The sequence below is a fragment of the Salmo trutta genome, chromosome 2, assembly GCF_901001165.1.
Source record: "Salmo trutta chromosome 2, fSalTru1.1, whole genome shotgun sequence".
Taxonomy (NCBI): Eukaryota; Metazoa; Chordata; class Actinopteri; order Salmoniformes; family Salmonidae; genus Salmo; species Salmo trutta.
Window position 1 is genome coordinate 29,514,710 of NC_042958.1, and position 72,089 is coordinate 29,586,798.

At 42.5% G+C, this 72,089-nt stretch overlaps 1 long non-coding RNA gene across 1 annotated transcript; it reads right to left on the minus strand.

Moving 5' to 3' along the window:
* Positions 1 to 9,497: 9,497 nt before the first annotated feature.
* Positions 9,498 to 10,091, minus strand: LOC115148297 (uncharacterized). The gene is made up of 2 exons (XR_003866629.1): positions 9,670 to 10,091; positions 9,498 to 9,541 (listed from the first exon to the last, which is right to left on the minus strand). It is a non-coding gene; the product is annotated as an uncharacterized LOC115148297 (long non-coding RNA).
* Between the last annotated feature and the right edge of the window lie 61,998 nt (positions 10,092 to 72,089).

Below are 72,089 nucleotides of genomic sequence, written 5' to 3' on the forward strand. Positions count from 1 at the left end.
CCTAGAGCTATTGTCATATTACGTGCGCATAGTGAAAATCACGCAACTCAACCATCTATCATTCAGTCAATTCTTAAGGTAGAGACTTCATATTCAGGATTCTGTTTATGTCTACCCCAAAGACAACGTGTGTGAATCAAGAGCTTCCTGTGACAAACGGAAGTGGTTAAAAACAGCCAAGAGCTATTGTCATATGGCCACCTGCAGATAGTGAAAATCACGCAACTCAACCATCTGTCATTCAGTCAATTCTTAAGGTAGAGACTTCATATTCAGGATTCTGTTTATGTCTACCCCAAAGACAACGTGTGTGAATCAAGAGCTTCCTGTGACAAACGGAAGTGGTTAAAAACAGCCAAGAGCTATTGTCATATGGCCACCTGCAGATAGTGAAAATCACGCAACTCAACCATCTGTCATTCAGTCAATTCTTAAGGTAGAGACTTCATATTCAGGATTCTGTTTATGTCTACCCCAAAGACAACGTGTGTGAAGCAAGAGCTTCCTGTGCCAAACGGAAGTGGTTAAAACACCCAAGACCTATTGTCATATGGCCACCTGCAGATAGTGAAAATCACGCAACTCAACCATCTGTCATTCAGTCAATTCTTAAGGTAGAGACTTCATATTCAGGATTATGTTTATGTCTACCCCAAAGACAACGTGTGTTGAGTAAGAGCTTCCTGTGACAACCGGAAATTGTTAAAAACACCCTAGAGCTATTGTCATATAACCTGCACATAGTGAAAATACGCAACTCAACCCTGTGTCATTCAGTCAATTCTTAAGGTAGAGACTTCATATTCAGGATTCTGTATATGCCTACTCCAAAGACAACGTGTGTCTATTCTTTTTGCAAAAAAAACAAAAACACACACACACAATTTGGCCATAGGGACATAGTGTGTAGCTTAGGGGCTTATACCGCCTTCAATAGTTACTTTCGTTCAAACGATTCAAGAACCGTCAGACTTAGAGCTCCGAAATTTTAGAAACCTGTTCTAGAGCTCAAGTCGATAGTGCACGGTGATTTATGTGGCTCTAGAAGGTTCTCAGACCGATAAACCGCCTCGTGCATTTGCAATATGTTCAATTCATTTTGAATATCACGGACATGGCGACATGTAGAAATGTCCCAGAGTCACAAGACTAGGTGCATTGAAACCGCCTCCGCCCATAGAGACGGACCCCAATGTCTCTGTCCGATAGCTCATTCAGGGACCCCGTAGTAATGCCCTGAAAAAGTAGATTTTCAGCACCAATTAAGGCCATTGCTCGGGCACCGAATGACCTATCGAGCCGAAACTTGGGATTCGGGGTCACCTCACATAGGCCTACACATAATGTCAGAGCTGGACCCGCAGCTATAATGTAACTATGTGTTTTATGTTTTTTTTATGGTTAAAAATGAAAGCACTGTGAATTATGGGCCTTCTCTGACATATGTGATAGTTGGCTTCTATACGAGTTGGAAAAAGTGGATTTTGTGTCAGATGGTATCAGTTTGGTGTCAGAATGACATCTAATTGACTGATGGACGCTGACTGCTGGGTGACGAGCAATGGAGAGGAACCACAGTCACTGCCCGGCCATCCCGAGTTCATCGAGCCAGTCAATTATGCATTTCTGCAGTATTTTTGAGCATGCCTAAATTCGTGATGCTAAATGCCCATTGAATCATATTGCAAACGTAACGCGCTATATTGCAAATGTAACGCGCATTTGCAATATGATTCAACAGCAAAAAATATCACCAAAGTTGACATGATGAAATCAACACAACGAGCGATGGAGAGGAACCACAGTCACTGCACGGCCATCCCGAGATCATCGGGCCAGTCAATTATGCATTCTGAGCATGTCAAATTCTTAAAAATGTTAAAAGCAACAGAGTCCCACTTCTCCCTCATCATACATGACAAGTAGACCATCTGCGTTGATTCATGGCTTAACATAGGGCTATATATCATTTGGGCAGTATAAATGCCATTTGGACCATGGTTCACTGACTTTTGGGTTTGGAAACCGACTTCCTATGATCGTACATGGCAAACGGACAAACATCCTGATTTGGCACATTCAATACTTTCATACATGTATAATTGACAAAAAAAGAATTGGACATTTCATTTGCACATTTCTAATGGCATTTGGCAAAAAAAGAAAAAAATATGTCACTTTTGACTTCCTATGAAATCATATTCCAAATGCACAAAACATATGCCTTATGCACAAGCAAAAACAACACAAAAAATGATGTCAATAAAATATGTCAAAAGTATGTCCATACAGCTCTTATACATGTGTAATTGACATAAAAATCGAAAAAAATTCAAAAAACGGTCCAAAAAACACTTTTTAAGGGGTTGAAATGTTTTCAAAAAATGTCATTTTTTCAAAATTTGACTCTTGGGACTTGAATTGTGTTACATTTGCAATATGAAAATTCACAGCGGAGAGCTCTAGCTATCTATTGGATATTTGCTGTGATTTGGCACATGCAATACTTTCACAATTGACCAAAAAAAGCATTGGACATGTCATTTTGCAAAAAGAATGAAAAAGAAATGTCACTTTTTTCCTATGAAATCATATTCAAAATGCACAAAACATATGCCTTGTGCACAAGCAAAAGCAACCCAAAAAACGACGTCAATAAAAAACATAAGCATGTTCATACAGCTCTTATACATGTGTAATTGACATAACAATCAAAAAAAAATTGAAAAACGGTCCAGAAACCACTTTTTAAAGGGTTGAAAAGTTTTCAAAAAATATGTCATTTTTTCTAAATTTGACTCTTGGGACTTGAATTGTGTTACATTTGCAATATGAAAATTCACTGCGGAGAGCTCTAGCTATCTATTGGATATTTGCTGTGATTTGGCACATGCAATACTTTCACAATTGACAAAAAAAAGCATTGGACATATCATTTTGCAAAAAAAATGAAAAAAAAAATGTCACTTTTTTCCTATGAAATCATATTCAAAATGCACAAAACATATGCCTTGTGCACAAGCAAAAGCAACCCAAAAAACAACGTCAATAAAAAACGTCATAAGCATGTTCATACAGCTCTTATACATGTGTAATTGACATAACAATCGAAAAAAATTCGAAAAACGGTCCAGAAACCACTTTTTTAAGAGGTGATAAGTTTTCAAAAAAAAATTCATTTTATCAAAATCTGACCCTTGGGTGTAGACTTGGGTAAGACTTGGGTATCATTTGCTGTATGAAAATCCACGGTGTAGCGCACTCGCCATCTAAAGGAAATTTGGGGTGTTACAATTGGCAATTGCCATCGGAAAATTGCCATATGATTGGCCCAGAGATGGGCCACTTTCGGTGGTATTTACAATCGTGTGTATGATTCGTGCTGTGCCAATATGTTCCCATGTTATTTTGTCCAAATCAGGGGGGTATTCCCTTACATGAATAACACCACACAATATTGTCAGGCTTCTGAGATAACACATGTTTAGAATTCTCTAAAATACTTTTTACAAAACAAGTTTTACCACTGTGGGAGGGGACTGCGATTAAGGCCGAAAATGGTAGTTGCAACCGGGGGTCAAAACCTTCTACAGCAGCCATTATATCTTAAGCTTTAAGACACACTGGGGCTTGTAGCATAAGTCAGTAGCCAAAGGGCAGTGTGGTCCCGTTAGGTAAAAGCATTCTCTTGTCATAGACTACCCTGAATCTTTTAGTAAGTGGGGCATTCCTGAGATGGAAGCCCTTTTTATCCCTAACCATTTTTTTGTAGGAGCTCAAAATCTCCAAGTCACTATTCCGATCGTTTATGAACCCCTCGACCAAGTGTGTGATTGATTCGAAGTTTACACGCGGGGCATTTTCGTAGTTTTGAGTCACGCCTTTGGCTTTCAACACCACGTGATTGTCTTTAGTCCTAAAAGCATAGCTTTTGGGCCCACAGGAGGACCATTCTGTGATATGGTCGCCATCTTTGAGTTCACTCGTTAAACCACCCAGATAGTTGCTAAGCGGGGGCTCCAGTCAACCTGTTTGCTTACATAGACCACAGAGTCTGTGTCGTGGTAAAGAACCCTCCTCTGAAGCTGCTCCATGAGGGCATACAATTCAAGTCGGCCATAGGCCGTGGTAAATGCTGCAAGAAACACATTTACATTATCTGGGGGTAGAACCCACTTCGTGTTACGTCTCCATTGCACCAGGGCAATGTCTTGACTCAAGAATGAAAAATGTGAAATGTCGTATTGGTCCGAAAAAACAACTTCCAAAAATTCTTCGGGGTCTTTAATGATCGACGTTGTTAGCATATTGCATCTCTGCGAAAGCTTCCCCCAAAGCGAGTTTAAGTACAATTTCGACACATTTCGTTTGGTCTTGTTGACCTCTATTCTGTCAGGGTCAAGAAGAATGCCTTCTCTGTCGTGATAGTCTCAAATGTACTTGTCTTTGCTCTCTTGATCTGTGACCGATGAAGGATAGCCTGAAGCCATCTGCTTGCATCTCAAGAAGGTCTTGATGTACTCTTTAAAAAGAGTGTCTGATTTCCTGGAAAAGTTCCACACTTCAAAGATTTTGGCCACACGATACCCCTTCCCTAGAGCCTTTGTGAATTCAGGTGTAACCCAGACAGCTGTAAGGGCTCTTTCCTGATCTGAGTGATCACAAGGCTTTTCCTGGTGGTTGTTTTCACTGCAGGTGCGACATAGGGGAAAGAAAAGTTTTCCTTGAGGTCCCTTGTAAGGCAACACTGGTATAAACAAACCCCTAGGTGGGTAGACCGTTGCTTTGATCAGACCAAAATAATTTTGGGGTAAGTCAAAGTCGCGGTGAATAATTTCAGGATGCCCCATAGGATAGCATGAGGAACTCATTACATGAGGATAAAGAGATGTAAAATCTACATAACCTATTGTCTCGTCTGGTTGCGCTACATACCGCAAGGTCAAAGCATTGGTACAGCCTCCATACAGGGCCTGTTGTGGCTCCAAGGGTTCTGGTGGGTCAAAGCTGGAAAGGAAAGCTCGAACATGAGGATCAGACTTTTTGAGTGCGTTCCACTCATGCTCCCACATAACATTCACTTTCAAACCATAAGTAGCCTGTAAAGATTCACATTAGTCTTGAAACTCTAGGTACATTTCACCAAAAGTCTTTTGGGTTAGGACACACATGGCCTGTGGCTCAAAGCAAGATTTACAACCGTGGAAGAAACAACCGTTGTACTCAAACACGGTCTCAACACCGTCAATCTGTGTGTATCCATCTACATGATAAGGCCCAAACGCCTTCTCACCCCTATTCAAAGCATGTTGAATAAAAATGTCTTTATCCTGGGCCAAGTACTCCAACCACTGAATGGAGCCACTAGAGTATGACTTAAATTGGCGTCGGTAGTTGTCAGGCAAGGGGATAGCTATAGATGCTAATGGTAGAAAGTTTGTACGATAGGTTTTCATGCATGCCGATGCAATAGTTGTACAACTCCAGGGGTCAATGCCTGCATCTTTGATGACCTCTGCTCTGAATCTGAGGCACCCCTCGCGAAGGATAACCACGTCGTTGTCACAGTATGACTCCATCTCTTTGTGGAAATCAAAAGTGCTGTGACATACTGTCTCGTACCATGTCATGAATCTCTCTCGCTCTTTGGGAGACATTTGATCACAACCGTACATTTCAGGTCTCGGATAAGATCCTATATAGTGTAAATTCTCCTCAGATGTAAAAAAATGGGGAAACCAACCTTTCACAGAGTTCTCAAAACCCAAGGCCTCAGGCATTTGAGACAATCTCATGGGTAAGAAGCTTAAACTGTCAATGTATCTCTGGTTGAAAGCGGGGTCTACAAAACACAAGATTTTACTACCTTGAGCTATGACACTGGGTGCAACGCCTTGCTGTATCAGGGGGTTCAAAAGAAGGTACGAATCATATGCTCTAGAATTGTGCGCTATAAACGTAAAGTTTCTGTACTGGTGTTTTAGAAAGAGGAGTGCACAATTGGGTCCCTCTGCTGACCACTTATCCCCCTTGAAAGTCATGGTAGATACAAAAATAGGCAAATGAACCCCTGATTGTTGATTAGTCTCAAAATCATAAAAAACGTGTTTCTCTGAATGTTCATCTTCAGCCAAGGGTTGAATATAAAACTCGTGGGGCACTTCTTGAACCACTTCAGAGTCTCTGCTTTTCAAAGGCCCTTTACAGATTGGGCAATGAATGATTCCACACACATGAGGTTTAGGGCTGTCTATTTTAAGGTTGTAATTGCATTGGCATTTTGGACATTTCCTGTTAATATCACAACTGCTTACAGATTTACAGGCCTTGGGTTGCCATGTTTCAATTTTGTGTTTTTCGTAACAGTAGGCCGAACGGCATGTCTTGTGACAATCGGCACAGGGTGTCAGGTTTAAGGGCTGCATCGGACATTTTTCATCCAGACATACGGAACAGTTATAACGGCACGAGTGGCCACCCTTTCGGGTGTAGCCGGTATGACAGGCTGGCCATACATATGGTGCGCCTAAAAACACTCCGATGTTGGTAACTGCATAGTAATGGTCGTTTTGCACATAAATGTACAGGATCTGAGGATGAGGTTGGGGGTTGTTTTGGAATTTCAAGAGAGAAGCATTAGCTCTACTGTGGTACAAAACCACAATCTTGACGTTCAGAAAGTTTTCAAATTTGACTATGTCAAAGAATGCCACTGCATCCTGCATGCCCAGACCAACAGCATTTTGAAGATCTCTAGCCATTTGCAACGCCTCTAGATCTGAACATCCAGGGTTTAGTAAATGTGCTAGGCCTATTGCAAAGCATAGCTTATTACCGTGATTGTGAACGTTTATGAGGCATGCCCTTTTATTGTTTATGATTTCTGATTGCATTAGGCTATCTACCTTCCTTCTCTGCCCCCCACCACCCAGGGGTTGCCGTATTATTTGCACAACAAGCTCCAGCGACCTATCGGCTATGACGGATAAATTTGATTGAACAAGTCGTTCCAGCAGGGCTATAAATTGTTCAAGATCTGCTTCACCATTGGGTAAAATAAGAGATACAGTGTTTTGCATGCTATCTCCACAAATTTCCAACTGTAAGACATCACGAGGTTCGCCATAATCTCTTGCCCTCTCTAACAGTTCGTTCAGAGTATCCAAAATCATCACGTAAAAAACAGCATAATCGAGATTTTGATTCACCCATGTGAAATTGAAAAACTGTCTAATCTCTGTATTGCTGAATTTATTTCTGTACACAACCCTGACACTTCTATCAAGACCATCTCCCTCCTGATTTATTAGACAATTTTCCAATTCCTCAAAAACATAATTCCGTTACAGACTCTTCTGAAAGGGGCATTAATAGCGGGCTGCTTGGGGGCTCAGGTGTAGAAGATCTCAGGCTCTCGTTCATCTGGTTTATTAAAAAAACTAGGGCGGGCGGGATTTGAGATAATTGGTTTTCATCTGTTGTTCCTGACTCGTTTATATGTTTAATTATTTCAATGAGGTCGGCGGGAATTTGGGAAAATAGATTTTCGTCTATCGGAATTATGTCTGATACCCCACCCTCGTTCATCCGTTCAATTAAAGCTTGTAGATTGGGTGGTATTTTCGCCAAAAGGCTTTCAACTGTCTCAATTATAGGCACGTCCATTTCGGTAACTGGTTTTAGCGCCGGTATTTGCGTTTTTAAACGGTTTTAACAACCGGGGCATTGTTCTATGCCAGAAGGATAGATCCTGACTATATTGCCGCTCGAGTAAATCAACCATTCGTTGGTGTAGCAAGACATTTCTGGATTTTAGAGCCTTTGAAAAGGCCTTGATAAACCCCGCTTGGTCTATTTCAGGTTTGGGTGTTTCTACATAAGAATTGGAGGAATCAAGAAGATTGGCTGCGTTACAGAATAGCCAGTCGTCTACCTGTGAAATGTCATTTAAAACGTTGAAATCATCCGGTTTCATTGTTTTATTGTGAATGTCAGGCGCTCCGAAATCCTCCGCAGGTTCTCGGTGTGTATAGTCTTCTGTGCCGTTATACGCCGGGGAGGATTCTGAAAAAACATTATTTGTCATTGTTTTAGCATTTTCAATCATAAAAATGTATACATTATAATAAACTCTGTATTACTAATAACATATATAAGGGCTTCATACCATGTCCGTGTAGGGCCGTTTCTTGAAGAAGTAACTTTTTGGGCCGGGGGGATTCTGCGCAATGCACTTGCGCCGATGTTGTGCCCTGTTTGCGGCGGAAATATGTCGCTTGGTTCCTGGGTGGAGTTAGGGTAAACCGTTCGAACAGAAAGGCAGAATAGCATCGATGTTCTCGTTCAGAGTACATGAAGCACCCGTGATCCTTCTTTTGGGTCTGTCCACTGTAAACACAAAAAATAGCTTTTAATATAGGGTTCACACTTTTTGTTTTTAATGTATACATTTTCTTAGAGATTTTTTATTATTGAACTTACATTTACAATAGTGTGATGGAGACTTGCTGCTTTCGGCGCTGCACGCAGTTTGATTCTGAGAATCCCTCTCTGACAAATTCGATTCCAAATCATCTAGCCCACGGAGCATCTGCGTAAAGGATTGCGAGCCTACAGACGTTAGATAATATTAACATATATTTATACGAAATATACACATTTTTAAAATATGAGAATACGGGCATTTGACATATTACCTTAAAATCATTGTCCATCAGTTTTAGAATAGTGATATCACATTTTTAATATCCATACAAATCCCTTAAAAATAAATTTCCAAATCTAATATATTATTTTCACTAACTCACCTTCAGAAAGCTCCATTAGGACCGATTCCGAGATTATCTGTTGGCCTGATAACTCTTCTGTCTGTTGGCCGGGAGTCTTTTGAGTTGCGCTATAGGATGTCTTACCGTCTGGATAGTTTCACTATTCTGCAATGAGTTTACAGAGCGGGGTACAGTTTTTTCGGGCGTCATCCTGTATGCAAAAAAGGGTCATATAAAGTATTGGAATGTCTGGAGACCCAAAACCACAGGCGGGTGTCTCGACATATTCGATCTGCCGATATTTCACTTATGCTTCATAGCACAGCGTTGGGGTGTCCATTGTAAATTTATATCCCGGGGTGGGGGACCGTTAGTATATACGCTGATTATAAAATAACATATGTTTTAAACCGGAGGAGTTCGTCTAGACCTGATCTCTTATGCCTGGGCTTTTTCACTTTTTTAGCCCCCACATGTTTGAAGGTGAGATAAATACGTATTTGAAAGGGCTTGGGGGGGTAATAAAATGGAAAGTGCCCCCCCCATGCAGAGACACACCCCCCTTTTTTGTTTTGAAACACACACACACACACACACATACACAATTACCCTTCCTCACACGCACACACCCCCTGCGCACGCACACGTCTTTCCGGAATAATTTTTTCTCAAGCCCTGCCTTGGGGATGGCTCGAAAAATGCATAGCCCGTACGTTAAAGGTGAGATACAGCTTTAAAACCATTTTATTTAATTCATAATATTTAGTACAGACCTTTTTAAAAACAGCTTGTGCAATATTGTAACACGCATTAATGTTTTTTATGTATAAACAACGTTTGAAGAAATTACAGATTCCCGTTCGTTAAGGGGTAGCTTAAAAACCATTTATTTAGTACAGACCTTTGAATAATTAATACAATACATTTTTACTGTTCCTTTCTTACGGATAACGGGCCCGGCTATAGGGTTGTCACTGAACCCCAACCGCTGTCTGTGTCCAACTCCCCAGCGTCAAGACTCGGTAAGTTTTCACCCCAGGGATAGATCCTACGTCTGGCCTGTAGACTCTCGCCCGTGTGTCTTAAGGATAGAAGCGGCCATCGACGTAATTGTTCACGATTTTTGAAAATATTGTCCAGCTTATTCATATAGGGTTATGAATATAGGGTAATCCCTCCATTTAAAGCTAAACACAGGCATAAAAAAATTCACATCCTTGCAGGCTTTCGATAATACATATGAATTTACAGGCTTAGTCGCATTTGTACTATCAAATTGTTCACATGCTAAAATTGTCACTTTGGAGTCGGGGCTATAAGCCATTGAAGAGATTCTGATGGCTTGTAAATCATGGCGACCCTCCACCCTCTCTTCCATAGCATAGCCTGGTACGGCTGTACCACTCAGGGCATGTTCAATTTGACAGAGAGCTAGCCGTATCTTAAGCCATTCTCTCATATGCAGTGCAGGAGAAAAACTCCCGAGTTTTGCATGATAAAGGGGTCTGGGCCCGCTGTCTGTGAAAATCTTCACCGTTGAATCCTCAGGTTTGAACATATAAGTCATATGGCCATCACTAGTATCCAAAAACGCTTTAAAACATTCTGGGGCCTCACCCCAAAGATCCTCGATGCTTTTATCATTGGGTTCGCGACAAGAGACGCATAGTACCCCGAGAATTGGCCTAGGAGTCATAATTTTCTGTTTAATGTTCAGGGTTTTATTTTTTTAAATCTTGTTTAGTGTTCTGGGGCCGCATGTGTGTCTGGGGCGTATTTATAAGACGTCTGCCTCCAACACATAACCCCCCGGACATTCCTAATTCATAGACAACAACCCTAAGAGCAATAAAATAGGGGGGTGTGGGGTCATCCTCTTTGAAATGTTCAAACACAACCCCCCAGTTCAATGAGGGCCCTACACATCAATCATCATGACAACTTCAAAGAGATGCAATATAGATATAACACACACTCTAACACGTGACAGAACAGGATAAAACTATATGACCCTAACCACGTAACACCTTCCCGCCAGGATGTCCAGACCGGATGCCCTTATTTGGGCATGTACAACCCAGCCGGACATAGGGTCATAAATCACGATTTTGACCGATGCCGTCTACTTTATTCTCTCTAGCATGCCACCCAAAAAAAGCTGGCGGACCGACAGGTCATTGTTAGCTGGGTATACTTATATACATTTATCAACCACTTTCTATCAACAAAATTGGGGGAAAAAATTTGGAATAAGCAAAAGCTTTCATTTCTGGTCACACAGATAGAAAAGGGGTCTTAGAAAACATGTATCCGGAAAAGTCTTAAAGGTATTAGAGTTACATCAAAACAAAATAATGTTAAAGAACCCCATGCTGGCTAAGTGTGCCTTGAATTCTAAATAATGACAGACAGTGTCACCAGCAAAGCACCCCCACACCATACACCTCCTCATCCAAGGTTTACAGTGGGAAATACACATGCAGAGATCATCCGTTCACCCACAGCGCATTTCACAGACATAGCGGATGGAACCAAAAATCTCAAATTTGAACTCCAGACCAAAGGACAAATTTCAGCAATTCAACCATGAAGGCCTGTTTTACACAGTCTCCTCTGAACAGTTGATGTTGAAATGTATGTGTTACTTGAACTCTGTGAAGCATTTATTTGGGCTGCAATTTCTGAGGCTGGTAACTCTAATGAACTCTTCCTTTCCTGTGGCAGTTTCATCATAGCGCTTGATGGTTTTTGCGACTGCACTTGAAGAAACTTTCAAAGTTCTTGAAATGTTCCTTATTGACTGACCTTCATGTCTTAACTTCAGGATCAGTGGATCCCCCACAGGACGTTAAGCTAACGTAGGCTAATGCGATTAGCATGAGGTTGTAAGTAACAAGAACATTTCCCAGGACATAGACATATCTGATATTGGCAGAAAGCTTTTTTTTTAAAATCTAACTGTACTGTCCAATTTACAGTAGCTATTACATTGAAATAATACTATGATATTGTTTGAGGAAAGTGCACAGTTATTAAATCGTACTGTTAGCTATCTAACATTAGCTGGCTTGCTAGCTAATGTTACGTGTATGATCTGTGTAGTAATAGTATTTGTGTCTCAGAAATCCATTTGCATTGCTAAGTTATAGCCTCGTGTTAGCTAGCTAGTTAACATTGAACCCAACATTAGTTGGTTAGATTTAGCTACCTGCAGATTCATGCATGGTGCATTGTAGTATGGGTTAGGATTATGGGTCATTGTTTAGCTGGCTAGCTACATGTCTAAACAAAATGCTCTATTGTGCAAGTAACCATTTTACTGTACGATTTACACATTCTGTATCCTGTGCATGTGACAAATAAACTTAGATTTTATCTGATATAGTGTGTTTACCAAAGACAGTAATGTGAAGAACAACGTGACCTGCACTAAAGTCAGATTAGGATAAAGCCTTAGGTCTAGATAAAGGGTATTTTTACTACTACTTTTTGCTACTTTATTCACCACTTTTAGTCTTGAAATCTTTGGTTGTTTACTACACTACCATATTCACGATGTTTAGTGCATGGCCTCACGTGAATCCTTAAAGATATGGGTGGGGTTAAGGTTTAAGAGGGTGTGAACGATGCTGAATGTGTGTAGACAAAGAAGAGCTCTCCAGTAGGTGAACAAACCATTCACGGGCCATTTTCTCAAGTGGGTTTACAAGGTTAGCAACTTTCAAAGCAGAATTACTTTCCCATTGTTCCTCAACTGCTGTGTATGATAAAGCATTTTCTAGCTCTGAGTGTATCCAATGTAAAAAACAAAAATTCACATTTTGCTACAAAGGACCGAATCCAGGTGGTGGGTCACATATCTTCCTACTACCAGTCCTTTTTTTAAAGCATAAACCCACTTTAACCACTCCAGTACCACTGCACATTGAATGAGGTACTGGCAATGACCTGTATATACTTGCATTCCCGTGTTTCTTTAACTCTCATCATAGTTCTTGTGTGTATTTTATTCTGTTTTCTATTACTATCTATATTATTAGTAGTATTATCACTATATTGTTGGAAAGAGCTCTCAAGGTAAGAATTTCACTGTACTGATTCACACCTGTTTTATCCAGTGCACGTGCCGTATGAACATTGACACTTGAAACATCATACCTGATTAATGTTACAACCCCTTCTCGCAAGTTTAATGGATTCATTGCTTTGACTTAGATTGAGTTGAATATTCAAATATGTAATTACCCTTAACACATTTACATATGATACAATTTAAAGATTGGAAGGCAATATGTTGGTGCACAAAGTTAATGCTACTGAATTGGACTAAATTTATGTCCAAAAGTGCTGCCAAAAGATGCTCACAATTTAATTGGTTAGACTGTTAATCACACAAAACGGCAGCACTGTAACTGTTCCAACAGAAAGATTCCATGCCTTGCCTCTATTCTGTCTCACTGGCTTGTTTAGTTAGTGTCATACGCTGGATGTATTGCCAAAATTGGCTTTCAACAAAATGTAACATGTACATGCAGCATGGATGTCCTCCAAAATATATTTAAGTCTCAATTCCACGTCTTTGCCCATTAATAGAGAAGCACTAAATAGAGAAGCACGAAAAGCCTCACTTTAATTATTAATATTTGACAATGGACATATAATGAGAAGCAATGCCTCTAAGGGTATTTTTGCTGAAGCTCATTTTTTATCTCTAAAGCACAGGAGGTTGGTGGCACCTTAATTTGGGGGGACTGGCTCATGGTAATGGCTGAAGAGGAATAGTGGAATGGTATCAAACACATGGTTTGATTTCCATGTATTTGATGCCATTACATTTTCTCTGTTCCGGCCATTATTATGAGCCGTCCTCCCCTCAGCTGCCTCCACTGCTCTAAAGAGTCAATGACAATTTATTTCTGTCTCCGTACAATGCATTAAACCACTCAGCTGTCTAGTTATGGTAAGAAGCACATCACGCTGCACAAAACAAGTCAACAAGGCTTTGTTATCTCCAGTCACTCAAGTTAGAGTGTTGGCCAGTTACCGAAAGGTATCGGGTTCAAATAGTAATTTTCTCCAGGGGTGCCATACCACTATTGCTGACCCTGTAAAACAGCACATTTCACTGCACCTATCAGGGGTGAAAATAAAACATCTTATTTTTTTGTTGATTCCCTTCATTTTCAACTGAAGCTCAGGCTCTCTAAATGTACTGTGCTCAATACAGACAGGCACTCAAGGTTGGAAACAAAGTTTGCAAGACATGCTTTTTTACAACAAAAGTGGTGCTCTGATGTTTCAAATAGATTTTGCCTGCATGGGTTTTTGTACAGTACCAGTGAAAAGTTTGGACACACCTACTCATTCAAGGGTTTTTCTTTATTTTTTATATTTTCTACATTGTAGAATAATAGTGAAGATATAACTATGAAAAACACACATGGAATCATGTAGTAACCAATCTAAATATATTTTAGATTTTAGATTCTTCAAAGTAGCCACCCTTTGCCTTGATGACAGCTTTGCACACCCTTGGCATTCTCTCAACCAGCTTCACCTGGATTGCATTTCCAGCAGTCTTGAAGGAGTTCCCACATATGCTGAGCACTTGTTGACCACTTTTCCTTCACTCTGTGGTCCAACTCATCCCAAAACATCTCAATTGGGTTGAGATCGGGTGATTGTGCAGGTCAGGTCATCTGATGCAGCACTCCGTCACTCTCCTTATTTGTCAAATAGCCCTTACACAGCCTGAAGGTGTGTTGGGTCATTGTGCTGTTGAAAAACAATTGATAGTCCCACTAAGCGAAAACCAGATGGCATGGCATATCTCTGCAGATTTCTGTGGTAAACATGCTCATTAAGTCTGCCTTGAATTCTAAATAAATCACCAACACTGTCACCAGCAAAGCATCCCCACACATCACACCTCCTCCTCCATGCTTCACGGTGGGAACCACACATGCGGAGATCAACCGTTCACCTTCTCTGTGTCTCACAAAGACACTGCAGTTAGAACCAAAATCGCAAATTTGGACTACAGACCAAAGGACATATTTCCACCAGTCTACTGTCCATTGCTTGTGTTTTCTGGCCTAAGTAAGTCTCTTCTTCTTACTGGTGTCCTTTAGTAGTGGTTTCTTTCCAGAATTTGACCATGAAGGCCTGATTCACACAGTCTCCTCTGAACAGTTGATGTTGAGATGTGTCTGTTACTTGAACTCTGTTAATCATTTTTTTTAAAGGTAATTTTGTTGTTTGCTTAGGCAATTGGAGATTGGAGGGAGTTCCATGCAATCACGCTCTGTATAATACTGTGTGTTACTGTGAATTTGTTTTGGACTTGGGGACTGTAAAGAGACCCATGCTAGCATATATTGGGGAATATGCATGGGTGTCTGAGCCAAATGTTATTTGATGCAGACAGTCTGGAATTTTCATTACTGTAATATTTGTCAAAAAAACTAGAAGTGAAGCAGTTAATCTCTTGTCAACCCTCAACCAGAAAAGACTGGCATGCATGTTGTTGATGTTAGTTATGTATGTGCAGTTAAGGGCAAGGCGTGCTACTCTGTTTTGAGCCGTGGACAGCTTTGCTAGATCTTTCTTTGCTACACTTGACCATATTGCCGGCCAGTAATCAAGAAGAGCAGAGCCTGAACAACTAGTGCAGTTGATTTTTTAAGCATAATATACACTGCTCAAAAAAATAAAGGGAACACTTAAACAACACAATGTAACTCCAAGTCAATCACACTTCTGTGAAATCCAACTGTCCACTTAGGAAGCAACACTGATTGACAATAAATTTCACATGCTGTTGTGCAAATGGAAAAGACAAAAGGTGGAAATTATAGGCAATAAGCAAGACACCCCCAATAAAGGAGTGGTTCTGCAGGTGGGGACCACAGACCACTTCTCAGTTCCTATGCTTCCTGGCTGATGTTTTGGTCACTTTTGAATGCTGGCGGTGCTTTCACTCTAGTGGTAGCATGAGATGGAGTCTACAACCCACACAAGTGGCTCAGGTAGTGCAGCTCATCCAGGATGGCACATCAATGCGAGCTATGGCAAGAAGGTTTGCTGTGTCTGTCAGCGTAGTGTCCAGAGCATGGAGGCGCTACCAGGAGACAGGCCAGTACATCAGGAGACGTGGAGGAGGCCGTAGGAGGGCAAAAACCCAGCAGCAGGACCACTACCTCCGCCTTTGTGCAAGGAGGAGCAGGAGAAGCACTGCCAGAGCCCTGCAAAATGACCTCCAGCAGGCCACAAATGTGCATGTGTCTGCTCAAACGGTCAGAAACAGACTCCATGAGGGTGGTATGAGGGCCCGCCGTCCACAGGTGGGGGTTGGGCTTACAGCCCAACACCGTGCAGGACGTTTGGCATTTGCCAGAGAACACCAAGATTGGCAAATTCGCCACTGGTGCCCTGTGCTCTTCACAGATGAAAGCAGGTTCACACTGAGCACGTGACTGTCACGTCCTGGCCAGTATATAAGGTTAATTGTTTTGTAGTTTGGTCAGGGCGTGGCAGGGGGTATTTGTTTTATGTGGTTCAGGGTGGTGTGTTTGGTTAAAGGGTGTTTGATTTAGTATTTCCGGGGTTTTGGTTTATAGTCTATGTTTATGTATTTCTATGTCTAGTCTGGTGAGTGTGTTTCTATGTCGTGTTGATTGGGGTTGGGACTCTCAGTTGAAGGCAGGTGTTGTCTATCTGCCTTTGATTGAGAGTCCCATATATTAGGGTGTGTTTGTGGTTGTTATTTGTGGGTGATTGTTCTGTGTTGAGCTTAGGCTTTGCCAGACTGTTTGTTGTCGTTCGTTCGTTTCTCGTGTTTGTTATTTTTGTATTCATTTTTTGAAGTTAATAAATCATCAAAATGAGCATACACGTACCTGCTGCGTTTTGGTCCTCCTTCACCGACGACAACCGTGACAGTGACAGACGTGACATAGTCTGGAGACGCCGTGGAGAACATTCTGCTACCTGCAACATCCTCCAGCATGACCGGTTTGGCGGTGGGTCAGTCATGGTGTGGGGTGGCATTTCTTTGGGGGGCCGCACAGCCCTCCATGTGCTCGCCAGAGGTAGCCTGACTGCCATTAGGTACCGAGATGAGATCCTCAGACCCCTTGTGAGACCATATGCTGGTGCGGTTGGCCCTGGGTTTCTCCTAATGCAAGACAATGCTAGACCTCATGTGGCTGGAGTGTGTCAGCAGTTCCTGTAAGAGGAAGGCATTGATGCTATGGACTGGCCCGCCTTTTCCCCAGACCTGAATCCAATTGAGCACATCTGGGACATCATGTCTCGCTCCATCCACCAACGCCACGTTGCACCACAGACTGTCCAGGAGTTGGCGGATGCTTTAGTCCAGGTCTGGGAGGAGATCCCTCAGGAGACCATCCGCCACCTCATCAGGAGCATGCCCAGGCGTTGTAGGGAGGTCATACAGGCACGTGGAGGCCACACACACTACTGAGCCTCATTTTGACTTGTTTTAAGGACATTACATCAAAGTTGGATCAGCCTGTAGTGTGGTTTTCCAGTTTAATTTTGAGTGTGACTCCAAATCCAGACCTCCATGGGTTGATAAATTGGATTTCCATTGATTATTTTTGTGTGATTTTGTTGTCAGCACATTCAACTATGTAAAGAAAAACGTTTTTAATAAGATTATTTCTTTCATTCAGATCTAGGATGTGTTGTTTAAGTGTTCCCTTTAGTTTTTTGAGCAGTATATTTTTATAACAGACATTCTCCTCCCCATCTTCATAACAACTTTGTCAATAAGCCTAAATAAGTTCAGGTGTAAAAATGTGGTCAACAAATCACATAATAAGTTGCATACACTCTGTATGCAATAATAGTGTTTAACATGATTATTTAATGACTACCTCATCTCTGTACCCCACACATATAATTATCTGTAAGGTCCCCCAGTCAAGCAGTGAATTTCAAACACAGATCCAACCACACTGACAAGGGAGGTTTTTCAATGCTTCGCAAAGAAGGGTACCTATTTGTAGATGGGTAAAAAAAGCAGACATTGAATATCCCTTTGAGCATGGTGAAGTTATTAATTGCACTTTGGATGGTGTATCAATACACCCAGTCACTACAATGATACAGGAGTCCTTCCTAACTCAGCTGCATGGAGAGGAAGGAAACTGCTCAGGGATTTCATCATGAGGCCAATGACAACTTTAAAACAGTTACAGAGTTTAATGGCTGTGATATGAGAAAACTGAGGATGGATCAACAACATTGTAGTTACTCTCCAAATCAAGCCTAATTGACAGAGTGAAAAGAAAACCTGTACAGAATACAAATATTCCAAAACATGCATCATGTTTGCAACAAGGCACTAATGAAATATTGCATAAAATGTGGCAAAGCAATTCACTTTTTGTCCTGAATATAAATTGTTATGTATGGGCCAAATCCAATCCAATACATTACTGAGCACTACTCTCCATATTTCCAAGCATTGTGGTGGCTGCATTATGTTATGGGTAGGCTTGTAATCGCTAAGGACTGGGGAGTTATTCAAGATAAAAAATAAATGGAGTTGAGCTAAGCACAAAATCCTAAAGGAAAACCTGGTTCAGTCTGCTTTTCACCAGATACTGAGAGATTTATTCCCCTTTCAGCAGGACAATAACCTAACACACAAGGCCAAATCTACAGTGGAGTTTCTTACCAAGAAGACAATGAATGTTCCTGGATGGTGGAGTTACAGTTTTGACTTAAATCTAATTAAAAATCTATGGCAAAACCTGGAAATGGTCGTCCAGCAATGATCAACAACCAATTTGACAGAGCTTTAAGAATTTTGAAAATAATAATGGGGACATTTTGCACAATCCTGGTGTAGAAAGCTCTTAGAGACTTACCCAGAAAGACTCATAGATGTAGTCGCTGCCAATGGTGCATCTACAAAGCATTGACTCAGGGATGTGAATACTTACATTAATTAGATATTGCTGTGTTTTATTTTGAATAAATTGGCAAACATTTCTAAAAACATGTTTTCACTTTGTCATTATGGGGTATTGTGTGTAAATGGGTGAGGAACAAAAATCCCCAAAAAATGTAATGGCTGTAACACAACAAAATGTGGAATAAGTCAAGCGGTATGAATACTTTCTGAAGGTACTGTGTGTGTATCTGTGTCTGTATGTGTGTGTTGTTGGGCTGATGCTACTGAACCTGAAGCTTTGCACCATCACTCCTCCTAGGCTTTGAAAGGGAAGGTGGACAATGAGCTTCTAGTAGCTTTCATAACTGGGATAAGTTCTTTCTGCCTCTGGCACACAGCTTCAGAGAAGTCCTCATTGAGGAAAATGTTGATGTCTTTCAAGTTCATCTCCAGAACCTGTCCCTGAATCTTAGGAACTTGACCACAATCGGGCCTGGGTCTGTCCCTTCGGCTAATTACAGGTTTTCCAGACCTGTGGGCATGCTCCACCTCAATCTTCCTTTGATCCTACGGTCCGGTAAGTACAAAGCAAATTTGTGGGTTTTAAAATCTTGGTGGTGAGGTAAAATGTGTTGTGAGTGTTATATCAGAGTGTTGATTATAGTGGGGCAAACACCAGTACGATTAAAATTGACACCATCTCTGGTGAATAAATTAAGTGTTAATTGAATCACAGTGGAATCAACACCACATGGTGTTGTTGTTACTTGACTGTGTTGAGTTAGGGTCGGAAGGGTCGTTCAAAATGCTGATGCAGTTGTCATGTCAACATATCCATCAATGCTGTAGTGAACCGCATCACAAGAGACATACCAAATGGGAAATGTATAAACATAATCACATCATTGATGCAATTTCATGAAATAAAATAGCTAAATTTACCCATAAAATAGCTCAATTTACAGTAAGCATGATGATGACCTGGGTAGTGTTTGTATGGGTTTGTGATTGTGTTATGGGGTTACAAGTGGTTAGATGTACTTACAGGTAGCGTGAGGACCACAGTGTACCTTTCAGACCATGTAATCAATTTAGTCTACCCCTTTTCTCTTTGTAGAAGAAGGACTACAGGTTATCGTCCTTCCACATGCCCTTCTGAAAAATACCCCAAAGTGGCGTCATTTTGGGTACATGAGCATGAGGGAGGGGACAAACCTTGCTATTATGGAGCACAACAAGATATTGGGATTAAAACCAGCAAGGGACACTGAAAGGTATAAAATGAAGACAGCAACAGTAATGACACAACCACCTAATTATTCTCTCTGCAGATTCTGAAAACACAATACAAAGACACATCTACAACAATCCCCTGCCACTATTGACAAGAATGATCTGTCAAATCAATGGGCTGGGGGAGGTTTACAGATAGGTCTTTGAGATGAGAAAGGGTGGTAGAGACAGTACATTTATTCTGGTGTTCGTATACACCACAATACATACAGGAAAAGGCGGGCCGAACAGGCTCCTATTAACCTCTCTAGGGGGTGTGGGACGCTACCGTCCCACCTGGCCAACATCCGGTGAAATTGCAGAGTGCCAAATTCAAAAAAGAAATACTCATAATAAAAATGCATAAAACATACAAGTGTTATACATCGGCTTAAAGATTAACTTCTTGTTAATCTAACCGTTGTGTCAGATTTCAAAAAGGCTTTACGGCAAAGCATACCATGTGATTATCTGAGGACAGCGCCCAGTACACAAAACATTACATACAGTTACCAGCCAAGTAGATTAGTCACAAAAGTCAGAAATAGCAATACAATTAATCACTTGCCTTTGATGATCTTCATATGGTTGCACTTACAAGACTCCAGTTACACAATAAATGTTTGTTTTGTTTGATAAAGTCCCGCTTTACATCCAAAAACCTCCGTTTTGTTGGCACGTTTTGTTCAGTAATCCAATGGCTCAAAGGCAGTCACAACAGGTAGACGGAAAATCCAAATATTATCAGTGAAGTTCGTAGAAACATGTCAAACGATGTTTTAATCAATCCTCAGGTTGTTTTTAGTCATAATAATCCATCATATTTCAACCGGACAATAGCTTCGTCAAAATAAAATAAAAACAAGGAAGGTGCACTCTCGGTCGTGCGCAGAAACCGCTCTAGGGATTTCCCACTATCCACTGACTCAGAGTGGTCTTACTCCCTCATTTTTCAGAATACAAGCCTGAAGACATCTAGTGGAAGCCATAGGAACTGCAATCTAGGTCATAACCATTGACATAGTGTATAGGCAGGCAAGAGAAAAGCACCTACATCAAAAATATTACACTTCCTGGATGAATTTTACTCAGGTTTTCGCCTGCCCTATCAGTTTTGTTATACTCACAGACATTATTTTAACAGTTTTGGAAACTATAGAGTGTTTTCTATCCACATTTTCCAATTATATGCATATCCTAGCTTCTGGGCCGGAGTAACAGGCAGTTTACTTTGGGCATGCTTTTCATCCGGAGGTGAAAATAGTCCCCCCTACCCTAGTGAGGTCATCGACGGGGCTGTAGTGGAGTGGGTTGAGAGTTTCAAGTTCCTTTGTGTCCTCATCACCAACGAACTATCATGGTCAAAACATACCAAGACAGTCGTGAAGAGGGCACGACTGTCTCCCCCTCAGGAGACTGAAAAGATTTGGCATGAGTCCCCAGATCCTCAAAAGGTTCTACAGCTGCACCATCGACAGCATCCTGACCGGTTGCATCACCACCTGGTATGGCAACTGCGCAGCATCTGACCGTAAGGCGCTACATGGGGGTAGTGCAAACGGCCCAGTACATCACTGGGCCAGCTTCCTGCCATCCAGGACCTATTCAATAGTCAGAAGAAAGGCCATAAAATGATCAGAGACTCCAGTCACCCAAGTTTTAGACTGTTTTCTCTGCTACCGCATGGCAAGCGGTACCGGAGCACCAAGTTTAGGACCAAAAGGCTCCTCAACAGCTTCTACCCCCAAGCCATAAGACTGCTGAACAATTAATAAAATCACCACCGGACAATTGACATTGACATCCCAAACAGTTGGTGGTTAAAATCTACGAGCCCTACACCACTTCCGGCAGTCTTATCCAGCAGACGGGTCAAGACCATTCGCCACAAGCACTCTGCTTCCACAGACCACCATGCCAAACACCATTGCCAGTGTACAGAAGCTGGATAAAGGACCATAAAATAAATATGGAACTTTTCGATCAATTCTAAAAATATGTCTGCCTTTATGGATTCACATAATATATTTATATAAGCTGTAAAGGGCTTTGTAACATCAAGCAGATGTTAGACATTCAGATATCCAAAGAATATGTATTTGTCAAAATCAAAAATACAGGGGAGTGTACAATATTTTATGCTAACTCAAAAAAGACCTGGGTATTCAACAAGAATGTTATATGTTTTAGTCAACCAAAAGTCTATTTTACATAGGAATCAGAATGACTGTTTGGGACTTTTAAGTACTATTGTAAGGCCATATACACGTAATATGTAGCTTGCTGATAAACCACCCTTGTCATTTGATATTAAATAATGGAACTACCTATAACACAAATAAGATACATTGTCATTGGTCCCCAATAATGATTTATCTATTCACATTAATGATAGTGACTGACTTTAGCTATGAGTAGACTAACCTTTGTCTGTAGAAACAACAATACTGGAGGTGGTGACACAAAAAGTTCCCTCCTACTGCTAGGGTGTTGCTGTTGGTTGGACCTTTTGGGGCTATTACGATGCACCATGACAGCTGGCACTGGCTAACATTAGCACAAAGATTAGCTACAGCATCAGTAAAAAGTATTTTTACTATTTTCTACATTGTAGAATTATAGTGCAGACATCACAGGAAAAGAAGACCCAGAGTTGCCTCTGCTGCAGAGGATAAATTCATTGGAGTTAACTGCACCTCAGATTGCAGCCCAAATAAATGCTTCACAGAGTTCAAGTAACAGACACATCTCAACATCAACTGTTCAGATGAGACTGCGTGAATCAGGCCTTCATGGTCAAATTGCAGCAAAGAAACCACTACTAAAGGACCCCAATAAGAAGAAGAGACTTGCTTGGGCCAAGAAACACAAGCTTTGTGGAAATCTGAAATCTGATAGACCGGTGGGAATCTGTCCTTTGGTCTGATGAGTCCAAATTTGAGATTTTTGGTTCCAACCACCGTGTGTTTGTGAGACGCAGAGTAAGTGAACGGATCTTCGCATGTGTGGTTCCCATTGTGAAGCATGGAGGAGGAGGTGTGATGGTGTGGTGGTGCTTTGCTCTTGATACTGTCAGTGATTTATTTAGAATTCAAGGCACATTTAACCAGCATGGCTACCACAACATTCTGCAGAGATACGCCATCCCATCTGGGTTGTGCTTAGTGGGACTATCATTTGTTTTTCAACAGAACAATGACCCAACACACCTCCAGGCTATGTAAGGGCTATTTGACAAAGAAGCAGAGTGACGGAGCACTGCATCAGATAACCTGGCCTCCACAATCACCCGATCTCAACCTAATTGAGATGGTTTGGGATGAGTTGGATGGCAGAGTGAAAGAAAAGCAGCCAACAACTGCTCAACAGATGTGGGTGGTTTGAAGGTCCAGTATTTGGCACAGCTTTAGGAGGAGTCGGATGCAAGGTGACGACTTCTTACCTCTGCTGGGTTGGAGGTGAGTGGCTTTGGGCTAGGAATCATGGTGGTCGGTGCAGAGTTCATGGGGACGATGGTAGACGGGGCGATGGTGATTTCTTTCTGTACAGTGATATTTCAGTGGCTGTTGGTGGTGTCTTGTCCCAGGGTGAGTATCCAGTGTGATGTCGTAGTGGATGGCCTTTTGTATGATGCGCTCGCTGACGATGGGGAGTGTGTGTCCTGTTAATGGAAGAGTTTGGTGTTTCTGGTGTCCAATATGACCTCTCTTGGGGTGTCCAAGGTCCCTCAGGTGATCAGAAGAGAATGCCCTGGAGCAGTGTTTCCCAACCCTGGTCCTTGAGTACCCCCAACAGTACACATTTTTTATGTAACCCTGAATAAGCACACCTGATTCAATTTGTCTACTAATCATCAAGTCCTCAATGAGTTGAATGAGGTGTGTTTGTACAGGGCTGCAACTGAAATGTGTACTGTTGTGGGAACTGGAGTACCAGGGTTGGGAAACACTTCCGGGGAGCGTCACTGCAGCCGTCCCGGAGAGTTTGGTGAGGAAAGCAGAGGTCATTAGCCAGATGGTTTGCTTAGCCAAAGGATGTGCTCTTCTGTTTATTTCTCACTACATCCGTGCGGGCATGAGTCTTCCCTGGCTATACCCCTGCTGAACATGATATCCCTAGTGGGGATAGTGTATGGCAGCCATCCTCACTATGTTGTTCCATACTGTTGTGCTTTGGTCAGTCGTCAGTGAGGGAATGATGGTGACTGTCTATGTCTGTGATGTGCTTTCTGAGGGCTTTGAAGGACCAGTTCTGGCTTGTTTGTGTCTGGAGCTGTAGAGACATGATTACCTTTTTAAGGTCTTTGTAGTATTTCAGGGGTCCTATGGTCAAGGGTACAGAGCCCTATTGGTCTCATCATGGCGGAGAAGTAGAAAATATTAAAGAGGCTGGCCTTATTGTGTTTTTTTCTGTATGTTGGAGATGGTGTAGCTAAAGCTCTGCACTGCTACAATGAGTGGGATGTTAGGCATTCACTTGCCCCCCTTGTCGATTGTCTTCCACATAGTCCGTTTTTTACCCGTTCCTGGCCGCTGCCCCAGAGGAAGATGACCTAGTTGGTATGTCTAGCTGTATGAGTGGATGGCGGAAAAACCTTACCTATGTAGGTCAGGATCGGGTAAATGATGGCTTTGATCACCAATCCCTTCCCAGTCATCAACAGGGATCGCCCTTGACAGCTAGAGATGTATTTTTCACCTTGGCAAGGGTGTCTTTCCAGCTTTGGTCTCCCATTGTGGAATCGCCCATTGTGACACCGAAATGAAGCGCCCCAAACTCTTGGCCTCGCACGCTAGCAGTAAACATTTTGCAGAAACATAGCGATCTGCTGCTGCTTTCTTCCATGCCCTGTGCTCTGCTGACGCCAAATAATTAACACTATTTAATATTAATTCAATGGATTGTGTTCAGTAAATCCATGGAATATGGTCTCAATAATACATTTTTAAAATCTATTAGCAAGTACAAATTACAAATGCATAAATAAACTCAGCAAAAAAAAGAAATGTCTCTTTTTCAGGACCTGTGTCACGCCCTAGCCTTAGAGCCTTTTTTATTCTCTATTTTGTTACATCAGGGTGTGACTTGGGTGGGCATATCTATGTTTCTATTTCTTTGTTGGCCTAGTATGGTTCCCAATCAGAGGCAGCTGTTCTCTCTGATTGGGGATCATACTTAGGCAACCCTTTTTTCCCACCTGTGATTGTGGGATCTTGTTTGTGTGTAGTTGCTTTCTGCACTGCATATAGCTTTACGTTCGTTTTTGTATTTTGTTGTTTTTTCCGGTGTCATTTTTATTATAAGTAAAATGTACGCCTACCACGCTGCACCTTGGTCCAGTTCTTCAGACGATCGTAACAGAAGATCCCAACACCAAAGGATCAAGCAGCGTGCCCAGGAGGAGCAGGGATCCTGGGCCCGGGAGAAAAGGGAGTGGAGGACATCCTGGACCTGGTAGGAGGTAATGGCAGGGGACAAGACCCTGCCATGGAAGCAGGCGGAGGCAGCGAGAGAGGAACGGCGACGAGACCAGGAATCAAGGAGACGATGGAAACCCGAGAGGCAGCCTCAAAAAAATGTTGGGGGGGGCACACGGGGTGGCGAGCGGAGCAAAGGTGGGAACAAGACCCAACTCCCTGTAATTACGATGAGGAGTTGGTCACGGTTCAGATACCATGCTTTGCGGAGATACGCAATGCATCTCCAGTGCGCATCCACAGCCCGGTGCGTTCTGTGACAGCTCCTTGCACTTGCCGTGCAAAAATGAGCATCAAGCCAGGACGGATTTGGCCGGGTCAGTTTTCCTGGTCTCCGGTGCGTCTCTTCGGCCAAGGATATTCTGCGCCGGCTCTGCGCACTGTCTCCGGTGCACCTTCACAGCCCAGTGCGTCCTGTGCCAGCGCCTCACAGTTGCCGGGCTAGGGTGAGCATCCAGCCAGGACGCGTTGTGCCAGCTCTATGCTCCAGACCTCCAGTGCGCCTCCTTGGTCCAGGATATCCTGTGCCGGCTCTGTGCACTGTGTCTCCGGTGCGCCTTCACAGCCCAGTGCGTCCTGTGCCAGCTCCCCGCAGTTGCCAGGCTAGGGTTAGAATCCAGCCAGGACGGGGTTGTGCCAGCTCTATGCTCCAGACCTCCAGTGCGCCTACACGGCCCAGTGTATCCTGTGCCAGCTCCGCGCATCTGGTCTCCAGTGCGTCTCCCACGGACCACATTGTCAAAAGTAGAAAAATTGTTTAGTTCTCCCATTTTGGGGATTAGGAGTTTTGAACAAAAAAAGTATTTGTTCTCTTACACTGTCTCAGTACTGCATGGCAGTTTCTACCAGGTATTTATGACCTGTTGTAAAGTCACAAAACTGTGGAGAGAGAGAGAGAGAGCTATAGTCCTTCCCCCTGGGCACGTCATGACACGTTAGCTTTAAGTTAGCTATCTTTATAAGTAATTTTTAGCATATTTGGACAGTACTTGAAAGACAGCAATTGGTTAGTTAGTGATACTTTGTTGGGTGGGGAATAGAGCTCCAGCAGTCGGATTCAGCGTCCAGATAGCTAGTTAACCTCTCTAGGGTAGGTGGGACGAATTTGTTCGGTGGGAATGCTAGTCACATGCTAGTCACATGCTAATGTAAAAAGCTGGTTTTTGATATAAATATGAACTTGATTGAACAAAACATGCATGTATTGTATAACATAATGTCCTAGGATTGTCATCTGATGAAGATCATCAAAGGTTAGTGCTGCATTTAGCTGTGGTTTGGGTTTATGTGACATTATATGCTAGCTTGAAAAATGGGTGTCTGATTATTTCTGGCTGGGTACTCTGCTGACATGATCAAATGTTTTGCTTTCGTTGTAAAGCCTTTTTGAAATCGGACAGTGTGGTTAGATAAAGGAGAGTCTTGTCTTTAAAATGGTGTAAAATAGTCATATGTTTGAGATAATATTCCGATCGGGAGTCGTTGTTTTCGTTCAAAGACTGAAAATAAAAACATGGAGTCTCCTCGTGCACGCTCCCCCAGTCTCATTGTTCTCAGATCGACCACTATCCAAATGCGCTACTGTTTTTCAGCCATGGCCTGCAAAGGCATCATTCAACGTTTTGCCGCCTTCTGAGAACCTATGGGAGCCGTAGGAAGTGTCACGTTACAGCAGAGATCCTCAGTTTTCAATAAAGAGAGTGTAGAAGGCCAAGGAATGGTCAGATAGGGCACTTCCTGTAAGGAATCTTCTCAGGTTTTGGCCTGCCAAATGAGTTCTGTTATACTCACAGACACCATTCAAATAGTTTTAGAAACTTTGGAGTGTTTTCTATCCAAAGCTAATAAATGCATATTCTAGTTTCTGGGCAGGAGTAATAATCAGATTCAATCGGGTACGTTTTTTATCCGGCCGTGAAAATACTGCCCCCTATCCATAACAGGTTAACTTGAAAAGTTATTAATAAACCAAATTAGGCATATTTGGGCAGTCTTGATACAACATTTGAACAGAAATGCAATGGTCAATTGAATCAGTCTCAAACTTTGCACATACACTGCTGCCATCTAGTGGCCAAAATCTAAACTGCGCCTGGGTTGGAATAATACATTATGGCTTATCTCTTGAATTTCAAAGATGATGGTACAAAAAATACAAAAAAACAGTTTGTTTTCTCTTTATATTATCCTACATTAATTTCACATTTCCACAATATTCAAAGTGTTTCCTTTCAAATGGTATCAAGAATATGCATATCCTTGCTTCAATGCCTGAGCTCCAGGCAAGTAAATGACATGCGAAAATTTAAAAAAAGGTGTCCGATCCCTAAGAGGTAAAGAAATGATAGACTGTCGTTTCTCTTTGCTTATTTGAGCTGTTATCTTCTGTTTACCACCCCTACATTGTCACAACATAACTGATGCATTAAGAAGTAAAGAAATTCCACAAATTAACTTTTAACAAGGCACAATTGTTAATAGAAATGCATTCCAGGGGACTACCTCATGAAGCTGATTGAGAGAACGCCAATATATTGCAAAGCTGTCATTAAGGCAAAGGGTGGCTACTTTGAAGAGTATAAAATATAAATATATTTTGATTTGTTTAAAATGTATTGGTTACTACATGATATGTGTTATTTCATAGTTTTGATGTCTTCACTATTAATAGTAAAAAAAAAAGAAAAACACTTGAATGAGTATGTGTGTCCAATATTTTGACTGGTACTGTACATTTACAGAATGTTCAGATAGAATTGTATTGTGGAGATAAAATATGACTCACATAGATTGGAATTGTGTAGGAGATTGTGTGTGCGCTATTCATTATATTTCTATATTCAACATGTTGTTCCAGCCCTGCCATTAGCTGTAGGCATCCAATCCAATAGTTTCAGAAAAGTTGTATTCACATTATATTTCTATATTCAACATGTTGTTCCAGCCCTGCCATTAGCTGTAGGCATCCAATCCAATAGTTTCAGAAAAGTTGTATTCACAAGTTGTATTCACAAACTGTATTCACATTTTTGGGAAAAGTAGTTGCTTTCTCAGATCTGCATTAGAATAGTTTAAGAACTAATTACTTTCTGAGATCTGTATTCAAATATTTTTGAAAAGTATTCACTTGTGTATTAGTTCCCTGGGCCCTGTATTAAGGTAAAACTAGGCCCTCAAAATAAGGCCTTATGAAATACATATGCACTCTAAAAATTGCTGGGTTAAAAACAACCCAATTTGGGTATATATTGGACTGAATACACATTGGGTAGGTTTGACCTAACCAGTTGGGTCACTTAGTTTGGTTGCTGGTTTATTGATGTTGGATTATTGAGCGATGACCCACCAAGTCGGATCAGAAGACTGGAGGCATGCCTTAGTAGGGGTGTGGCTTTTTGGTCACCCGTGACAGTAAATGTAATTCCGGTACTTGTTGTGTTTCATGACACTTTCACATACTGTACTCCTTGAGCAAGCAGAGCACTGAGGTGTGCCTCCATTGACTTCTGGGTCACAGGCTTTCAAGTGTGTCTGCTTGCTGTGAGATTCTCCTTCCTCCCCCTGCAAGACTGGAGCAGACCAACAACAAGACCTGGCCAGAACTACCACCACCCTCCTCCAAATCCTTGCCCATATGACCTGAACTGCTTGGTGAAACCCCAGGGCTACATTAATCATTTGAAGCCAGTTTCAAAACCCTCCCGTTAGTAGAACAGTTAAGGTCAAAATGTTGAAATTGCAAGGATTCAGCCCTGTTCAACAGACTCAGAGCATAACCTCTTTTCAGAACCTGTCCCAGTTCTTACCCCAGCAGGGCAATGGCCAATGCCAACAACTCAAATCCCAAACACACCAACCCACCACCCCCTCCACCAGACAACAACAACTAAGATCCAGAACCAGACCTTTCCACTAGTGATGTTACATTTGATAACGAAGCTCAAAGGCATCCATCAAAATCAGTAAGCAACCAAAATTCCTAAAAGTTTAAAATGTTCAACAAGTAAAAATGCCATCCGTTATTTAATATTCCAAATAATAAACAATTCAAACAATAAGTAATAGATTCTAATTAAGCAAACCATATGGTCATTCAATCTGTTGGATTCTATCTTCAAAATACTTGCTATACAAGAAGTTGATCACTTTACATGTACTGTATAATGAATGTATATGTTGGGGTCAATGGAGGGTGTATGAGAACCAGGTATATGGAAAGTTACTGAGTGAGAAAGGGGACTACAGGAAGATTACATTCTGACAAACATGTTGGTGTTGAATCTCATGTATCCTATGGAAATGGTCAAAGGGCAACAGTCTGGTTTCGGTCACTGATAAGGTAGGACAGCAGTGGAGTAGGGAGGAGTAAGGAATTCGGGAAGAGGGCATGTGAGATGAAGTGACAAGGAACAGTTCTATTACACACACACACCATCTAAGTTCCTGTCTAGCCGTGCAAGGAGGAGACTCCGCCTAATAGGAGGGTATAAATACCTGTGCTGGTGGAAACATCTTTGTCTTTTCAGCTGTTTGTCCCATTGGGTGAATAAACTTGGTTTGAGCTTTACTAGTCGTCCATGAGTTTTACTCTGTCATAACCTAACAAATCAAAAAAAGGAATCAGAAAAATTATCCCTGGACACCATATGTGAATAAATTGCCCCCCATTTATCTTCAGAGTTTGTACTGTTAGGTGACCTAAACTGGGATATGCTTAACACCCCGGCCGTCCTACAATCTAAGCTAGATGCCCCCAATCTCACACAAATTATCAAGGAACCTACCAGGTACAACCCTAAATTCGCAAATACGGGCACCCTCATAGATATCATCCTGACCAACCTGCCCTCTAAATACACCTCTGCTGTCTTCAACCAGGATCTCAGTTTCACGTTTGTTGTATGAAGGAGCAGACCAAAGCGCAGCGTGTGTATCGTTCCACATCTTTATTTATCTGTGAAACTATGCAATACATACAATAAACTAATAAACAAAAACAACAAACCGTGACAAAGAGGTGCAACATACACTAACTCAAAATAATCTCCCACAAACACTAGTGGGAAAACAACAACTTAAATATGATCCCCAATTAGAGACAACGATGACCAGCTGCCTCTAATTGGGAATCATTCAAAAACCCCAAAATAGAAAGAGGAAACTAAAACAAACATAGAAATAAATAAACTAGACAAAACCCCCTGTCACGCTCTGACCTACTCTACCATAGAAAATTAAAGCTTTATATGGTCAGGGCGTGACACTCAGCGATCACTGCCTCATTGCCTGCGTCCGTAATGGGTCTGCGGTCAAACGACCACCCCTCATCACTACCTCCCTAATCTTACTACATTTGCACACACTGTATATAGATTTTTCTATTGTGTTATTGACTGTACGTTATTTTGTTGTTATTGTGTAACTCTGTGTTGTTTGTGTCGCGCTACTTTGCTTTATCTTGGGCAGGCCGCATTTGTAAATGAAAACTTGTTCTCAACTGGCCTACCTGGTTAAAGAAAGGTGAAATATATATATATATATATTTGTTAATCTGGTTTCCTTCAAACATCACCTAATTGAATGAAAAAACACAATTTTGATTGTTCATTTCCATTAATGAGGCTTACACAATAGTATGAGTTCCTCAAGTGCCTAAGCATATCCCAATGTTGGGAGTGTTACCACTATCATATTTAAATTTCAGCTAACAGTCCAATATTCTCTAGACAGCTAGCGGGCTGCAGCTAGCAGGCTAGCGGATTGGCCTTCAGGGGACGTCACGACGGAGGAGCCTGTTGAAACCTCCTCAGGCAGATTACGTCGGTAGACCAGTTGTGATAGATCGGCGGGGCTCCGTGTCGGCAGTGAAAGGGGTCCAGGCTAATTGGCAAAATAGGTATTGTAGACCAAGGAGTGGCTTATGGACCTCTTCAGCTAGCTGGGAGATGGGCCTAGCACGAGGCTAGTTCCAGGCTAACTGGTGCTTGCTTCGGGACAGAGACGTTAGCCAGGGATATCCACTCGGATAGCAGCTAGCTAGCTGCGCTGATCCAGGTGAAAAGGTTCAGAACTTGCGGTATGAATCTGGAGATATGGTGGAGAAAAAGCGTTCCGGTATGCTCTGGGTTGAATCGCACTGTGCAGACTGGCAGGAGTAGACCGGGCTAAGGTTAGCTGATGACCGCTAGCAGTGGCTAACTGACTACTAGCTCGTAGCTAGTTAGATGGCTAGCTTCTGTTGGGGGTTCCGGTTAGTGTTAATGAACAGTCCAGCAGGCATCGGCTGTGTAGTCGAGTGATCATAGGGTCCAATGAGCATCACTAGATGAAACCGGGAACAGTTCGGTAGTCGATTGCTACATTGAGCAAGCGGGAGACACGGCGTTCAGGGAGCTAGCAGGCTAGGGCTAGCAGATAGATCATCACCAAACATCCACAAAGCAGAGGCCGGTTGAGCGCACATCGGCCGAGTTACGTCAGCAGACCAGTTGTGATGGATCGGAGGGACTCCAGGCCAATTGGCAAGAGAAGTGTTGTAGTTGGTGTACTTCGTTTGCTAGCCGGGAGATGGGCCTAGCTCGGGGCTAACTGGTGCATGCTTCTGGACAAGGGAGTTAGCCACAATAGCTCCTCGGTAGCAACTAGCTAGCTGCGAAGATTTGGTGTAATGGTCAAGAACTTGCGGCAGGAATCCTGTGATGTAGTGGAAAATAGCAGTCCGATATGCTCAGGGCTGGTATCGCGCTGTGCAGACTGGCATGTATTATCCGGGCTATCCAGGCTAAAGCGGCAGGAGTCCGAGCTAAAGGTAAAGACTCTAGCAGAGGCTAACAATGACTAAATAGCTAGTAGCTAATTAGTTGCTAGCTTCTGATGGAGGTTCCAGTTATAAGGTCTAAAAAAAATTGCTGATCCGTACCACATTGGGTGAGGCGGTTTGCAGGAATGTATATTTATTTCGAAAATGGAAAAAAGAGATTGAAATGTGTACAAAAACCAAAATATACAATATTTACATGTCTCTTGTGATACGGTTCACAGCAGCACTGGCGGATGTGTTGACTTGATGTCTGAGTTTAAACAACCCTCCCCCTTTTGTTTCATGCTGACTGAAAAACTAGCTAGCCAGTAACTAGCTAACACCAGACACAGATGAAGTGGGAAACATATAAGTATCTTTGCCATAGATGAATAAGGTAAACTTTTAATTAAATTTGCTGACACCCTACAGTCCAATTTTGGAACCAGTAGATTAGCCATCTAGCTATATAAATCATGCCCCCTCTGCAAACACACCTTCTCCAATGTTGGTACTTATTTAAATTAGGTAAGACAACATCATGTTACCATTGGTGTATTAAAATTAAAGCGTTATGGTGATGTCACGCTATCCTCTTAATAATCCTGCCTCCTGGCTCCAAGTGTTTGACACCGGGGAGAGGATCAATAACTTTAGCAACATCGAGGCAACATTAATTTTCATATTTTGATCTGGTTTCATCACAATATCTTCCAATTTCATGAAAAACGTGATTTTGACTGTTCTTGCTCTTTAAACATGTTTTAACATAATCACTTTGGACCTCACTTGGTGAAGTACATAAAATTGGAAATAGATGAATGCAACAACCATGTCTCTGTCAATAACAAATACAGTCATGGGTGGTAACTCGAAAGTTATAGTGGTAAATATTTGAAAAAGGCTTTACAGTAAGCAGTGAGTTAATTTAGCACTGTCCCGGTGTCTCTATGGGTCAACTTTCAGTGTTGATTTAACACAGTGTAATTTATTTTGAATTACTCTGCAGTATTTTCAGGTATCATACAATTAATTGCAACCTTTTCAGTGGCATGTTGAAACAGTCATACAGTAGCTGAGTGTCTCATCTTATTTTTACCTACCTGTACAAAATATAATTGTTTAACTGGTTTGACTTGATTATGTACACCTGGGACAATGAACATTCAGCAGAATGGACATTTACAGAATGTTCAGATGTATTGTGTAGATCAAATATGAAATATTATATGAGATTGTTTGTGCTCTATCTTCAACATGCAGTTCCAAAACTAACCATATTCAAATAGTAGTCACTTTCTGAGATCTGTATTCAAATAGTATTAAAAAAAGTACTTTTTGGGGATCTGTATTGAAATAGTTGCACACACTTCCAAAGTAACTATTTGTTCCTTCGCAAAAAGTTACTTTCCACAAAGCAAAGTTAAAACTTTAGCTATTCCAGGTCTGCTCTATGGGGCAGTTTATAGGGTTTTGGGGGCCCTAAGCAAGATACACATTTGCCATGGCATGGAAAGAACATTTTGCAGTTTTTACACAATTCTACACATTATGCCATGTTCATATGATATCTGAGTGAGAGTGACTAACAAAATCAATGTGGGTCCTAGGGAGGTCAGGGTCCCTAGTGCCCAGTCAGTAATTTGTCCATGAATACTACAAGTTTTATATAGCTTCAGCTTCTGACATTTATCCATGTTTCTTAAAACTACAAATTTTGAAGTGTTTTTGACACCCTAGGTTGACTCTTCCTGCTCAGCATTGTTCCATTTCTACAAACGTCACATTTTGAAGTAAAGGGTTAAAGTTACAATATATAACTTTATGGGCAACCGGACCAAATTCACCTATAAATGTGACTTATAGATATGTAATTCTCATTGAAAGCAAGTCTAAACCCAAGCCTGCTTGATGGTAATAGCGCTCACTGTTGCCCCTAGTGGTCAGTTGACAAGGATAGACGTCCAATTTCGAAGTCAACCTTGAGCGATCTGCCTGTACCAACAATAGGAAAGCTGCTAATGCACTACCAAATTTAGAATTTGCACTTTGTGTCTTCTACTATTTGTTCAATATACTATTTGCTTATTTCACACTCTTTCAATGTCTCTCCCCTTTTCTCTCTCTGTCTCTGTTTTTATCTCTTCATCTCTCCACTTTTGAAACAGCAAACGGAAATCAACGTTCCTACTGGACAGGTTCAGGAAGTAATCCATCAATTTAAAAATGTTTTCTCTCTTCTCAACATGACCCGAGACATTTGCAGGAAAGAAACACATAAGGGACAAATCCAAGCTTCAAAATAATATGGCCTGAAAAGAGCAAACACACATTTCAAAGGAAAGGGGATGAATCAAAAGAAACAGATTTACAAAAAAGAAGGCCAACATCTCAAGCATACCTTTCATTCTATGGCTGCTACCAGGCTTCAAATCTCAGGAGTGCCCCAGAGTGTTGGGTCTGCCCTTACAAATCTACTAAGGCACCCATCTCAACATTGATAAGGCTACACCTTGCTAGTTTTGGTACAGCCTTCAAACTTTAAGGCACGAATGCTATTATGAAACATTGGCAGCAATATAATCTATATCTAAAAACGACATACAGTATGAACCAAGCACAGAACAAAGTCAATTACTCGCTCTGGTAATTAAACTTTGAGGGGGTAAACACATCACAACTGTCTTGGTCCTTTCTTCATATAGAGTACATGACAGACGCATGTCATACATTTTACATTCTTAAACCACCAACCACCACCCATCGATGATTGTATCAGTATTAAAAGTTTAATTAAAAGGAATAACAGACACATCCTCACTATAACATCTTATTCTCAAAGGAATAGTTTAGGAAACAAGATTTATTGTACATTTGGAACTAGAGATTCTGTGTTGGGTTTGTTGACTGATGTGCACTGGCAGAGGTTGGAGACAGCACTGTCCAATTGGGACTGAGTTTATTACTAGTGAGATTGTTTGGACCTTGCCATCCTTCATTTCTGATCATAAATTCTTAAGGCGTTTTACCATTACATTGTCCGATTACCTTGAACACAATCAGTATACATTATTTAGATCTGGAGGGGCTCCGGTCAAGGATCCAAGAGGTTCACAGCTAGATGTAGCATCAACTCCATTTGAAGTATTTAGTACACACAAAAAATGCTGTGTTAAAAACAACCCAGCCTTGGGTAAATAGTGGACAGAACACATGTTGGGTTATTTTGACCCAGTCAGTTGGGTCACTTAGTTGGGTTATTCACTTTGAAGACTGGAGGCGTGGCTTAGTAGGAGTGTGGCTTTTAGATAGTTATTTTTGCCTGTGAAAGTAAATGTCATTCTGGTTAATCTGTTTTGTTATAATGTCATCACATGCTAAGGTTGAGCAAAGACACTTTTGTAGCTTTATTGAGGCTTACACACACTGGTTTCGCTTCATTACGCACAACCCTGTGTGGTGGAGATTTTCTGAGGTTGTGTCCCTTTCTCAAGTCAGCATCAAGGAGGGTCCTAGACGAAGACAACGTCTGGACTGTGGCAGGAAAATGGCTGGTACAGTTAAGTCTGGTCCCAACCGAAGTGGGTGGTCCAGCACCTTCACACTGCAGAACAATACAGGCTCTGTCCACTACTGTGGCAGAACCAAACTGTGCAGAAACTACGGCCAACTGTCCACAGCCTGCACAGGAATCATTTGCAAAATCTGTAAAGACAACCATCCCACTTCAGACTGGTGAGGGGTCTAGGAGGGGGAGAGACGGTTTCCCAGAGGGGATAGGGGGGTTTGGGAGTTGTGCAGTAAGGTCAAGTGCAGTAAGGCCCATGGGGGACGGATCTGAGCCCGTAGGGGCTAGGTTGGAGGGATTCCGATGGATTCCCATGTGGAATTCCGGGTCTCCGGCAGCATTTGGAACTGTCGATCTGCAGTCAAGAACGTTGCATTAATCTCAGCATATGCTGCCCTTCAGTCCTCTTTTTGGCCCTGACTCTCGCCCACCAGGTGCCTTTAGAGAGTTCCTCGATTAGCTTGACACCTTGATAAACTAATTTCCTAATGATGGCTGCCTTCGATTAATTTATTTCCAACTCTTTCGGTAGGTAGCCTGGCAGGTAGGGGTGGCGTGTAGCCTGTTCGGGTAGGGGTGTTGGGCCAGTAACCGAAAGGTTGCTGGATCAAATCCCTGAGCTGACAAGGTAAATACCTGTCATTCTGCCACTGAGCAAGGCAGTAAACCCACTGTTCCCTGGGTGCCAAAGATGTTGACTAAAGCAGCCCCTGGCACCACTCTGATTCAGAGGTTGGGTTAAATATGGAAGACACATTTCAGTTGAATGCATTCAGTTGTACAACTGACTAGCTATCCCCCTTTCCCTCTTTTGACCTCACCCTTTTCCAGTCCCTTCCCACTCAAAAGGCAGGCAATATGCTTTACGTCATCTTTACTGGAGGCTGTTTGCCTACTAATCTCACAGAAACCCCCCTCCAGGTCTCTTATCACTACTTTGTTTCCTTTTCTGTCTCCCTCTCCTCCAACCCGAGCCACTGAGTCCGTTCCCAAATGGTCATATACTGTCGCAATCTTCATACTCTCTCTCCCACTAGTAGCTCCTCTTCTACCCTATCATCTCATCTCTACCTTCTGCTAAATCCTACTTCCTCCTGTCTCCTGATTCTGCCTCCAATTCTCCCTTTCCGCATCCTATGACTCACACTGTCCCCTTTCCTCCCAGCTGGTTTGGCCCTCTCCTCCTGCTCCTGGTCTGAGTGGCTCATTGCGGGTTTACGGAACAGGGCTGCGGGCAGAACATAATACTCTACAACATCTGTAGAGTATGACCCTATCTCACACAGGAAGCAGCACAGGTACTACTCCACACATTTGTAATCTCCCATTTGAATTACTGGTCCCGTGTGGCTCAGTTGGTAGAGAATGGCACTTGCAATGCCAGAGTTGTGGGTTTGATCCCTACGGGGAATACATGAAAATGTATTCACTCACTACTGTAAGTCACTCTGGATAAGAGAGTCTGCTAAATGACTAAAATGTAAAAATCAAACCCCTACAATTTATCCAGAATGCCACAGTCCGCTTGGTGTTTAAATTCTCACATGTCTCCCTGCTCCTCCGTGCAGTCCACTGGCTTCCAGTGGAAGCGCACATACACTACAAGACCGTGGTACTTGCCTACGGAGCAGCAAGAGAAACTACCCCTCCAACGTTTTTGGAACGTCTTGGGTGGAGGCCATTTCTGGGACGTTTTGGGCGGTGCCTATTGAAATATCTGGGTCTTTGTTGTTGTTGTTGTTGGTGGATGGGGTGAATAAAGCCTAAAAACATTTTATTTTATTTGTTTTCTCAAATTCTGTGTAAGTTTATAATTTTATATCCATTCAGTGAAAATTCCAAAAATACACAATTCAAACAATTAATAATATATCCAAATTAAGCTCATCAAAAAAAATCAACAAATAAAGCATTCAATAAAAAAAAGTAACAAACAATCCATCAATTAGTTAATCCAAAATGTGTTTATATTAATTTACCTGTTTCTTTGAGGAGTGGGTCTAGATTGCTGCTTCTTCTTCTTCTTCTTCTGTGGGTTTTATGTCAGACTACAACCCAAAAAGGTATATTGCGGCCACCAATTGGACTAGTTGAAAAACTATGTAAAACGAACATCCATACGTGATAGGGAAAAGTAACTTAATCCACCCAAATAAAAATAGTACAATGACAAAACCAAAATGTATTCTCTTCTCACAGCTTGTGACAATACTCCATGCAACTCCTCCACTGAGAAATCTTTCAGTCCCAGGAACTGCTCCGCTACATCCACAATGATATATATTTTCCTGAACCTTCTCTCCACCTTGGCAGTGCTATTAATCACCATAGCTTTAAAGGTGGTCTAGAATTCTGTTGTTTGGAGTCTTCCTTACTTTGTTGGTCTGGTGGAGTGTTTGACATGTGTTTGTTTCTTTATGTTTGGGGATGTGAGGGCTGGGCTGGCAGTTGCTGGATGAGGTGGCAGTTGGGGTTGGTCGGTGCTGTGTCCAGTGTTTGTGCTGGTGTTGGGGCTGGGATGGGAAAACCTGGGTTGGTGTTGGGGCTGGGTTGGAAAACATGCTGATACGAGAGCTGGAAACCAGGAGATGGTGCTAGGATTGGATAACCTGGGTTGGTGTTGGGGCTGGGTTGGAAAACATGCTAATACGAGGGCTGGAAACCAGGAGTTGGTGCTGGGTCTGGGGACCTGGAAAAAACAGGAACCGGGATATGGGTCTGTAGAAGAAAAGGACAACCTGAGTGTAACAGTGTAGGTTCCGTCCCTCTCTTCGCCCCAACCCGGGCTCGAACCAGGGACCCTTGCACACATCAACAACTGACACCCCACGAAGCATCGTTACCCATCGCGCCACAAAAGCCACGGCCCTTGCAACGCAAGGGGAAACCCTACTTCAAGTCTCAGAGCGAGTGACGTCACTGATTGAAATGCTGTTAGCGCGCACCACCGCTAACTAACTAGCCATTTCACATCGGTTACATGAGGAGCAAGCAGACACACAAGGGAACCTTAGACCCAGAGGTCAATGGTGGTACTTCCCTTTGGACTGGTCGCTCCAAGTGAAAATCTGATCTTTGATCCCTCTGCCGCACCTCGTCTGGTGCTGGAAACCAGGTTGGTGCTGCAGAGGGGAAGTAGGAAAACCTGAGGAGCGAGCAGACACTTAAGCCTAAAATAATGCTACAAAACTGTGAGTGCTAAACACATGGATAACAATAAAAAATAACAGATTAACCAGAATGACGGGTGACCAAAAATAATGATCTGAAAGCGACTCCCCTACTAAGCCATGCCTCCAGTCTTCTGCTTGACCCGGTGGGTCATAGCTCATTAACCCAGCATCAATAACCCAACAACTCAACGTGTGTTCTGTCCGATTGTAGAGGACTTTGCTTTTTTTCTCCGTATATACAAGTGGAGAATTACAGCAGATTTCATTTGGCAGTTTTTTTAAATACAGAGATTTTAACAATAAATGAAATGTTATGAACAGTCAAAATCATGTCTTTCATGCAATTGGATGTTACTTGGATAAAACCAGATCAAAGTATGATGACCAAAGTATGAAAAATGACTATTACTTCTACATTGATAAAGTTTGATTATTAAGTTAAGGGTCCCCTCCCCATGTCAAACGCTTGGATTCAGGAGGCGGGATTATTAAGGGGATAGGTTGACATCACCCAAACGCTAATTTTAATGCACCAATGGTAACATGACATTATCTTACCTAATTTAAATAAGTATCACTTTGTAACCAACATCAGAGAAGGCGTGTTTGCAGAGGGTCGTGCTATATCTGGCTAAACAGATACTCTACTGTAAGCAATTGAAATTAAAAGTTTGCACTATATCTATGGCTAAGATGCTTATATGTTTCCTCTTTCATCTGTGTCTGGTGTTAGCTAGTTACTGGCTAGCTAGGTCTTCAGCCAGCATGGAACAAACGGGGTAGAAGGGTTATTCAAATCGCTGACGCAGTTGTCATATCAACACATCTGTAAAGAGACATGCCAAATGGGAGATGTGTAAAAAAAATGTTTGTGATAAAGTAATTCAATCTGATTTTCACCAATAAAATGTAATTTACATTGACATTGCATCAACAAAGACAATTTTGTTTTAAACATATTCCATTTCGCCTATTTCTTGTGATGCAGTTCATAGCAGCACTGCCGGATTTAGTTAACAAAAGTTAACTGAAAGTTAACAAACAGATCACCGACCATTTCGAATCCCACCGTACCTTCTCCACTATACAATCTGGTTTCCGAGCTGGTCATGGATGCACCTCAGCCACGCTCAAGGTCCTAAAGGATATCATAACGATATCATAACCTCCATCAACAATACTGTGCCGTCTTCATCGACCTGGCCAACGCTTTCGACTCTGTCAATCACTGCATTCTTATCGGCACACTCAATAGCATTGGTTTCTCAAATGACTGCCTTGCCTGGTTCACCAACTGCTTCTCAGAATGAGTTCAGTGTGTCAAATCGGAGGGCCTGTTGTCTGGACCTCTCACAGGGTCTATGGGGGTGCCACAGGGTTCAATTATTGGGCCGACTCTTTTCTCTGTATACATCAATGATGTCGCTCTTGCTGCTGGTGATTCTCTGATCCAACTCTACGCAGACGACACCATTCTGTATTTATCCAGCCCTTCTTTGGACACTGCTAACAAACCTCCAAAGGAGCTTCAATGCCATACAACACTCCTCCCATGGTCTCCAACTGCTTTTAAATGCTAGTTAATTTAAGTGCATGCTCTTCAACCGATTGCTGCCCGCACCTTCCCATTGGACTAGCATCACTAATCTGGACGGTTCTGACCTAGAATATGTGGACAACTACAAATACCTAGGTGTCAGGTTAGACTGTAAACTCTCCTTCCAGACTCACATTAAGCATCTCCAATCTAAAAATAATTATAGAATTGGCTTCCTATTTCGCAACAAAGCCTCCTTCAATCATGCTGCCAAACATACCCTCGTAAAACTGACTATCCTACCAATCCTTGACTTCAGCGATGTCATTTACAAAATAGGCCCCATCACTCTACTCAGCAAACTGGATGTAGACTATCACAGTGTCATCCATTTTGTCACCAAAGCCCCATATACTACCCACCACTGCAACCTGGATGCTGTCGTTGGCTGGCCCTCGCTACATATCGTCGCCAAACCCACTGGCTCCAGGTCATCTATAAGTCTTTGCTAGGTAAAGCCCTGCCTTATCTCAGCTCACTGGTCACCATAGCAACACCCACCCATAGCAGGTATATTTCACTGGTCATCCCCAAAGCCAAAACCTCCTTTGGCCGCCTTTCCTTCCAGTTCTCTGCTGCCGATGACTGGAATGAATTGCAAAAATCACTGAATCTGGAGTCTTATATCTCCGTCCCTAACTTTAAGCATCAGCTGTCAGAGCAGCTTACCGATCATTGTATCTGTACACAGCCAATCTATACATAGCACACCCAAATAAGCTCATCCCCATGTTATTACTTACCCTCTTGCTCTTTTGCACCCCAGTATCTCCACTTGTACATCATCATCTGTACATCTATCAATCCAGTGTTAATGCTAAATTGTAATTATTTCACCTTTATGGCCTATTTATTGCCTACCTCCCTACTCTTCTACATTTGCACACACTTTACATAGATTTTTCTATTTTTTTTCTGTTGTGCTGTTGACTGTACATTTTTTTATGTGTAACTCTGTGTTGTTGTTTTTTGTCGCACTGCTTTGCTTTATCTTGGCCAGGTCGGAGTTGTAAATGAGAACTTGTTCTCAACTGGCCTAACTGGTTAAATAAAGGTTAAATAAAATAAAAATACAAATAAAAAATGCTGTTTGCATGTATAGTGAGTAAACCAAACCACAGACCATAAACCATAACGTTATAAGAACCTAAATCACCATCCCCCTCCTCAATCCGTAGCCATTTATTCAGTGTTTTCTCAATAATTGAGGCTAACAGCTTGTATACAGACTGTGCAGGTCTGTCTTAATCCACCCTGATCATCTGGCTCCATGTGAGCCATTGTAATTTCTGTACAATTGGCCATCATCCATCTAATCACATTGATACATTTTTTGCCTTCCATTAAGCAGAGATGGATTTTTACTTGATTCTCCCTGCTGCTCCACTAGCTATGTGTATCTCTCTAGTTTACGTAAGGCTTTGGGATCTTCTCTGCTAACACTCAGCTAAATTAGCCAAGACTAGCAGGCCCTACATCACTCATAAAACAGCACAGTGTTTACATTTGCCTTCAAGTTTAAATGTGAGACTCACTGTACTTGCTTTCTCAAAAACATTTTATTAATATGAGAAAACTCAGGCAAACATTTGCTATGCACACAGGATGATTTCTCTGAAGGTTCAACAGAGAAAGTAAAGAAACCAGCTATAGGGGTTTGAGCATGATTCTCATCCAATGCAATGATCCCTTGTGTACAGAGTTGAGATGGGAATTGGGCCTGAAAAGTTATAACCAAAACAAACCCAAGTTCCCGGTACTACTTCTTATATTCTCACTCTCAGTCCCCACCACCTCCGCCTCTCTCGGTTAATCCCTGCAGAGCCTACACACTTTTTATCCCCCCTGGCCTGGATGAACCAACAGCGACAGATCTCAGCTCATCATACCTCCAGCCATGCAAGCCGTAACCAACCTGATCTGCCTGAATTGAGCCTGCTATAGGAAAACACCACTGATACTGGCCTCTCTGACTCCAACGCATGCACAATATACTGCTGCATTGTGCATTCCTCCAGTAATCACCAGCCAGCTTCAGGTGCAAGTCTCATGTGCATGAGAAAGAGATCTGGCAATGTACCATATACAGTGCTTGAATTAACATTTTACTGCAGTGGGCTAAATCAGGATCATATGGAGTGTTTCTTGGTAGTATTAAACAAATCTACTTTGTACCAAAGAAAACACCTCACACACATGGTTATGGGCTTAAAAAAGAAGACACCTGTACCGTGCCAGATATAGAGTTGAAATATATTTCATTTTGAGTTTGCATCCTAATACTACACTTTATATACATCACAGAAGACTGAACTATAACAAAACCGTTTGACATAGAAACACCAGATTGTGCATCCCCCAAATGGTCTAAATGTGGAATCCATACCATGGACAGCAATGGTTTGATGACATTCCAACATTTGAAAGACACATACATATTATCTGGAAAATCCTTTTTTCTATATTTACAATTTAGATCAGCTATGCTGAGTCCCTTGGGATACCCAACTACCAAACCATCCAATGATGGGATTTATAAATAAATGATCTGGGCTTAAAATGGTTATGGGCATAAAAAAAGAAGACACCTGTACCATGTCAGAAATATTTTTTATTTAACCTTTATTTAACTAGGAAAGTCAGTTAAGAAAAAAATCCTTATTTACAATGACAGCCTAACCCGGCCATACCCTAACAACGCAGGGCCAGTTCGAACCAGGGTCTGTAGTGCCGCCTCTAGCACTGAGATGCAATGCCTTAGACCGCTGCGCAACTCGGGAGCCCAAGATTTGAAATGTATTCAATTTTGAGTTTGCATCCCAATATTGCACTTTATACACATCACAGAAGACTGAAATATACCAAAACAGTTTGACATAGAAACACCAGATTTTCCGCTGTTTTTTGTAAATAATGTTTTTTAATTATGAAATTATGAACATTCCACGCATGAGGCCACTACTCATTTGACTGCAGGAAATGGCTACGTGATAGCATTTGAAGCTGAAATAGGATTGTGAATGACTCTCTCATTGTAGATACAATTGTTATAATGCTTTTGACTGCATTAAATTTACACATCTGTACTTGACTGTCTCAACACATCAATACCACTTGCCACCAAATCAGTCTTCTAAACTGTTATAGTTCTTCCATCTTCTGTTCATGACTGATTTTCTTTAAATAATTTTCACAAACCCTGCTTTTTCTTTTTCATAATGCCTCTGTTCGCCATCTGTGTGGTTGCCTGCCTGTGTTTCCCCTCATCATACTTGTATCCTGGATACTACACTACAAACCGTCTCTGTGGGAATGCACAAAAGACCACTCTTACTGGAGCTTAGATCTCCTACCTTCATTATCTGGAAGTGCTTTTGAAGGCACTCTGATTTTGTCTTCTCAACACAAGCTCCCATTGACTGACAGGAGGACGTAATCTTAGTCACTTCTGTCATTGTGCACAGATTAGCTTTCTGTTAGTTGTTTCTGTGAGTGAATTGTTTGGCAGGATTTAGGATCAGAATATTCCTTCGTTTAAGGTTCTTCTTTTGAGTGTAACTTATTTTCTAACTCAAGTGTGCTGTGAATAGTGGGTGTCATCTCTTCAAGAGGTTGGGGGTGGAGGCCCACTTATTTTAATGTTATTTTCTTATTTATATTGAACTTATTATTACTTAAACTCTCTATGTATTTCTTACAGTTTTTGTTTTTATTTGAGTGGCAGCCAAGAGGTACATGTTTTATAAATGTATGATTTGAAATGGATAACGTAGCTGTAATCCCCCCCCAACAAAAAAATTATAAAACAAATATCAATCTGGTCAAAAACAAGGAAAGTAAATTAAAGCACCAGATGGCTTGGATTTAGTTTTTAAACCTGAATTACATCATAAAACCAGATTAATCTTTACTGATGTCTAGCAGGTTAACGACGGCTCATCAAAAAGCAAAAGTATTTTACTATAATTTTACTAAAATCTTTACATGTTTATGGCTCTAGGATGTTTTGTTCTTTTAAATAATGTTTGAATATAGCTACCGGTATACACTGAGCCTTAAAGTGATGGGCCAATACGTTTGTATAATTTCAGCCAGGAGTTTTGATAGTGTTGCTCACGAGCCAAAACGGGTCCTTTTTTGTGTGTACTACATCATCCAATTGTGTACTACATCATCCAATTGAGTACTACATCATCCATTTCGTATGACATGTTATGTCCTGCAATTTTTGTACAATTATTATTATGGTATGTTACGAATCCAATTGATACAATCTGTTTGGAATTTGTTCACTGCATCTTTAATTTGTGCAGCAGGCTGCTTCATTGGCATATAGTGTTGTTCTTGCCAAATACAGCAATAAACTGGATGGGGGAGCTGAGTAAAACATTTTGATCAATGCACGGCAAGCATGAACAGGCCTCTAATAACTTCACATTAAAGTAAAGCAGGGGAAACAGGAGGACAATCAATTCTTTAGTTTCCTCTCTTTCAGGATGTTTATTGTCCACCAAGAGTAGAGAGATTGTTATTTTTTGTGTGCTGTTGTATTTTCTGTTCTGTTCTAAACTGCCACACAGAGCATCCTACTAATGATCACAGTCGACTCTATGTTCGAACTAATTAAATCAGGTTTTAATTAAGCATATCCCTCTATTAAGATGGCGCCGTAGAAGAAGGCTGACGTTTTATGTGCTCCTATCCAATTGTGTTTTATTGTTCGCTACTTTGCATTGTTTTTAACTTATTTTGTAACTTATTTTGTACATAACGTTGCTCCTACTGTCTCTTATGACCGAAAATAACTTCTGGACATCAGAACTGCGATACTCACCACGAACTGGCAGAATCCTTTTTTTCCTTTAACAAGTCCAAGGAGCCCGTAGTGAATGACATACTGCTTTCCCGGGAACAGGCCTAGATCCCCGTCATTTGCGTAAAGAGAAGGCGGAGAAAAAGGGGCCAGAGGGCAGGCTGCCCTCTTAGAGTTCGCAGGCGATCAAATAAACCCACACTGCCTTCCATTCTGCTAGGAAACGTGCAATCTTTGGAAAATAAAATTGATGACCTATGCGGAAGATTAAACTACCAACGTGATATTCAAACTGTAATATCTTATGCTTCACAGAGTCATGGCTGAATAACAAAATTATCAGCATACAGCTGGCTGGTTATACGCTGTATCGGCAGGATAGAACAGCAGTGTCTGGTAAGACAAGGGGCGGCGAAATATACATTTTTGTAAATAACAGCTGGTGCACAATATCTAAGGAAGTCTCCAGGTTTTGCTCGCCTGAGGTAGAGTATCTCATGATAAGCTGTAGACCACACTATCTACCTAGACAGGTTTCATCTGTATTTTTTGTAGCTGTCTCACATACCACCACAGACTGAGGCTGGCACTAAGATTGCACTCAATGAGCTGTATTCCGCTATAAGCAACCAGGAAAACGCTCACCCAGAGGCAGCGCTCCTAGTGGCCGGGGACTTTAACCTGTTGGGGATAGGGGGCAGTATTTGCACGGCCGGATAAAAAACGTACCCGATTTAATCTGGTTACTACTCCTGCCCAGTAACTAGAATATGCATATAATTGTTTGATTTGGATAGAAAACACCCTAAAGTTTCTAAAACTGTTTGAATGGTGTCTGTGAGTATAACAGAACTCATTTGGCAGGCCAAAACCTGAGAAGATTCCAAACAGGAAGCGCTCTCTCTGACTTTTTCTTGGCCTTCTTGATCATCTCTAACCAAAACAGGGGATCTCTGGCATAACGTGACATTTTCTAACGCTCCCATAGGCTCTCAGAAGGCGCCAGAACGATGAATGGTGGCTTTGCAGGCCATGGCTGAAAAAACATTAGCGCATTTGGATAGTGGTCGATCTGAAGATATGAGACTGGAGGCGCGTGCACGAGCCGACACCATGTTTACTTTCTCTCTCTTTGAACGAAAACAACGACTCCCGGTCGGAATATTATCGCTTTTTTACGAGAAAAATAGCATAAAAATTGATTTTAAACAGCGTTTGACATGCTTCGAAGTACGGTAATGGAATATTTTGAAATTTTTTGTCACGAAACACGTCGGGCGCATCACCCTTATTTACCTTTTGGATAGTGTCTTGAACGCACAAACAAAACGCCGCTATTTGAATATAACTATGGATTATTTGGAACCAAACCAACATTTGTTATTGAAGTAGAATTCCTGGGAGTGCATTCTGATGAAGAACAGCAAAGGTAATCAAACTTTTCTAATAGTAAATCGGAGTTTGGTGAGTTCCACACTTGGGGGGTGTCAAAATAGCTAGCCTGTGATGGCCGGGCTATCTACTCAGAATATTGCAAAATGTGCTTTCACCGAAAAGCTATTTTAAAATCGGACATAGCGAGTGCATAAAGGAGTTCTGTATCTATAATTCTTAAAATAATTGTTATGTTTTTTGTGAACGTTTATCGTGAGTAATTTAGTAAATTCACCGGAAGTGTTCGGTGGGAATGCTAGTCACATGCTAATGTAAAAAGCTGTTTTTTTATATAAATATGAACTTGATTGAACAAAACATGCATGTATTGTATAACATAATGTCCTAGGATTGTCATCTGATGAAGATCATCAAAGGTTAGTGCTGCATTTAGCTGTGGTTTGGGTTTATGTGACATTATATGCTAGCTTGAAAAATGGGTGTCTGATTATTTCTGGCTGGGTTCTCTGCTGACATAATCTACTGTTTTGCTTTCGTTGTAAAGCCTTTTTGAAATCGGACAGTGTGGTTAGATTAACGAGAGTCTTGTCTTTAAAATGGTGTAAAATAGTCATATGTTTGAGAAATTGAAGTAATAGCATTTCTAAGGTATTTGAATATCGGGATTACACTGGCTGTTGAGTAGGTGGGCGTCCCACTGGCCCAGAGAGGTTAATGCAGGGAAACTTAAATTGGTCTTACCAAATTTCTAGCAGCATGTTAAATGTGCAACCAGAGGGAAAAAACTCTGGACTACCTTTACTCCACACACAGAGACGCATACAATGCTCACCCTCCATTTGGCAAATCTGACCATAATTCTATCCTCCTGATTCCTGCTTACAAGCAAAAATTAATGCAGGAAGCACTAGTGACTCGATCAATAAAAAAGTGCTCAGATGAAGCAGATGCTAAGCTACAGGACTGTTTTGCTAGCACAGACTAGAATATGTTCCGCAATTCCTCTGATGGCATTGAGGAGTATACCACATCAGTCATTGGCTTCATCAATAAGTGCATCGATGATGTTGTCCCCCCAGTGACCATACGTACATACCCCAACCAGAAGCCATGGATTACAGGCAACATCCACACTGAGCTAAATGCTAGAGCTGCTGCTTTCAAGGAGCTGGAATCTAACCCGGAAGCTTATAAGAAATCCCGCTTTGCCCTCCAACGAACCATCCAACAGGCAAAGCCGCAAATACAGGACTAAGATCGAGTCGTACTACACCGGCCCAGATACTCGTCGGATGTGGCAGGGCTTGCAAACCATAACAGACAACAAAGGGAAGCACAGCCGAGAGCTGCCCAGTGACACGAGCCTACCAGAACTGCTAAACTACTTCTATGCTTTCTTCGAGGCAAATAACACTGAAACATGCATGAGAGGACCAGCTGTTCCCGAAGACTGTGTGATCACGCTCTACACAGCCGACACAGCCAATGTGACCTTTAAACAGGTCAACATTCGCAAGGTCGCAGGGCCAGATGGATTACCAGGACGTGTACTCTGAGCATGTGCTGACCAGCTGGCAAGTACCTTCATTGACACTTTCAACCTCTCTGTGTCCGAGTCTGTAATACCAACATCTTTTAAGCAGACCACCACAGTCCCTGTGCCCAAGAACCCTAAGGTAACCTTCTTATCCTCTCTAGGGCAGGTGGCACCAAATCGTCCCACCTACGTAACAGCCAGTTGAATCCTGTGGCGCGATTTTCAAATACCTTAGAAATGCTATTACTTCAATTTCTCAAACATATGACTATTTTACAGCTATTTAACCTGTTGGGGGTAGGGGGCAGTATTTACACGGCCGGATAAAAAACGTACCCGATTTAATCTGGTTACTACTCCTGCCCAGTAACTAGAATATGCATATAATTATTGGCTTTGGATAGAAAACACCCTAAAGTTTCTAAAACTGTTTGAATGGTGTTTGTGAGTATAACAGAACTCATATGGCAGGCAAAAACCTGAGAAGGTTTCATGCAGGAAGTGACCTGTCTGACAAGGAGTTGTTCTTCTTGTCTCTGTTTATTGAAGAGTGGGGATCTTAGCTGTAACGTGACACTTCCTACGGCTTCCATAGGCTCTCAGAGCCCGGGAAAAAGCTGAACGATGACGAGGCAGCCTCAGGCTGAAACACATTATCGCCTTTGCCAAGTGGCCGATCAGAGGACAATGGAATTAGGCGCGTGCCCGATTCGACCCAGTGCTGTATTTTCTTTCGGCTGTTTACCTAATTGCAGATTCCCGGTCGGAATATTATCGCTTTTTTACGAGAAAAATGGCATAAAAATTGATTTTAAACAGCGGTTGACATGCTTCGAAGTACGGTAATGAAATATTTAGAAATCTTTTGTCACGAAATACGCCGTGCGCGTGACCGTTATTTACCATTGGGATAGTTTCTTGAACGCACGAACAAAACGCCGCTGATGGAACATAACTATGGATTATTTTGGACCAAACCTACATTTGTTATTGAAGTAGAAATCCTGGGAGTGCATTCTGACGAAGAACAGGATAGGTAATCAAACTTTTCTAAAAGTAAATCTGACTTTGGTGGTATATATTTTTCAACTGCATTGTTGGTTAGGGTCTTGTAAGTAAGAATTTCACTGTAAGGTCGACACCTGTTGTATTCGGCGCATGTGACTAATAACATTTGATTTGATTCTATGAAACAATCTTCAAGCAATAAGATTTTCAGGGCTCTATTCAATCAGATCTGTTTTAGCCTGCATAGCAGTTATTTTGGTCGTGTCAGAGGTAGAACTACATTAAAGCTGCTCCTGGCATTATAACTAAAGCGGACATTGCCGTTGACGGCACGGAGGCACATTAATAGAAATCCCATGCAACCTTGTTTACAAGTTCTAACACTGGAATGAGAGATGTAATCTACACCTCCATTAGGATGATAGAAATCCTCATTATTTGTTTAATTATCTTTCAAATTTTGTGTAATTATTTCTGAATAGCCTACACTTTCTCCCTCGGAACTTCTAACACAAGTGGGGCGGGTGTGGCTTCATGACAATGATCACAAGAGCTGCTGCTCACCGATTTGAAGGCTCCAACACAGTTCCACTTCCGATGCGCCAAAACATCAGCTATGCAGGTGTCCGCAACCACCCATTAATGTTTGATCTGATTGAATCTAAGTGTGCGGAGAATGAAATGTTTTTCCTCCCTCCATTGCCATGTGTGTTGGAGAGGACAGAGAGTGAGTTTTATGGGGAAGGAAGCATGTGGAGATCAAACTGAAAACTGCAGCTTATATCACTTACAGTATATATAGGAAAAACCTCATTGACAGTTGGACAAAATACTAATATGTTTGATATTCATTTAGATGAGAAATAGCACATTCTTCTCCCATTTGAATAAATGTTAGGAATCTGTTTGGGGTAAATTATGGTATGGAAAAAACTGATGAAGCTTTTTGAAAAATGAATGGTTTAGCATTCCGTAAAAGACAAAATCCACCATAGACCTGACACGTCAACATTTTAATTTAATGATAAGAGACATTGACATTCACAGTGCGTTATAATTTGGAAGAAAATACATAACCAGAAAAAGGAATTGTGTGACAGGCAAGCTTCATTACCAAGTAAATGCTGACTGATTACATTTAACATGCACCAGCAGCAAATCACAAATCGCTAAACTAATGTTGTTAGACTGCCCTCAATGGAATGCAAGCAAAAATCACCTGACAAATGAGAAATACTGGAAACGCCTAGATACTATTCTTATTTACTATCTCCATAGTATGCATTTCTACACTCACAAGCACATTTGTGGAATGTACTCTTAATATACCCTTTCGGAAAGGTATATACTGAAACAGTATGTATATGCATTATAAACTCATTGAAGTGACTGCTCACTATTTACTTTTCATTTATCCTTTCTTAATGTCTGATTCATTTTAGGAAAATAACTTTGAGCAGCAATGTCTTTAGTGTGATATTGAAATTGTCAAGGATACAAATCATAGTCCCAGGGTATAGCTTTTTATTCTCCCATTATTATCTCTCACAGAAAAACAAGAGTTCACAGTACCCCTTGCCCTATTACCAGCATACTTGAATGGGAATTATATATGACAATATTTTGTACTGACCAAGCTTAATGAGACTGTGGAGCAGCTGCAGTTGAAATGGGAAAATAATTATTACATATCATCCCGGTTTTATTGTATGTTACATGTGTCTTTTCGAAATATGATGAAATGTCTTAGAAACCAAGGACAGTCAGAACCACTGTGGAAGATGGTATCTATCTAGTAGGTAAGACAGAGAAGAGAGGGAAAGGCTACTTTAGAAAGATGCCAAAACCCACCCCCTTATTCTCTACCCTATCTCTCTCAGAATGTTATTTTACTAACATTGAGGTGCAGTGGCTGTCGGTGCCATTTAAGGTGAGGGAGGACAATAAAAAATTTTATGAGCATGGCCGTGCTTCTATTACAGCATATTGGATGACTGTCATTCATATTCAATTCACCCAGCTCAGTGTAATGTTGATAGGTTTAGGCTACTACATGATACTCAAATTTGACCTATACACATCATGAGGTTGCTACCACCTCGACTAAGAATTACATTTTGCAACGTAGGTGCACAGGTCGAGAGAAATTTGAGTAATCAAGGTGACAGACATTGACACATTCAATTCCGCCTTGCACAAACTTGCCTGCATCTAGCTGATCTCGGGTGTAATCATTAGTCCAACAGTTGCAAATGAGAGTTTCTATTGGACAATTTCATGTATTTTTAGCTCCGTTTCGTTCGATTTCCTTCTCCTTCTTACATATACACACTCTGCTCCTCCTACCTTTTCCCTTCGCTTGTGGACTTCAGGTCACAACACATTAGCTGTCTGTGGCCATGCGAAAAAACCTTTCCAAGCCAAACCTTCATGTCATAACCGCAACACATAGCCTACATCATTGTCACCATACAGTGTCTTGCAAAAGTATTCATCCCCCTGGCATTTTCCTATTTCTTGCATTACAACCTGTAATTGAAATAGATTTTTATTGGATTTCATGTAATGGACATACACAAAATAGTTTAAATTGGTGAAGTGAAATGGAAAAAATAACTTGTTTCAAAAAATTCTACGGAAATATGGTGAGTGCATAAGTATTCACCGCCTTTGCTATGAAGCCCCTAAACAAGATCTGGTGGAACCAATTACCTTCAGAAGTTACATAATTAGTTAAATAAAGTCCACCTGTGTGCAATCTAAGTGCCACATGATCTGTCACATGATCTCAGTATATATACACCTGTTCTAAAAGGCCCCAGAGTCTACAACATTACTAAGCAAGGGGCGCCACCAAGCAAGCGGCACCATGAAGACCAAGGAGCTCTCCAAACAGGTCAGGGACAAATTTGTGGAGAAGTACAGATCAAGTTTGGGTTATAAAAAAAATATCTGAAACTTTGAACATCCCACGGAGTTCCATTAAATCCATTTTTTAAAAATGGAAAGAATATGGCACCACAATAAAACTGCCAAGAGAGGGCTGCCCACCGAATCTCACAGACCAGGCAAGGAGGGCATTAATCAGAGAGGCAACAAAGAGACCAAAGATAACCCTGAAGGAGCTGCAAAGCCCCACAGCGGAGATTGGAGTATCTGTCCACACTCCGCAGAGCTGGGATTTACAGAAGTCTGGTCAAAAAAAAAGCCATTGCTTAAAGATAACAATAAACAAACACGTTTGGTGTTCGCCAAAAAGGCACGTGGGAGACTCCCCAAACATACGTAAGAAGGTACTCTGGTCAGATGAGACTAAAATGTAGCTTTTTGGCTATCAAGGAAAATTCTATTTCTAGTGCAAACCCAACACCTTTCATCACTATTAGAACACCATCCCACAGTGAAGCATGGTGGTGGAAGCATCATGCTGTGGGGATGTTTTTCATCGGCAGGGACTGGGAAGCTGGTCAGAATTGAAGGAATGATGGATGACACTAAATACAGGGAAATTCTTGAGGGTAAACCTGTTTCAGTCTTCCAAACATTTGAGACTGGGACAGAGGTTCATCTTCCAACAGGACAATGACCCTAAGCATATTGCTAAAGCAACACTTGAATTGTTTAAGGGGAAACATTTAAATGTCTTGGAATGGCCTAGTCAAAGCCCAGACCTCAATCCAATTGAGAATCCGTGCTATGACTTAAAGATTGTTGTACACCAGCGGAACCCATCCAACTTGAAGGAGCTGGAGCAGTTTTGCCTTGAAGAATGGGCAAAAATCCCAGTGGCTAGATATGCCAAGCTTATAGAGACATACCCCAAGAGACTTGCAGCTGTAATTGCTGCAAAAGGTGGCTCTACAAAGTATTGACTTTGGGGGGTGAATAGTTATGCATGCTCAAGTTTTCAGTTTGTTGTCTTATTTCTTGTTTGTTTCACAATAAAAAATATTTTGCATCTTCAAAGTGGTAGGCATGTTGTGTAAATCAAATGATTCAAACCCCCCAAAAATTATATTTTAATTCCAGGTTGTAAGGCAACAAAATATGCCAAGGGGTGAACACTTTCGCAAGCCACTGTAATCTCTAACTAGCAAAGCAAACGGCTCTGGGATACAAATAATAATTGCAGCTAGGGAGCCAGTCAGCTAACATTAGCTAGCTAGCTAACAGTACACTTTCCCTTAAGACATGTAGCATTGAACCTAGTTTGGTAACCAACACATAACTTTAGCTAGGGATCCAGTCAGCTAACAGTACCCTAGCTTGAAATGAAACAACTTTCTGTCAAAAAAACGTCATATCTGAAAATGTAGCTAGCTAAAGCTAGATTATTTTACCCATATAAATCATCATGCATGAAGCACGCGTCTCCCTGTCACGAATGCCATGCCACAGTTGCCCTTAGTTTGAAGGTGTAATCCAGAGACAGGTGTTTTCTCCATCTCTTTAGCTATCATACTCTACTTCCACTGATTTGAAAAATTGATCCTCCAGAAAGTGGAGAGCAACACTTATGCAGCTCCACTACACGATACATAAAAAGCAGCGACCCAGACTGACTAGCTCAAATAGACAAAAGCCTTCTATATGGCTGTCCAATCAAACTCCTCTCTCGGCATGTCCAGCTCACTCATTATCTTAGCCAATCATGGCTAGTGGGAATATTGCTGACTTTTTCTGTGGCGTAAGCAACAAGGCTCGTAATTTAACAATTGTATTCGTATTTACAGATAACATACAAGTTTGTTATTAAGGCACATGAAAGGTCACATGTTCCAGAAGCCATTTCTGACCAAAAATGCATTTTGATAAAAAAACAACAACATTAAAATGGCTCTCCTGTGAAGTCATGACTTGTGACATATGCCTAGTTTCCTGAAGTGGGTCACAAATATGTGCTCATACGTGTTAAAGGGTTAAACTGTTACTTTGACATTTTACAGTTAAAATGTATTATTTGAATTGTAAAATTAAAATTTCAAAGCAAGGATATGATTATCCTATTTTGTGTATCACAGTTGTCTGTTAAGAGTTTATTTTACCACAGATAGATGTAAAAACAATCCTGATTTTCTCTGATTGCCTGACAAAGAAATAACAACAGCACTCATCTGCTATCAAAGGAAGTGCAACCTGAATGTATAATGCTGTTCCACTTTGTTGTAGCGTTTGGTATTCAACTCCTTTTGATTGACTGTTAACTTTTCAGGAGATATCTGTAGGTACTGTTTTATGTAACAATTTGATATTGACAGCTATCCAATAAAATGTACTCATCAGATCCGGTATTCCCCGCGGCGGATAAACAAGGATTTCTCTTTAGTGCTGGGCTGATTTAATTAATAAACGTGTAACAACATTAGGCTTTCATTCAAAAGCCACATGCCAGACACAGTTTCTCCCTCTAAACAATCAGTCTCTTCTCTTCACTTTAAGTGTAGGTTGATCTGTGAAATATTCATTACTCTGTGGTATTCCGCTTCTTGATTTCCCCAGCATCTTCCTTTGAGATCATAATCTTAAACTCCATTTCAGGAATGTATTGGTTTTACGTTTAACTGCACTGTGAAGATGAACTACTGTGTAAAGAAATGAAATAAACAAAAATGTCCAGCATCGCAGCCTCTTGGGAATGGTTTACAAAAAGGGAAATCAATACATTGTGACTTAAAGTCACACCAAAGTGCAAAAGTGGTCACATTTTTCTATGTAATGCTTGATGGAAGCTGAAATTGTTAGAGAAACAGCACTTTTGTTGTCACTCAATAAAAAGCACAGATTATAAACAATTTCCTGAGTCAAAATGCTGCAATCTTTTGGATTAGGCAGATAGTTAAGTGTATTTGATATCCAGCATACTTAAATACAGGTTCTGTAGGGAAGACATTTATTATAGTAGTGGACCAATGAGGCACTTCGCGTTGGGGATAAAACCAGCTTCTGAAAAAGAAAAAGCTTGACCATAACTCACCCTAAGTTAAACGTAACAATAAGATATTACATTTCAAATTAGTAATTGTTTAAAAAACCTGCAGGTGTTGTGGGAGAACAGATAAACAGCAAAAACAAGTCTATGGACCCATATAGACACCAGAACAGTGTTAAATTAAAACACTGCTTAAAGTGTCTTGCTTGTCGAGGGAATTGTTGCATTAACACCCATGCATGTATTTGTTAGTGACAGAGACATGGTTGTTGTCACAACGTCCACAGAAGGTGGCGCCTCTCCCCGGTCGGGCGGCGCTCGGCCTAGTACCTGCCACCGATCCATGTTTCAGTGTCTGTTGGTTATGTCTGTTTTAGTCTGCACCTGTTCCTTGTTTGTCATTAGTGGGGGGGATTTAGTTTGTCTGTTGGGATTCATGCGGGATTGTTTCGTGTTACATTGAGTCTGTGGAGTCTTTTCACGGGGCGCGCTTCTTCACAAAACTAGATCTCAGGAGCGCGTATAACCTGGTGCGTATCTGAGCTGGAGACGAGTGGAAAACCGCATTTAGTACCACATCTGGCCATTATGAGTACCTCGTCATGCTGTATGGGTTAAAGAATGCTCCCGCCGTCTTCTAATCATTTGTAGACGAGGTTCTCGGAGACCTGCTCGGTCAAGGTGTGGTGGTGTACATCGATGACATTCTGATCTACTCCGCCACACGCGCCGCGCATGTGTCTCTGGTGCGTAAAGTGCTTGGGCGGATGCTGGAGCATGACCTGTACGTCAAGTCTGAGAAATGTGAGTTCTCCAAACGAGCCATCTCTTTTCTGGGATATCGCATTTCCACCAACGGGGTGGTGATGGAATATGACTGCGTTACAGCCATGCGTAATTGGCCGACTCCAACCACGGTGAAGGAGGTGCAGCGGTTCTTGGGGTTTGCCAATTACTACCGGAGGTTTATCCGGGGCTTTGGTCAGGTGGCGGCTCCCATTACCTCACTGATGAAGGTGGGGCCGGTGTGGCTGCGGTGGTCGGCAGAGGTGGACAGGTCATCTGAAGGCTCTGTTTACTGACGCCCCGGTGCTGGTGCATGCGGACCCCTCTTTGCCATTCATAGTGGAGGTGGACGCCTCCGAAGCTTCGCCCCTGTGCGTTCTTTTCTAAGAAGCTGAGTCCGGCAGAGAGCAACTATGATGTGGGGGGGACCAGGAGTTGTTAGCTGTGGTCAAGGCCCTGAAGGTGTGGAGACATTGGCTTGAGGGGGCACGACACCCTTTCCTCATCTGGACTGATCACCGTAACCTGGAGTACATCTGGGCAGCGACGAGACTTAACCCTCGTCAAGCCAGGTGGGCCATGTTTTTTATGAGGTTTCAATTCACCCTGGCGTACATTCCAGGTTCCCGGAACCTGACGGCCGACGCACTGTCGCGTCTCCACGACACCGAGGAGCGGACCATCGATCCTACTCCCATCCTCCCTGCCTCCTGTCTGGTGGCACCAGTGGTCTGCGAGGTGGATGCGGACATCGAGCGGGCGGGGCAGTCTGAGCCCACTCCACCTCAGTGTCCCACGGGTCGGAAGTACGTCCCGCTCGGTGTTCACGATCGTCTGATCCGCTGTTCGCACACTCTACCCTCCTCGGGTCATCCTGGTGTTGAATGGACAGTGCGGGGCCTGAAAGGGAAGTACTGGTGGCCCATTTTGGTTAACCTCTAGGGGCTATGTGGGACACAAGCGTGCCACCCCTGGTACACCCTATCAACAACAGGTGAAATATCAAGTGCGCCAAATTTGAAAACAATTAAATGTCATAATTCAAATTTCTCAAACATACAACTATCTTACACCCTTTGAAAGATAAACATCTCCTTAATCTAACCACGTTGTCCGATTTCGAAAAGGCTTTACGGCGAAAGCATAAAGTTAGATTATGTTAGGAGAGTACATTGACAATAGCTGTGTGTAATGTTTTGTCAATTCAAAGACAGGCGTCACCAAAAGCAGAAAACCAGCTAAAATTATGCACTAACCTTTGACAACCTCCATCAGATGACACTCCTAGGACATTATGTTAGACAATACATGCATTTTTAGTTCTATCAAGTTCATATTTATATCCAAAAACAGCGTTTTACTATGGCGTTGATGTTCAGGAAATCATTTCCCTCCAATAACTGCCAGTCAAATCAGCACAACAAATTAAATAATTACTATTCGAAAACATTGGTAAAATATTATATTGTCATTCAAAGAATTATAGATTTACATCTCTTGAACGCAACCGGCTTGCCAGATTTAAAAATAACCTTACTGGGAAATCACACTTTGCAATAATCTGAGCACTGCGCCCAGAAAAATACGCTTTGCGATACAGACTAACCGCCATGTTGGAGAGATCTAAAATCAAAAATACTATGTAAATAATCCATTACCTTTGATTCTCTTCATCAGATGTCACTTCCAGGAATCCCAGGTCCATAACGAATGTAGTTTTGTTCAAAAAAGCTCATAATTTATGTCCAAAAAGCTCCGTGTTGTTAGCACATGATCTATGCCCGCCGGACTTCACTTCATGAACGAGGGGGAAAAAAATATTTACGTTCGTTCAAACATGTCAAACGTTGTATAGCATAAATCATTAGTGCCTTTTTTTACCAGAACATGAATAATATTCAAGGCGGACGAATGCATTCTCTTTTAAAACGTATTGGAACGAGAGTACCCAACATGAACTCGCGCGCCAGAGTCTAATTGGCCACCACCGTTCCATGGCTCTTGTTCGGTCAGATCTCACAGTATAAGACTCAAAACACTTTGTAAAGACTGGTGACATCTAGTGGAAGCCATAGGAAGTGTTCAAAGATTAATAAGCCCCTGTGTGTTTCAATGGCATAGGCTTAAAGGTAATTCAACACATCAGGTATCCACTTCCTGTCAGAATTTGCCTCAGGGTTTTGACTGCCATATGAGTTCTGTTATACTTACAGACACCATTCAAACAGTTTTAGAAAATTCAGAGTGTTTTCTATCCAAACCTGAACAATAATATGCATATTCTAGCTTCTGAGTAGGAGGAAGTTAAAAATGGGCACATATTTTTTTCAAAATTCTCAATACTGCCCCCTAGCCCTAAGAAGTTCCACAGCGACCGTGGTCCCAGCTGTCGGTGGATTTCCTTACGGATCTCCCGCCTTCTCAGGGGAACACCACGATCCTGGTTGTTGTGGATCGGTTCTCTAAGTCCTGCCGTCTGATCCCTTTGCCCGGTCTTCCTACTGCCCTACAGACCGCGGAGGCCCTGTTTACGCATGCCTTCCGGCACTACGGGGTGCCCGAGGACATCGTCTCTGATCGGGGTCCCCAGTTCACGTCCAGGGTGTGGAGGTCGTTTATGGAGAGGATGGGGGTCTCGGTCAGTTTGACTTCGTGTTTCCACCCCGAGCGTAATGGGCAGGTGGAACGTATCAACCAGGATGTGGGCAGGTTTCTGCGGTCCTATTGCCAGGACCGGCCAGGGGAGTGGGCGAGGTTCGTGCCATGGGCCGAGATGGCATGCAGAACTCTCTGCGCCACTCCTCTACTAACCTGTCACGCTTCCAGGTGGTGTTAGGGTACCAGCCGGTCCTGGTGCCATGGCATCAGAGCAAGACAGAGGCTCCTGCGGTGGAGGAATGGGTCCAGCGCTCGAAGGAGACCTGGAGTGCCGTCCAGGAGTGCCTTAAATGAGCTGTAGGATGGCACAAGGAGAGCGCTGACCGCCGCCGCAGTGAGGCTCCCGTTTTCAAACCGAGGGACAGAGTCTGGCTCTCGATCCGGAACCTGTCCCTCCGCCTGCCCTGCCGGAAGCTGGGTCCGCGATTTGTGGGGCCGTTCAAAGTCCTGAGGAGAATAAACAAGGTGTGTTATAGGTTACAACTTCCTTCATATTACCGTATTAACCCCTCGTTTCATGTGTCTCTCCTCAGGCCGGTGGTAGCTGGTCCGCTGCAGGACGCTGAGGTGCGGGAGGTCCCGCCACCCCCCCACCCCCCCTGGATATCGGGGGGGGGCCCCGGCGTACACAGTCCGGTCCATCTTGAACTCCCGATGTCGGGTGGGGGGCCTGCAGTACCTCATGGACTGGGAGGGGTGCTGGGTCCCGGTGGGGGACATTCTGGATCTAGCCCTGTTGCAGAGATTCCATAGCCTCCGCCCGGATCGCCCTGCGCCTCGCCCTCCGGGTCATCCCCGAGGCCGGCTTCGGCACACTGTGGGAGCCACGCGTCAGGGGGGGGTACTGTCACAACGTCCACAGAAGGTGGCGCCTCTCCCCGGTCGGGCGGCGCTCGGCGGTCGTCGTCGCCGGCCAACTAGCTGCCACCAATCAATGTTTCAGTGTCTGTTGGTTATGTCTGTTTTAGTCTGCACCTGTTCCTTGTTTGCCATTAGTGGGGGGGGGTGTATTTAGTTTGTCTGTTTTCGTTTGGGATTCGTGCGGGATTGTTTTGTTTACGTTTATTGTAGTGGGCAGGATTTATGTATGTATTGGATTACGCAACGTATTTGGATAGGCATTAGGGTTGACAGATAAAATAAATATAAATATATTGCAATGTCCGTACTGTGAGACTACTAAGACAGCGCTACAGGGAGACAGGATGGAAAGCTGATCGTCCTCGCAGTGGCAGACCCCGTGTAACAACACCTGCACAGGATCGGTACATCCAAACATCACACCTGCGGGACAGGTACAGGATGGCAACAACAACTGCCGGAGTTACACCAGGTAGAAGGGTGGGGTAACATCTCACAGCAAGAACTGGCAAATCTGATGCAGTCCATGAGGAGTTGATGTACTGCAGTACTTAATGCAGCTGGTGGCCACACCACGTACTTTTGATTTTGACCCTCCCTTTGTTCAGGGACACATTATTCCATTTATGTTATTCATATGTCTGTTGAACCTGTTCAGTTTATGTCGCAGTTGTTGAATCTTGTTATGTTCATACAAATATTTGTTGAGTTATAACTGTACTTATAAGAGTACTTAAGCATCGAATTTGTGGGTTTTCACACATGCTTAAGTACTCTTATAAGTACAGTTATAACTCAAAACAACAGTACAGTATATCTTCATCAACATCGTTATGCTTTCATTAATAAAATAACAAGAAAAAAATACATGTTTATTTAAACTAAACTCAGCAAATAAAGAAACGTCCTCTCACTGTCAACTGCATTCATTTTCAGCAAATATTTGTATGAACATAACAAGATTCAACAACTGCGACATAAACTGAACAGGTTCAACAGACATATGAATAACATAAATGGAATAATGTGTCCCTGAACAAAGGGAGGGTCAAAATCAAAAGTAACAGTCAGTATGTGGTGTGGCTACCAGCTGCATTAAGTACTGCAGTACATCAACTCCTCATGGACTGCATCAGATTTGCCAGTTCTTGCTGTGAGATGTTACCCCACCCTTCTACCAAGGCACCTGCAAGTTCCCGAACATTTCTGGGGGGAATGGCCCTCACCCTCCGATCCAAAAGGTCCCAGACCTGCTCAATGGGATTGAGATCCGGGATATTTGCTGGCCATGGCAGAATACTGACATTCTTGTCTTGCAGGAAATTACGCACAGAGCGAGCAGTATGGCTGGTGGCATTGTCATTCTGGAGGGTAATGTCAGGATGAGCCTGCAGGAAGGGTACCACATGAGGGAGGAAGATGTCTTCCCTGTAACGCACAGCATTGAGATTGCCTGCAATGACAACAAGCTCAGTCCAATGATGCTGTGACACACCCCCCCCAGACCATGACGGACCCTCCACCTCCAAATCAATCCCGCTCCAGAGTACAGGCCTCGGTGTAACACTCATTCCTTCGACAATAAACATGAATCCGACAATCACCCCTGGTCAGACAAAACCGTGACCTATCAGTGAAGAGCTCTTTTTGCCAGTCCTTTCTGGTCCAGTGACGGTTTGTTCCCATAGGCGACGTTGTTGCCGGTGATGTCTGGTGAGGACCTGCCTTGCAACAGGCCTACAAGCCCTCAGTCCAGCCTCTCTCACTCTATAGCGGACAGTCTGAGCCCTGATGGAGGGATTGTGCGTTCCTGGTGTAACTCCGGCAGTTGTTGTTGCCATCCTGTACCTGTCCCGCAGGTGTGATGTTTGGATGTACCGATCCTGTGCAGGTGTTGTTACACGGGGTCTGCCACTGCGAGGACGATCAGCTGTCCATCCTGTCTCCCTGTAGCGCTGTCTTAGTAGTCTCACAGTACGGACATTGCAATATATTGCCGTGGCCACATCTGCAGTCTTCATGCCTCCTTGCAACATGCCTAAGGCATGTTCACGCAGATGAGCAGGGACCCTGGGCATCTTTATTTTGGTGTTTTTCAGAGTCAGTAGAAAGGCCTCTTTAGTGTCCTAAGTTTTCATAAGTGTGACCTTAATTGCCTACCGTCTTTAATTAACAATGTCTACACAGTATTTATGATCAATTTGGTGTTATTTTAATGGACCAAAAATGTGCTTTTCTTTCAAAAACATGGACATTTTTAAGTGACCCAAAACTTTTGAAATGTAGTGAATATATATATTTTTTTAGAACATTAGCCATGTGTGTTTGCTTGTTTTGTAGTTTCAACCCGATGATTCATCTGACAAAAAATGACCTTCGCGTCCTGCAGGCCCAGGCATGGATCAAAGCTGGCGAGACATTCAATGACATCATCTTCACTGACGAATCAACCGTGGCCATTGAGCAATTTGCTCAAAATTGTTTCAGAAAAATGGAAGAAGATCAAACTAGCCGAATCCCAAGCAACCACTCAAACTCCATGTGTGGGGGGAATTTTTTGCCAGGGACCTTGCCCATATTTGATTTTTGATGGGAAGTTTGGTTATTTACAAAGCAAAAGGTACATAAAATACTGTAGCCTACACCTCACGGACTGCTATGTGTTCCACAATAATTCACTGTTGCCTCCTTTTTCAGGCATCATGGCTCGAGATTTCTTTGAAGAAGAAATCATCAAGAGATATGCTGGACCCTACGTCAGGGCGGTGTTTCTGGGTCCACATAGTTCTTTCAAGGTAGAATTACATCAATATTTAGTTATGTTTAGGCCTATTTACATGTATATTTCTAGTATTGTACCTAATCTTGGCTGTTAGGCTACATTTATTTTTATCTTCTCCAAATGCAGACAATGACCCAAAACACACTGCCGCCTGGGTTTGCATTACAAATGAGGGTATTAACTGGGTCAAATACATTGATCATCTCAGCAAGGTTTCACCTGTGGTCGTGGAGCTGGGTGGAAGTGCAACTAAAATGTAAACTCAGCAAAAAAAGAAACGTCCCTTTTTCAGGACCCTCTTTCAAAGATAATTTGTAAAATACAAAGAACTTCACAGATCTTCATTGTAAAGTGTTTAAACACTGTTTCCATGCTTGTTCAATGAACCATAAACAATTAATGAACATGCACCTGTGGAACGGTCCTTAAGACACTAACAGATTAAACTTCTTCAGGATTGGTGGGTCCCCTGCGGGACGGTTGAGCTAATGTAGGCTTATGCGATTAGCATGAGGTTGTAAGTAACAAGAACATTTCCAAGGACAGAGATATATAGGATATTGGCTGAAAGCTTGAATTCTGGTTAACCTGTTTGGTATAGGGGGCAGTATTGAGAATTTTGGAAAAAATATGTTCCCATTTTTAACTGCCTCCTACACCAACTCAGAAGCTAGAATATGCATATTATTGTTCAGGTTTGGATAGAAAACACTCTGAATTTTCTAAAACTGTTTGAATGGTGTCTGTGAGTATAACAGAACTCCTATGGCAGGCAAAAACCTGACAAGGCTTCAAGCAGGAAGTACCCTGTCTGACAAGGAGTCGTGCGTCTTACCTCTTTTTATTGAAAAGTAAGGATCTTAGCTGTAACGTGACAATTCCCAGGGCTCCAATAGGCTCTCAGAGCCCGCGAAATAACTGAAGGTTTACGAGGGAACCTCAGGTTGAAATATATTATCGCCTTTTGTAAGTGGATGCTCGGAGGACCTTTCAATGATGCGCGTGCATGAGTCGCTTCTGAGGAGAAATTTTATTCGGCTGTTTAGGCTCAATGCATACTCCCGGTCGGAATATTAACACTTCTCTACGACATAAATGGCATAAAAATTGGTTTTAAACAGCGGTTGACATGCTTCGAAGTACGGTAATGGAATATTTAGACATTTTTGACACGCCAATGCGCCATGCGCGACACCGCGAAGAAGCATTCTAGAACTCACGAACAAAACGTCGCTGTTGGAACATAACGATGGATTATTTGGGACCAAACCAACATTTGTTATTGAAGTAGAAGTCCTGGCAGTGTATTCTGATGAAGAACAAGCAAGGTAAGAACATTTTTCTTATAGGAAATGTGATTTTGGTGGAGGCTGAACTGGGTGGGTATCTAAATAGCTAGCCCTGTAATGCCGGGCTATGTACTTAGATTATTGCAAAATGTGCTTCATCCGAAAAGCTATTTTAAAATCGGACATATCGAGTGCATAGAGGGGTAATGTATCTATAATTCTTAAAATAATTGTTATGCTTTTTGTGAACGTTTATCGTGAGTAATTTAGTAAAATCACCGGAAGTGTTCGGTGGGAATGCTAGTTCTGAACGTCACATGCTAATGTAAAAAGCTGGTTTTTGATATAAATATGAACTTGATTGAACAGACATGCATGTATTGTATAACACAATGTCCTAGGTGTGTCATCTGATGAAGATCATCAAAGGTTAGTGCTGCATTTAGATATGGTTTGGGTTTATGTGACATGATATGCTAGCTTGAAAAATGGCTGTGTGATTATTTCTGGCTGGGTACTCTGCTGACATAATCTAATGTTTTGCTTTTGTTGTAAAGCCTTTTTGAAATCGGACAGTGGGGTTAGATTAACGAGATTCTTGTCTTTAAATAGCTGTGAAATAGTCATATGTTTGAGAAATTGAAGTTATAGCATTTCTAACGATTCAAAAATCGCGCCACTGGATTGAAGTGGCTGTTACGTAGGTGGGACGAAATCGTCCCACATAGCCCAGAGAGGTTAATCTAACTGCACTCTCCAATTTACAGGAGCTATTACAGTGAAAGAATACCATCTATTGTTTGAGGAGAGTGCACAGTTTTGAACATGAAATGATATTAATAAACAAATTAGGCACATTTGGGCAGTCTTGATACAACATTTTGAACAGAAATACAATGGTTCATTGGATCACACTAAAACTTTGCGCATACACTGCTTCCATCTAGTGGCCACTGTCTAAATTGCACCTGGGCTGCAATACTTCATTTTGGCCTTTCTCTTGGATTTCAAAAATGATGGTACACAAAAACGGTTGTTTTTTTCTTTGTATTATCTTTTACCAGATCTAATGTGTTATGTTCTTCTACATTACTTTCACATTTCCACAAACTTAAGTGTTTCCTTTCAAATGGTACAAATAAAATACATATCCTTGCTTCAGGGCCTGCGCTACAGGCAGTTAGATTTGGGTATGTCGTTTTAGGCGAAATTTGAAAAAAAAGAGTTTCAAAGAAAAATAAATATCTCAGACTGGCCAATAAAAAGAAAAGATTAAGATGGGCAAAAGAACACAGACACTGGACAGAGGTACCCTGCCCAGAAGGCCAGCATACCTGAGTCCACTTTACTCTGTTGACATTGAAACGGGTGTCTTGCGGGTACTATTTAATGAAGCTGCCAGTTGAGGACTTGTGAGGCGTCTGTTTCTCAAACTGGAAACTCTAATGTACTTGTCCTCTTGCTCAGTTGTCCCCCGGGGCCTCCTCTTTTTATTCTGGTTAGAGCCAGTTTGCGCTGTTCTGTGAAGGGAATAGTATACAGTGTTGGACAAGATCTTCAGTTTCTTGGCAGTTTTTTGCATGGAATAGCCTTCATTTCTCAGAACAAGAATAAACTGATGAGTTTCAGAAGAAAGGTCTTTGTTTCTAGCCATTTTGAGCCTATATGCAAACCCACAAATGCTGATGCTCCAGATACTCAAGTAGTCTAAAGAAGGACAGTTTTATTGCTTCTTTATTCAGAACAACAGTTTTCGGTTGTGCTAACATAATTGCAAAAGGGTTTTCTAACGATCAATTAGCCTTTTAAAATTATAAACTTGGATTAGCTAACACAACATGCCATTGGAACACAGAAGTGATTGTTGCTGATAATGGGCCTCTGTGCACCTATGTAGATATTCCATTAAAAATCAGCCATTTCCAGCTACAACAGTCATTACAACATTAGCAATGTCTACACTGAAGTTCTGATCAATTTGATGTTATTTTAATGGACAACAAAATTGCTTTTCTTTCAAAAACAAGGATATTTCTAAGTGACCCCAAACTTTTGAACGGTAGTGTGTATATGTAGACAGTATATATATATATATATATATATATATATATATATATAACATGTCTTACCGAGCCTTTCCATAAATCCACGCACGTTTCTTCAACTGTCTTCTGACTGTGATTAGAGCGATGTTGATGTGCCGTGATGCCAGCAGATTACAGATGGCCTTTGCTGATCTCTCATCATCTTCATTCATCAGTGAGTTGATGGCTTGAATAGTTTCGCTGGAAATGGAATACAATGTAAAAATGTGCAGCATACAGTAAAGACAAGCAGTCAATTTATTTAAGTATTATTTTTAGCATTATAAGACCTACTTTACAGTATTGTCGCCGACTGTACCAGCTCATTTTCCTGGCCTTTCGTGTTCGGCATAGCACAGGCATCTGATGATAATGTTTGCAAATAGCACTGTCCGTGACCAAAATCCCCAAGTCTGCCAGTATTTTTAAATGTCTCCAGTAGATTTTGCATTCCTCCTGAAAGCCCTAATCTGCTCACTTAATGTCACGGTTGTCGTTGGTGAATGAGGACCAAAATGCAGCAGGTACGTGTATACTCATTTTTAGATTTATTACCTTTCAAAACGGACACTCCAAAACAACAAAACACGCAAATGAACGAACAACAAACAGTCTGGTAAAGCCTAGGGCTGAACACAGAACAATCACCCACCAATCACAAACACAAACACACCCTTATATATGAGACTCTCAATCAAAGGCAGATAGACAACACCTGCCTTCAACTGAGAGTCCCAATCCCAATTAACCAACATAGAAACACACTCACCAGACTAGACATAGAAATACATAAACAGACTATAAACCAAAACCCCGGAAATACTAAATCAAACACCCTTAATCAAACACACCACCCTGAACCACATAAAACAAATACCCTCTGTCACGCCCTGACCAAACTACAAAACAATTAACCTTATATACTGGCCAGGACGTGACAGTACCCCCCCCTTAAAGGTGCTACCCCAGAAGCACCTTAACAAATACCCCCACACAATACCCAAAAGAAAAATTCCCCCTTACTAAAGGGAGGGAAGGGAGGGTGGCTGCCGTCAACGACGGCACTGTGCTACACCCCCCCTCCCCAACCCACCTATATGGAGGCGGCTCAGGTTCTGGCCGTTCCAGGCAGTCTGAGCAGTCTGGCAGTTCGGGGCAGTCTGGGCAGTCTGTCGGCTCGGTCTGGGCAGTCTGGGCAGTCTGTCGGCTCGGTCTGGGCAGTCTGGGCAGTCTGTCGGCTCGGTCTGGGCAGTCTGTCGGCTCGGTCTGGGCAGTCTGTCGGCTCGGTCTGGGCAGTCTGTCGGCTCGGTCTGGGCAGTCTGTCGGCTCGGTCTGGGCAGTCTGTCGGCTCGGTCTGGGCAGTCTGTCGGCTCGGTCTGGGCAGTCTGTCGGCTCGGTCTGGGCAGTCTGTCGGCTCGGGGCGGTCTGGGCAGTCTGTCGGCTCGGGGCGGTCTGGGCAGTCTGTCGGCTCGGGGCGGTCTGGGCAGTCTGTCGGCTCGGGGCGGTCTGGGCAGTCTGTCGGCTCGGGGCGGTCTGGGCAGTCTGTCGGCTCGGGGCGGTCTGGGCAGTCTGGCCGCTCCGGGCGGTCTGGGCAGTCTGGCCGCTCCGGCAGGTCAGGGCAGTCTGGCCGCTCCGGCAGGTCAGGGCAGTCTGGCCGCTCCGGCAGGTCAGGGCAGTCTGGCCGCTCCGGCAGGTCAGGGCAGTCTGGCCGCTCCGGCAGGTCAGGGCAGTCTGGCCGCTCCGGCAGGTCAGGGCAGTCTGGCCGCTCCGGCAGGTCAGGGCAGTCTGGCCGCTCCGGCAGGTCAGGGCAGTCTGGCCGCTCCGGCAGGTCAGGGCAGTCTGGCCGCTCCGGCAGGTCAGGGCAGTCTGGCCGCTCCGGCAGGTCAGGGCAGTCTGGCCACTCCGGCAGGTCAGGGCAGTCTGGCCACTCCGGCAGGTCAGGGCAGTCTGGCCACTCCGGCAGGTCAGGGCAGTCTGGCCACTCCGGCAGGTCAGGGCAGTCTGGCCACTCCGGCAGGTCAGGGCAGTCTGGCCACTCCGGCAGGTCAGGGCAGTCTGGCCACTCCGGCAGGTCAGGGCAGTCTGGCCACTCCGGCAGGTCAGGGCAGTCTGGCCACTCCGGCAGGTCAGGGCAGTCTGGCCACTCCGGCAGGTCAGGGCAGTCTGGCCACTCCGGCAGGTCAGGGCAGTCTGGCCACTCCGGCAGGTCAGGGCAGTCTGGCCACTCCGGCAGGTCAGGGCAGTCTGGCCACTCCGGCAGGTCAGGGCAGTCTGGCCACTCCGGCAGGTCAGGGCAGTCTGGCCACTCCGGCAGGTCAGGGCAGTCTGGCCACTCCGGCAGGTCAGGGCAGTCTGGCCACTCCGGCAGGTCAGGGCAGTCTGGCCACTCCGGCAGTTCAGGGCAGTCTGGCCACTCCGGCAGTTCAGGGCAGTCTGGCCACTCCGGCAGTTCAGGGCAGTCTGGCCACTCCGGCAGTTCAGGGCAGTCTGGCCACTCCGGCAGTTCAGGGCAGTCTGGCCACTCCGGCAGTTCAGCGCAGTCTGGCCACTCCGGCGACTGTTGACTGACGGGCAGCTCCGACGACTGTTGACTGGCGGGCAGCTCCGACGACTGTTGACTGGCGGGCAGCTCCGACGACTGTTGACTGGCGGGCAGCTCCGACGACTGTTGACTGGCGGGCAGCTCCGACGACTGTTGACTGGCGGGCAGCTCCGACGACTGTTGACTGGCGGGCAGCTCCGACGACTGTTGACTGGCGGGCAGCTCCGACGACTGTTGACTGGCGGGCAGCTCCGACGACTGTTGACTGGCGGGCAGCTCCGACGACTGTTGACTGGCGGGCAGCTCCGACGACTGTTGACTGGCGGGCAGCTCCGACGACTGTTGACTGGCGAGGCTGGGGACACGCACCTTGGGCTTGGTGCGGGGTGCTGGTACTGGGCGTACCAGATTGGAGACACGTACCTCAGGGCTAGTGCGGGGAGCTGGCCTGGGGCTCCATCCTTGCCCCTCTTCACAGCCCTTGTGCCCCCCCCAAAAAATTTCTTGGGGCTGCCTCTCGGGTTCCCTTAACTCTTCCATAGCCCTGAACACGAACATCCTTAAATCTGCCCACGTCCATCCATCCATGCTGTTCTCCTGCTGCTTGGTCCTTTGGTGGTGGGTGATTCTGTCACGGTTGTCGTTGGTGAATGAGGACCAAAATGCAGCAGGTACGTGTATACTCATTTTTAGATTTATTACCTTTCAAAACGGACACTCCAAAACAACAAAACACGCAAATGAACGAACAACAAACAGTCTGGTAAAGCCTAGGGCTGAACACAGAACAATCACCCACCAATCACAAACACAAACACACCCTTATATATGAGACTCTCAATCAAAGGCAGATAGACAACACCTGCCTTCAACTGAGAGTCCCAATCCCAATTAACCAACATAGAAACACACTCACCAGACTAGACATAGAAATACATAAACAGACTATAAACCAAAACCCCGGAAATACTAAATCAAACACCCTTAATCAAACACACCACCCTGAACCACATAAAACAAATACCCTCTGTCACGCCCTGACCAAACTACAAAACAATTAACCTTATATACTGGCCAGGATGTGACACTTAAATGAATAGAGATCTGTCTCACCCCATGCTCATGAATTGCCTTTTTCTCACTCACTTTAGGTTATTTGAAAACTAAATAATCTCCAAAATATTGTTATTTTTTAAACAAAGCAATTATTATTACTATTAATTAATTTAGAATTATATAAAAAACCCTTAGATATTCTCATAGATCAGATTTGCCATAACTAAAAATGTCCCTTGTATATTAATTTAGAATCCTCCAATCCTCTAAATCTAATTGTTGTATGAAAGTCACATCATTCAATTTTTTTTCAATATACTGTATTTAATATATTTAGTATTTTTATTTAAAAATCATATTGAAGTTAGAAGCAACAGGATTTGAATCAATAGCCTACCCACTGTGGTCAACTATTTCAGCATCGTTTCGCACTGCTCTGAGACAAGCATGGGGACTGGTCTTCATAAATCAATTTTATTTTTATTTTCACTGAATCTCCATTTGGGTATTGGTTAGACTACAATTAGGTTGTGGAAATGTTACGCTCTTAGTACTGTAGCCTACTCCCAACCGACACATTGTACAGTGCCATATTTCCCGTTCCATCCCAATGAAAACCCCGAGGGTTTCGTTTTTCATTTTTCTTGGAATAGAAAAGAATAATATTAATAAAATTAATTTAGCTACATTTCTTAAAATCATTCCCATATATTATGTTCTTACAAAAAAAAAATATTCTGTAGTACAGCCAATATTGACGGTCTTCCAATGTATGATGCAACTTTTAAAGGAAGAACCACTGTACCACAACAATATCATGTTACCGTATTAAGTGTCCACCACATAAATATATGGTGCATGCATCTATTTATGTACTGCACATGTGCACCTCACTCAGGTTACATGGCCTTAACTTATGCATATAATACTATGTGATGAGTGCATGTGTAACCGTATATCAAGTATGCTAATGTAATGGTGTGAAGGCATTTGGGCAGTGGTGTAAAGTACTTAACCTGTTAGGGTATAGGGGGCAGTATTTTCACGGCTGGATAAAAAAATGTACCCGATTTAATCTGGTTACTAATCCTACCCAGTAACTACAATATGCATATACTTATTATATATGGATAGAAAACACCCTAAAGTTTCAAAAACTGTTTGAATGGTGTCTGTGAGTATAACAGAACTCATTTGGCAGGCAAAACCCTGAGACAGATTCTGACAGGAAGTGGATACCTGATGTGTTGAATTGACTTTAAGCCTATACCATTGAAAAACAAAGGGGGTGAGGAATGTTTTGGCACTTCCTATTGCTTCCACAAGATGTCCCCAGCCTTTACAAAGTGTTTTGAGTCTTCTACAGTGAGATCTGACTGAAGAAGAGCGTTGGAACGGCGATGGCCCATTAGACACCTGGCGCACGATTTGATGGTGGGTACTCTCATTCCGAAACGTTTTAAAAGAGAACCCAATGGTCCGCCTTGAATTTTATTCATGTTCTGGTTAAAAAAGACCCTAATGATTTATGCGATACAACGTTTGACATGTTTGAACGAACTTAAATATATTTTTTTCGTTCGTGATGTGAAGTGAAGTCCGGCTGGCTTAGATCATGTGCTACAACACAGAGGTTTTTGGACAAAAATGATGAGCTTTTTTGAACAAAACTACATTCGTTATGGACCTGGGATTCTTTGGAAGTGACATCTGATGAAGAGAATCAAAGGTAATGGATTATTTACATAGTATTTTCGATTTTAGATCTCTTCAACATGGTGGTTAGTCTGTATCGCAATGCGTATTTTTCTGGGCGCAGTGCTCAGATTATTGCAAAGTGTGATTTTCCAGTAAGGTTAATTTTAAATCTGGCAAGTCCATTGCGTTCAAGAGATGTAAATCTATAATTCTTTGAATGACAATATAATATTTTACCAATGTTTTCTAATATTAATTAATTATTTTGTTGTCATGACTTGACTGCCGGTATTGGAGGGAAACGATTTCCTGAACATCAACGCCATAGTAAAACGCTGTTTTTAGATATAAATATGAACTTGATAGAACTAAAAATGCATGCATTGTCTAACATAATGTCCTAGGAGTGTCATCTGATGGAGATTGTAAAAGGTTAGTGCATAATTTTAGCTGATTTTATGGTTTTGGTGACGCCTGTCTTTGAATCAACAATGCATTACACACAGCTATTCTCAATGTACTCTCCTAACATAACCTAACTTTATGCTTTCCCCGTAAAACCTTTTTGAAATCGGACAACGTGGTTAGATTAAGAAGATGTTTATCTTTCAAAGGCTGTAAGTTAGTTGTATGTTTGAGAAATTTGAATTTTGACATTTATTTGGTTTCAAATTTGCCGCTCTTGAAATGCACCTGCTGTTGATAGGGTGCGCCACGGGTGGCACGCTAACGTCCCACATAGCCCCAAGAAGTTAAATAAAAATAATTTAAAGTACTACTTAAGTAGTGTTTTGTGGTATCTGTACATTACTTTGCTATTTATATTTTTGGCCAACTTTTATTTCACTACATTCGTAAAGAAAATAATGTACTTTTTACTCCATACATTTTCCTTGACACCCAAAAGTACTCGTTACATTTTGACAGGAAAATTCTCCAATTCACACACTTCAAGAGAACTTCCCTAGTCATCCCTACTGCCTCTGATCTGGCAGACTGACTAAACACAAATGCTTTGTTTGTAAATTATATCTGAGTGTTGGAGTGTGCCCCTGGCTATCCCTCAATAAAA